The 71,142-nt window shown below is 49.8% G+C and overlaps 2 protein-coding genes and 1 pseudogene across 2 annotated transcripts; 1 reads left to right on the top strand and 2 right to left on the bottom strand.

Moving 5' to 3' along the window:
- Nucleotides 1–28,280: 28,280 nt before the first annotated feature.
- On the bottom strand, nucleotides 28,281–68,567 carry LGMN (legumain). The gene is made up of 14 exons (XM_036316277.1): nucleotides 68,432–68,567; nucleotides 55,266–55,431; nucleotides 41,626–41,723; nucleotides 40,578–40,659; nucleotides 36,802–36,887; nucleotides 35,612–35,687; nucleotides 35,109–35,171; nucleotides 34,313–34,379; nucleotides 33,363–33,481; nucleotides 33,187–33,276; nucleotides 32,097–32,297; nucleotides 30,350–30,520; nucleotides 28,737–28,804; nucleotides 28,281–28,473 (listed from the first exon to the last, which is right to left on the bottom strand). The coding sequence occupies exons 2-14, from the start codon at nucleotides 55,416–55,418 to the stop codon at nucleotides 28,431–28,433; spliced, it is 1,317 nt and encodes a 438-aa protein (XP_036172170.1). The 5' UTR covers nucleotides 55,419–55,431; nucleotides 68,432–68,567; the 3' UTR covers nucleotides 28,281–28,430.
- LOC118659819 lies at nucleotides 44,900–46,469 on the top strand (annotated as a pseudogene).
- LOC118659807 (G-patch domain and KOW motifs-containing protein-like) lies at nucleotides 64,348–67,787 on the bottom strand. Its single transcript, XM_036316263.1, is given in 2 exon segments — nucleotides 64,348–65,467; nucleotides 65,469–67,787. Coding segments are annotated over 2 exon segments (1,425 nt in total). The 5' UTR covers nucleotides 66,791–67,787; the 3' UTR covers nucleotides 64,348–65,364.
- Nucleotides 68,568–71,142: the final 2,575 nt, after the last annotated feature.

The following is a 71,142-nucleotide window of genomic DNA, read 5'->3' as shown; positions in this document are numbered from 1 at the left end:
TTCCCAGGTACTCATCCGTGACGTCAGTACTTTGGTACTGTGACCATCTCATGTCATTTTTACCTCTGACTCTCCACCTGCATACTCCTTTTTTTTTAAGGTAAAATTGATGTCCATTGACATGCACAAATCTCAACTTTGATCTTCTGCTAGATCAGGGCTTTGTGTGCGTGCAGACAGCCAACGTCGCCCAAGCTCCTGATCCAGCAGATCCCGGATTGCTCTGGGTCCCAGGGCAGGTGCAGCCGAATCCAGAGCCTGTGGGAGGTCTGATGTGCACAGGATTCCAACTCAGGAGAGAGGGGGAGAGATGAGGCTAAAGAGAGCCCCTCCCACACTTGGAGCAGCACAGGAGAGAGCTGTTGTCCACTTCCTATGCTTGTGAGACATCCCTGCTCACAGCATTTCCTTTGATTCCTCCTCAAAGACACTGAGCAAATGGGGGTCTTCAGTAGTGTGAGCAGCTGAGGTGCAGGGAGCTTCAATCACAGGGTCTGGGAGGGCATTGAGCCAGCAGAGCCTGCTGAGGGTGCCTGCTGCTGCCATGAGTGTGGGGGCCATGACATTCGTTTATTCACTAACCCAGTGGTTCCTGTCAACTCCATAGGACCATCCACCCCCTTTATCCTCCAAGAGCTCCATCCTCTGGGAGTGCTAAGACGTCTGCTCCTACCAGACTCTGTTCCTTCCAGCCAGAATGAGCACCTTCTGCCTCTTGGCATCCCCCTGTCTGCCTCCTCCTGCACCCATCCCACATTCAAGTGATGCTTAGTGAGCCTCTGTGGGGCATATGGTGCTAGACCTGGTGGGAATGCTCCCAGCTGACTAATGAGGGGAGAATCGTGTGGTGCCCACCCCTCACCAGGCCCTATCTATACTAATAAATGGGTAATATGCTAATTAGTCTGACCAGACATGTCCTTCCTGACAAAGCTGGGACTTGGACAAAGCTGCCAGGGGTCCCAGGTGGGGGTTCAGGGCACCCGCGGCTGGCCTAGGCGAAGCTGCTGGAGGTCCTGGGCGCCTATGGCTGGCCAGAGGGAGGGAAACCCGGATCCCGGGTGCAGGGACTGAGGCAGAGGCAGCTAGGGGCGATCAGGCAAGCAGGCAGAGGTGGTTAGGGATGATCGAGCAAGCAGGCAGAGGTGGTTAGGGATGATCAGGCAAGCAGGCAGAGGTGGTTAGGGGTGATCAGGCAGGCAGGCAGGCAGAGGTGGTTAGGGGTGATCAGGCAGGCAAGCAGAAGAGTTAGGAGCCAGTGGTCCCAGATTGTGAGAGGAATGCCCGGATTGGAGAGGGTGCAGGCTGGGCTGAGGGACCCATCCTCCCGTGCACAAATTTCGTGCACCAGGCCTTTAGTGTCGTGATATTGTTAATGTCTGCTCACATGGGGTAGGTTTGTGCAAGTGGCATCTCACTGGCTCTGAAGGAGGGGTTCATTGTCATTCTACTGGTAGCTCCTTGTTTGATAGACCTCCTGCGTTACTAGGTGGTGTTTACTGGTGCACAGAGAGCTGGAGCCCTTGGTCTTGTGCAGCAGGGCTACAGGGTGGGAGGTGGAGGTGCCTGCAGCACAGGCTGGTGACTCTGTGTTCATTTCACTTGACGCCTGAGTGGGACCCTCACTCCTTCGTTCCCCAGCACATGTTTCCTGGGTGTCAAGCCTCATCCCGGAGACTCAGTGGGGAGTGAGACTCGCAGTTTCTGCCCTGCAGTAGGGTGGTTACCATCAGTTGGAATGTGCTTGATCCGTGTCCTTTTCCAAGACACAACAGGGAAGCAGGAGTAGGGAACCCTAATGTTCCTTGGCCCTATTTGTCAAACCTGGTTGGCTTTATCCAGAATCATTAACCTGAATGAGAAAGATCACCACCCTGAAAGCTGGGGAAATTTCCCCCCCCCCCCTCCACTTGCCACTTCCCACTCATGGCAGCCTCCACTCGTGGCTAAAGGCCACAGGACTCTTGTCTTTCAGCAGCTGCCACAGCAGGTTTCTGAGTCTGAGTCCTCCCAAGTCTTGGCTCCTGGCAGATGGTACAAGGACAGCTACTAGGGGTGGTGGAGTGGAGGTGGAGGGCTCCAGACAGAGGCTGCAAACCCTGGAACCCTGCTTGGTCTCTGTCAGCCTGTCTCTGGGTATGGACAAGTCAGGAAGGGGGTCTGGAAAGGGATTTGCCTGTGTGGGGAAAAGAGAAAGTGATGACCCACAAGGAGCTGGTGAGTCACCCTAAGCAGGGGAGGTTCCAGTAGGTGGGCGGGACAGCCAGGGGCTGCTCAGGGACTCTCCTTTTCTCTGCAACCCTCTAGAGAAGCTGTGCAGGACCCTATAAACACTGAGACAGGAAGAAAATAAAAGCCCTGAACTGAGGGGGAGATGAGGGGAGCAGAGGGGAAGGTAAGGGCTGGACTAGGGGTGCCTGGAGGAACAGCCTGAGTGGATGTTCATGTGCCTGTGTGCCAATGGACCCTGGCAGCTGCTTGGGCCTCAACAGGCAGGCCTCTGGCCCCAACGCTGCCTGACTCAGCATAGGGAGGCTGTTCTGGAGTTGGGTGGAGGGCTCACCAGGCCCTGGTGGGGTGGAGGTTCAGCTGTCATGTGGGTGGGATTCCCTGAATATGTGCTGGTTGCTGTGAGAAGGGTGTGCAGTTCAGAAAACAGTGTTGGTATTCCCAGCGGGATAACGGAGATAGGCTGCTGAGACAGGGACTGGAAGGGACCCTGGAGAAGTGTTGGGTGGGAAGAGAGACACTCGGCTCTGGGGCTAGAGGAGACTCCTGCCCATTGCCACATCCCTCAGCTCTGCAGAGAGAAGCCGCTTACAGAGGCTGTGCAGTCTCCTGTGTGTGGGTGCCTAGCGGGTGTGTTTCCCTCCTCAGGGAGCAGGACCAGCTCCAACACGAGGCAGCACTACAGCAGCTGAGGGACCTCGTGAGCACCCAGAGAGAGGCTCTGATGCAGGCGCAGGAGGCGAATGTCCTGGCTGCCCAGGAGGAGAGGCTGCCACAGGAGGAGAGGTAACCGCCTTCGCCCCCTGCAGTGGCATCTGCCAGGTTACATTCAGAGCAACTCACTCAGCACCCACTGAGCTAAGCTCAAGTGAGTCTCCTGGTAATGTTATATTTTTACCAACCCTGTCATGGTCACAGCTGGATGGTCACAAGGTAAAGGCACGCCAGATGGTGGCTGGGATGGAAGGATAGCAACACTGGGATGCTGCATTGCCTAGGCGTGGATGACCTCCCCTCCCACCTTGATGATGGTGATAATTGTATCAGTCGTGGGCCCCTTCATTCTCTAACACCAGCCATCCCGTGAGGGAGAAACGCTTGGTCCTTGGCATTCACGCATTGTCTATTTGTGACCTCACCTCCTCACTGAAATGCACTTAGATCCCCAAATCGTACCCATGGCCTTTCATGGGCTTGTCCAGAGTGTAAGATACTGGAGTCGCTGATCGGCACATTTTCAGATGAGGTTGAACAAGACCTTTGGCTCCTGCCTTTTTCAGCTCTCACACTGCAAACCAGTGTCCCTTTTGTGGTCCACTGAGTGCCATGGAGTTCTATTTTCGTGCTTTTTGGTGGCGATGTCGCTGTTTGAAATGGCCCGTAAGTGGAGTGCTGCGGTGCTGTCCAGTGTCCCCAAGTGCAAGTCTGCGCTGAGCCTCATGGGGAATAAAGGAGCGGCATTTGAGACTCACAGGAAGCAGCGGGGACAGTTTCAGTGTCACTAAACGAGAGTTCTCGGTGGTTTGATAGGACATTATACAGTGAACCATGAGAATTAACTGCGTTATTGTTATTCCTCTTTAAAAAAAAAAGATGAGGGAAGAAGCTCAGAGAGATTAAATATCTTGTTCAAGATCATGCTCCTAGTTAGTGAGCCTGTCAGGATTCAATTCCAGGTCTTGTCTCAACCCAGAGGATGTCCATATGAAGCCTTCCTTCCCACAGCCCTGTTCTAACATGTATTGGGGGTTACAAATTCAGGTGCCTCCAGTGGCCAGGCAGGTCCAGCAGGTGGGGGAAGGAGTGTCAGTGCTATAGTAGACCCTAGTGGAGAATACACACCCTCTTAGGGCTGCCTGCTAGGAGGCAGGCCCGGGCTGCCAGGTCATTCTTTTTATAATCTTTTTTTAAAAATCCTTACCCTATGGTAATTTTTCCATTGACTTTTAGAGAGAGTGAAAGGGAGGGAAGGAGAAGGGGGGAGAGAGAGAAACATCCATGTGAGAGCGTCACATCTATTGGATATCTACAGCACACACTCAAGCTACACGGGGGAGCAAACCGGCAACCCAGGTCTGTTCCCTTGAATGAGACTTGAACACACGACCCTTCTGTACATGGGTGATGCTGTAACTACTGAGCCATACTTGCTAGGGCCTTTTGTTTATGCTTTCTCCCCACCATCTGAGAAGATAGATACCTGAATGTTGACGTGACACTTAAAAATTTTTAAATTTTGTTGAACTAATTTAAATGGAAAAAGATAGGTGATGTGGGCCACACAGGGCAAATCTGTTTCAAATTGAGTCCATGAGCCTCTGGTCATGTGAGTTTTCTGGTGTAAATCTTCCCCCTGATACTCAATCGGGCAGTTAAGATGACGATGATGATAATTTCAGTGGATTTACATAACACTCCCCAACCTCATATTTTATTTGTTTCAGGAGATGAAATTAGAAAGGGCTTGGAAATGGGGAGTAGAGCGGGGCAAAGACATATAAATTGACAGCAAAAATGTTCTGATTCCATGTATTTCAAAAGTATTTCAGTCAAAGAACCCTTTGTTCCCAGTCGGCAGGAGAACTTAGAAGAAGAAGAAAATAACCTCAAGAGCCAGATTGACACATTGGCCACCAGGAACAGGCAGCTTGAGAATGAGGACAAAGCTCAGCCGATGTAAGGGGTGTGGGCTGCCCTGTCAACAAAGGGGTCCTGGCTTCCAGCCCCGCGCCTTGGCCTCGACATTCTGGGCAGAGAGCCCCCTGGCGCACTGGTGTCCCAAGGGAAGGGGTCAGACCATCTTCCCAGCACATCCTCCGTTCATTTTCCTGGAATGGTTCTAGGTTTCTGCAAGTAGTGGTGGTTGGCTTTTCAAAGATACAGCCCACTGCCAGATGGTTCTTAATCTGCTTTTGGATTCAGTTCAGATTTAAAAATATGATGGTGGTAGAGCGGTGCCTAGGGAAGGAATTCAGATTGCGGGCCAAGCCCTTTCTGTGTGTTTTCCCTTAATGAGCTGGGGAGAGGGTTGTTGGTGCACCGTGGTTTTCCTCCCTCTGTGGACAAGACACATCCCTGGCTTTGGCATAGTCGCTGTGAGGTGCACAGAACCAGTTACCTGGTGGCCAGAAACTAGTTGGCGTGATGAGAAGTGAGCAGAGCTGTGTGCGCAGCAGACAGATGTTGAGGATCTTCAAAGAGGCCGAGGAGGAAGAGTGGTGGTGGGATTTGGGGTGCTGCTGCTGACCCGGATCGGGACAGGTCTAGCCAGTGGGGGGACCTGAGGTAGAGCACGGGTAGTCTGGGTGCAGGGAAGGTGCAGGCAGTGGCAGGAGGGAAGGCTGCAGCAGGCAGCGCTCAGCTGTAGAAGGCATCCACACCAGGCTAATGAGTTGGGTCCACTGGGAAGCGAGTATTTATGGGAAGCTGGTCTACAGGACCCAGGGAGCTGCCAGAAAGGAGGGCAGAAGGAAGAGCCTTGGTGTTGGAAACCTTGTGGTGGGAAGTCAAGTAACCCGAGATGCTTCTGCTGGGTCCAGGGTGGTCTTCCCCCCTCGCTGCTGTGCTGCTGAACTGTCCTTCCTTGTGATCAGAAATAGCTGGCCGTGTGGGAAAGAGGGACATGGTCACAGTGACCACGGGGGGCACTGTCCAAGTCCCTGCCATCATGGTGCTGCTCTACTGTTCTCTCAGATTCTTCTGCTCATCTACAGGTGGTTAGCCACCTACCCAGGATGGTTTACATGGAAAGCCACACTGTAGTTTTGGGGTAGAAATAATTGTGGCCTGAGTTGGCTCTCTGTGACACAGGAGGTCAAAATTACCAGCAGAGGTTGGGCAGGTGCCAACTAAAAGGGTCGGGGCCTGGTATCCAGGGGGCGATCTGTTAATGGTTTTGCATTAGCCGGTGTCTGCAGTAGGCCAGGGAGTTGGCAGGCTTGCTGAGCCTGTTCTGAGCAGAGTCTACCCCAGTCCTGGAGGGTTGTAGGTCCTGCCCTCCGTGAGTTTGTGCATCTAGCAGTGCAGGGTTGGTCAGTGCCAGACAGGAAAGCGCTCTAGCATAAGGCCAAGCAGCACAGCCTTGGGAAGAGGACAACTCAGTGCCAAGGGCGCTGGGAGCAGAGCAGGATCGGTGGTCAGGGGTCCAGCAGTTTGCAAGTCATCACTACTAACGGGGTGCTTACTTCACGGTGAACTGGTGGAAATTTCCTCGTATTAGTGGGACCTCGGCAGCTTCATGACTGACAGAGTTGGAGCAGCTGCCTTGATCCAGAGGACTCCTTTTCCAGCAAGGAAACCTGGGTCTGAGCTGTCTAGGCCCATGGGTTTCCAACCCTGAGTTTCACATGGTTCGGGGCTTGCTGTCTTGAGAGGATTTTCAGCCTGATCCTGGGTGCTTCAGCAGGTCTCCTCGACGTGTTAGGGTTCTAGGACCCATGTCATGTTCTTCCATCCCCATATTGCTGAGTCAACAATCAGTAAGGCCATGAGCACCGTGTTGTCTGAATCCCAGGAAAATGCCGACCCTTCTGGGCCTGGTCCCACGCTGGGCTGATGTCAATTTACATGTTTTATTTTAAAAACCAGATTGTTGTTCTTTCTCCTCTATTTACAGAGAAAAAGTAAAACAAGAGGGGGAGGGCACAGTCCTGGACGCCTACGAATCCAAGGATCCTGCTCCCAGGAAGTGAGTTGATTTAATGGCAGTAACTGTAGCACAGAACAGAACGCTTGCTCTTTCACGAGCGGGGAAATCCGTAGCATCTAGAGCAGTGACCATTGTGTTGGGCCCGCATCTTCCCCTCTATGGCAGGTCCAGAGTGGGGTCTGTGTGAATTCACTGCAAATTGTGTTCTACCCCCTGAGCCCCACATACAAAGATCATGGTGCTGGCGAAGAGCTCCATCCTTCTGAAGTGGCTGATTTACAGCCACTTGCCCGGATGGAGGGACAGTGAGGGTTTGCAGAGTCCTAAGCCTCTACTTCTAATAGGAAAAAGCGCTGGATCGGAGCCAGAGCCTTTATCAAACTCTTCAATCACAAAAGCAACGGTTCTAGAGAACCAGCGGAGCCATCCCCAGACCGCCCTCCCGGGCCCCTGGAGGCCACCCCATCATGCTCATACCGGATGGAAGAGCGAGATGCCCCCAGTGTGCCTGTGGGAAAAGGTAGGAGGAGTGCCTTAGCTCCAGGTGGGAAATGAAGGGGAGGACCTCAGGCCTCCCTCCCGGACTGGGCAGCACCAACGAGATGGCGTGCTGGGTGTGCACATGTGTGCAGGCGCCTGAAGGGGGTGTGCTCCCCCCTTAGGTATGTGAACAGCCAAATAGAAAATATAAACCCACGTCAGTGATGTGGTAGTTGCGTCCCAGAACAATTTAGTTCCTTTAGCACGAGAAGCCTCGCCCATCACATACAGGTGGTGGGTCCTGGAATGTCCAAGAGCGAATCTCCATACAGTTACCGCAGAGAGAGCCCAATAGGGTTAGTTTTGGGGTTTCGTTGTATCTGCCAGGCCTGGGATAAGCCATTTCTGGAGGGAGATCCGGTGCATTTAACACGTAATGGACACGTGCAAGGTCTTCAGCACGGCCTCGGGGGCTGAGCGCTCTGTCCCTCTGAAAAGCAGGTGCGGTTCTCTTCTCCCACCTTCCTGGCCTTGAGTCCTCCCACCAGGGGGCGCTGTACCTGGACATTTAGGGCTGGGGTGGGAGTGAGCCAGAGGTTCCGAAATGGGCTTCTAGTTGATGTCCTGCATATGTTTCATCGGATCTAAGAGGCTGGCAGTTGTAAGATGTATGACTATGTGATCATAAAAAGGAAATGAACGGGTGGTGGCAGTGATGATTTTGTCAGAATTGCCACCTAGCCGACCGAGATGCGAGAGATGCTCAAAGCTGCATCCTGATTTCAGAGATGTAAGGTTTGGGGGTGAAATGTGCATCTTACAATCGATTAAACAAAGCCATTGTCTTAAATGTGGTTTCGTCTTCAAATTCATGTTTAAATATCACTGTGTACATTATTTACCTACAAACCTGCCCAATAAGCCCCCTGAGAAAGTAAATTTTATGAGGGACACTAGAGCTTTCTGAAGAACAGGGCCAAGCCTGAGACTCATGTGCTCGCAGCGGCTGGCATTACAGTACCTAAGAAGACCTAGGGAGTGTGACAAGCCGCCTTCTGAGTGTGACATGTGCACACGCCTTTCTGGGTGGCATTCACCACTTCAGGTTTTGGTGTGTCAGTGGAGATGGAAATATGAAGTGTGCACATGCATGCCCACTCTTTGGGGACTAATGCTTGCATTCCCAGTCTTTACAGCAGGTGAATTTGGTCAAATGGTCACATGCAGGTAAATGATAATGACGCTTTCATACTGGCTCCTTAAATGTTGTGACATTTACCACCTCAACTTGTGTTATTGTCTAAGTTGGCTTAATGACTATAATCAGCCTAATGGAGTTGGCAAACCTTTCAGATAAAATAATGCTTGACTGATCCAAACTGTCGTCGGGGTCCATGAATGGGCAGGTCATTCTTAAATGTGAGTAAGAACAGCCGTGCAATGGTGCTTCCTGGGCTCAGCATCCTTTAGGCAGTTGACCCGCTCTGTCTATCGCCTTTGGTTCTAACTGCCGGGTGAGGTCGGCACCATTCCTGTCCCTGTTCAGAGCTGGGAAAGTGAGGTTTGCCAGGGTTAAGCACTGGCCCTGAGAGTAAGTGTTGGAACTGGGATCCGAACCCGGGTCTGACGGATACGGGTCCTGAACTTTAACCCCTGTGAGCACTGCCTGCACTTCAAGCTGCTTTGGTCCCTGAAGATGCTGAACCCGCCTGGGGTCCCAGCATTGAGTAGTGGGTCCTTATCCTGTGGTGGGAGCTGTGGTCAGCAGGTGACGCTGTGGGGAAAAGAAGTAACCAAGGTGCGTCTATGGCTGTGGTTCTCAACCTTCCTAATGCCGCCACCCTTTAATACAGTTCCTCATGTTGTGGTGACCCCCAACCATAAAATTATTTTCGTTGCTATTTCATAACTGTAATTTTGCTACTGTTACGAATCGTCATGTAAATATCTGATATGCACGATGTATTTTCATTGTTACAAATGGAGCATAATTAAAGCATGGTGATTAATCACAAAAACAATATGTAATTATGTATGTGTTTTCCGATGGTCTTGGGCGACCCCTGTGAAAGGGTCGCGACCCACAGGTTGAGAACCGCTGCTCTATGGACTTGAATCCTTAATCAGAAATCGGGTGAATCAGTTATGTTCATGTACATGACATGTTCAGAAAGTTAGACCAATTGTCTGCTCTGGTCAGACTGTAATTTAAAGGCCATGAGGGTAGGTTTAGAGTCGAGGATATGTAGGAATCTAAACAGGAATATTTTTTCAAAATATATTTTTTATTGATTTCAGAGAGGAAGGATAAGGTAGATAGAAACATCAATAATGAGAATCATTGATTGGCTGCCTCCTGCACACCCCCTACTGGGGATTGAGCTGCATCCTGGGCATGTGCCCTTGGCCGAAATCAAACCTGAGACCCTTGAGTCCGCAGGCCTATCCTCTATCCAGGGAGCGAAACCAGCTAGGGCTAAACAGGAATAATTCTTGATGTTGAGGGTGTTTTGGCATCAAAAAGACGTAGAGCTCTAGGTATTTTGGCAGAGGTAGGTACTCTCATTATTTTCAAACTTATCCTCTCTCTCTCTCTCTCTCTGTCTCCTCCCCCATTTCCACATTCTCTCTAAAGATCAATGGAAAAAATATCCTCCAGGGAGGATTTAAGAAAAAAAGTATTAGTGAAGAGTTGAGGTCGACAGTTTTACTACAGAAACATACCGTTACGAGTTCCAAGGTCTTTGAACAGGAGCAGGAGGTAGTGTGTGTCACCACGGTGTCAGGAAGCCTGTCATGAAAAGGGATGAGTAAGCCCAGCCGGTGCAGCTCAGTTGGTTGAGCATCGTCCCATGAACCTGGAGGTCACGGTTTGATTCCTGGTCAGGGCACGTGCCTGGGTTGCGGGCTTGATTCCCAGGAGGGGACCTTCGGGAGGCAGCCAATCCATGATAGAAAGATCATTGATCTTTCTATTTCTCTCCCTTCCTCTCTCTGAAATCAATAAAAACATTTTTTTAAAAGGATGAGTACGAAAAGGCAGGTCCTAAATTAAAAACCATCTTTTTAAATAATTTAACACATTGAAACTGAAAAATGGTTTAACACATCAGCTCCTAGAGCAATATAGACTTCTCACGTGCTAAGTAAAGCATTGGCCAAGGGTGCCACTGAATTAACTAAATGGAGTCGGAGCCTAAATGATTCACCGAGTCCTGATTCTGGCTGTGCCGTGGGTATTGTTTCCATCTCTCCTGGGCTGGACAGGATTCTGGTTTACCGAGTACGGTTAGCGAATGTAGCATCATTTGTTATTATTCAGTTCATTTATTTGCTGTTTTGTGTTGTTTTCCTTTTTTCCTTCTTCTCTTGGGTTATCTGCGGATAACAATGTAGCCGCTCGGCCCAAAAAGGACAAAAGGAAGAAGACAGACAAGTCACCAGCGGCCCGCCCGGCTTGGTGGAAGCGCCTTCAGTGCTGGTCTTCCTTGAACATCCCACCCCCTTCAAAATAGGTTCTCCCTTTTCCCGATAATGGAGATTCCCTTCCTTTTACCAGTTCCTCCACCAAATACCCTTCCTCATTTATGAAAAACCCAAAAAAAGAAAACACAAAAAATGCAAAATACCTAAACCATAAGAAAGAAAAACCCTAAAGACCACCAATGACCCGTACTGAAAGGCCAGAGCACCCATAGTGGCCCTCTCCTCCTGACCCCGAAGCAGAATCAGAGCCATCAAACTACCAACACGCCTTCTGAAGACAACGGCCTCCTCTCCTGTCTGCCTGCGGTGCCCAAGCGGCTGTAGAAGGAGGAAAGGGTTCCCGTGCTGCTTCCATTTGTTCTGTTAGTGACAACACTGTGCCAGCCCTAAGGGTCACACCCCCATATGCGAAACCCCTGTCTGAACCTCCAGCCACTGGTATCTTTTGAACAAATCCACTTTGGCCTGGGGATGCTCACAATGCAATGACAAACTGCCTTTCCAGTGGCAGACACTGTGTGAGCATGCCCCTTAGGATACGTGTCAGCTACTTCACCTCCATTAAAGCATGTGTGTGCATATGCATGTGCGTGTGCATGTGCAGATGAGCAGATACACACATGCATGCACTGGCTCATGGCTGGGCCCTTGTGGTTTAGAAACTCGACTCCCTCTCCCAGATGCCTAGTGGTCCCAGGAGAAGCCAAACCACAAAGACCTGGAGGCCCTGGGTGGACCCTGGAGTCAGGCTCACTGTAAACCCAGATCCTTGCCAAGACAGGCCTGGGCCCCACGTCCTTCAGGCCAGGGCGGTCTTCCAGGCAGGTGGCCTCAGGCTTTGCTTCTCTCCAGCTGGCTCCTGAGGCCACATTTCTATAAACACTGCGTCTGCCCGGCCTGGGTGATGGGGCAGTGAACAGCCCTGCCCGCTCCCTCCCAGCAAGTGTCCACAGTGTGCAGAGGGGAACATGTGCGAGAGGCAGGTGCAGCCTGATTTGCAAAGTGGCTGCAGTGCCCCAGCGTCCCCATCGAGCATGAGACTTTATTATTCCTTGAGTGACTTCCTGGGGTGGAAACCAAATTTAACCTATTACATACATGTGTTCACCCTCATGAAATAGATGTGCTTTGAGGTGTCCCCCCAAATATATATACTACAGGGTGTCCCCCCAAATGTAAATACACTTTCACAGCTGATAACTCAGTTTTCACTCCATTTCAGGGTTAACGGATTTGACATAATGGGTGAAGCCAGACTAAGCTTTGAACAAAGGAGATGCATCCTCTGGACTTGCTTCTGGGGACACACAACGGATGAGGTGTCTGGTCCCGAACGGGCCACAGTGCGGGCATTGAGGCCGCTGTGGACAGAGGAATCGCACACAGAGCAGCGGCTCTCGGTGTTTGCGATGCCATTGCTTCCTCAGCAGCAGCGCCAGAACTGAGGCGAGCGATGGAGGCGCCAACACCAAGAACCGATCCTTCGGTGGGCGTGTGTGCGTATCTCTCTCCACAGCTGCCCTGGACTCCTCACCGTTGTCTGTTGTCTGCCGTCGACTTTTGTCTTTTATGTGTCCCCATGAAAATCCTAGTGCAGAAATTTTCTTTGTTCAAAGCTCAGTCTGGCTTCACCCATTTCTTCAAGTGAGTTAAACTTAAAAAGGTGAAAATTCAGTGAATTGTCAGCTGTTAAAGTGTGTGCACATTTTTTTGGAACTCTACCATCCGTTCCATTGGGGGTCATTCTCTTCCACCAGAGTCGCACCTGTGTGTACATTTTGGGGGGGACGCCCTATATGTTCAAAAGGCAGCCATTCTATTCCTTCGGGAGTTAATTTATTATTTCTTTTCACTGTGTGCACATTTTTTGGACCACCCTATATTTACATTCCATAGGGAGTCATTCATGTTTATCGGGAGACTGACCTGTGTACCATTCTTGGGGGACACTCCATGTTTATATTCCATAGGGAGTCATTCATGTTTATCGGGAGTCTGACCTGTGTACCATTCTTGGGGAACACTCCATGTTTATATTCCATGGGAGTCATTCATGTTTACCGGGAGTCTGACCTGTGTACCATTCTTGGGGGACACTCCATGTTTATATTCCATAGGGATTCATTCATGTTTATCGGGAGTCTGACCTGTGTACCATTCTTGGGGGACACTCCATGTTTATATTCCATAGGGAGTCATTCATGTTTATCGGGAGTCTGACCTGTGTACCATTCTTGGGGGACACTCCATGTTTATATTCCATAGGGAGTCATTCATGTTTATCGGGAGTCTGACCTGTGTACCATTCTTGGGGGACACTATGTTTGAGTTCCATAAGGAGTCAGTTGTTTGCGTCGGGAGTCTCACCTGCTGCTGCTGTGTGTTTGGCCGGATTCCTGACACATTTTGTTCCCTCTTGCTACTGAAGGTGCTCATGGTGGGATGTACTAAACCTGGTGATTGGGGTTTTATAAAGATTTTCTCCGTTTGAGCTAAAGTCCTGAGAAATGTTAACATGGTCAATTGTCGAAGTGCTTTGGGTTGTATGATAAATAGCCATTGATTCTGGAATACAAGGACGGGTTTGTAATAAAATGAGATGTTGTAGAATTGAGTTCTAGTTTTTCTCACCACTTCGTTACTGGCAGCGTTTTTGGGGTGTAGGGTCTCTGCGCTCCCTGCTCAGCCCCCCAGTCTCCCCAGCCCCTGGAATCCACCAGCTCCCTTTGCCACAAGGTCAGAGCATGGGACAGCGAGGTTTCCTGTTTACCATGCAAGTGTTTATTTTACGCTATTAGTTGAATCCCATTTTGATATGGGATTTGTATCACAACAGGAGCTCAGCTTAAAGTGATCCATTGGACTTTTCCAAGGCCACTCAACCAGGAAGTGTCAGAAGGAGGAGGGAGGGAGGGAGGCGTGTAGCCATCCCCTCCCCTGATCTAATGGTGTTCTGTCCAGCTGTCGCCTGCGTGCCCCCTTCCTTCCTCACCAAACCTCTCCTGGAAGGTGCCTCCTCTCGCCTCCTTCCCATTCTTTCCCGAGTCCTGCAGCTGTGGGAGCCGCCCACTCAGCGAGCTGCCCTCCCCAATGCCTGGAGCCAAACTGAGCAGCAGCACCTGCAGGCCTCCCCTGCGCCTTTGGCTTTTGCAGGGCCTGACACTGGCCAGTCACCCCTCAGAGCTCTCAGCCTCTGTCCCCTGATTCTCCCCGGTCTGGGACAGCTCTTCAGGGCTCACACTTGCCAGTCGCTCTGTCACTCACTCATTCCTTCCACAAACCACTCACTGAACGCTCCTGTGTGCTCACTCCCAGGTTCCACCGTGGAGGCAGCTCCCTCCAGGCCCCCTCTGCAGGGCTGACCCACGCGCTCCCCTAGAACTGACCACTGCTGAGCTCCAGGCCTGAGGTCGGCTGCCTTAGACCTTCTGCCCGGGCTGCAGGCTTCCTCCACTTTCCCTGGCTCCTCTGGGCTCCCTACTTACCCAAGGACACCAGCTGTCAGTCACAGAAGCCAGAAGCCTGTGGTGCAGGCTGGAGCCCTCCTCTCTCCACTTCCCACAGGTGATGGCGCCCCTGAACCTGGGATGGCTCTGGAATCTGCCCGCCCATCTTAGCTGACTGTTCCCATCCCAGGTCCCCCCGGCACCCCTGTCCCTGGGTCTTGGCAGGGGCTGGCCCACTGGTCTGCCTGCCTCCCACAACTCGGCCCCCCCGGCACCTCTCGGCATCCACCCCGGGTGGCCTTCCTGTCTGACCCTCCCCTCCCTCAGCCTCCACAGCAGCTACAGCATTTCTTTGCGGTCTAGCCTCTCCATGGGCCACTTCAGGGTGCACCCAGCCCTCTGTCACCCCCACCCCCAGCCCGAGACAAGCTCGTACACACCCACAGCTTTCACTGCAATCTTCCCGAAGGCTCCAAACACCTCCAGCCCCAGCCGCTCCTGGGCACCTCCAGGTCTGTTCCCAGCTTGGATGTCCCGAGACACCTCCAACTCAAAATGCTCAGCACACGGTTCTCCATCCTCCCCCACCAAAGCCTCTGTGCGCCTCCTCTCATCACCTCTGTCCCCTTCCCCCAGACCATGCTGGGCCTACCCCTCTCTCTTCCCCGTGTCCTATCCATCACTCCCTCAGCTGCTTCCAACTCTGATGTCTCGCTCACATACTCAGCCAACCCAGGTGGTGGGCCCCCCCTAGGCAATACCATGGGGTCCCTTTGCTGAGGGGGCACCCAAACCATGCCCCGTGGAGGTCCAGGGCCCCACCTCTACCCTGGCCTGGGAGCTGTGTGATCTGGGGGGTGGGAAACATCCAAGTGACAGCTCAGGGCCGAGGTCTGCCTGCAGAGAGGGTGGGATCGCCTGTGGCACCAGAGGGGCTCTCCCTGGGAGAACAGCAAGGTGAGAAAATTAGAAAACGTCGGACAAACCTTGGGAAGGAAGCATCCAGCCAAATGTTTATCAACCAACCAGAGGGAGAGGAGGGACTGTGTTTATCTGTATGCACAACACACATACATACACATGTATATACACATGTATGCACACAGCCCATCGATTCCCTTAGAAAGCGCTCACTGGTGTTTGCCAACCAGGTGTATTGATAGCCCACCTATGCTTGCCCTCGACTAAGGGATGAGTGTGGTTCCCAATTAAGTCCTACAAGTCACAGCCTAAGGCACTCTGAGTCACGGCTCCAGCTCCTCACGGGGCGGCTCACTGGCCCAAGGTCACGTAGCCAGTTAGAAGTCACAGTGAGGCTTGAACTCGGGGCTGACGGACCCCCAGCCCTAGGGGTCTCTTTCCAGCCCCCTGCAGCCTCCCGAGTGACCCGTTTGTAGGAATCCCACATCAGACAAGCCGGCCTGGCACGGGGCCCAGCTCTGGGGACTTCCCCGAGGCGGCCGCCCTGGTGAGCATCGCAGGGCTGAGCGAACCAAGAGGACCAGGTGCCACTGCACAGGCTGTGCTGCTCTCGGACCTGAGGAACGGGTCAGGAGTCTAGTGTGTGCACGCGCGTGCGCAGGTGTGTGTGTACATGTGTGTCCAAGGGCAATGAAAGCACAAGCTGTGACAAAAATCAAGGGCTTCAGAGCTGCCTCGAACAGACTGTCCAACTGCAGCGGGAAGGCCGGGGAGGGTGGGGGGCAGGAGGAGGTGGTAAGAGATCAGCCGAAGGACTTGTATGCATGCATATAAGCATAACCAGTGGACATAAGACACTGGGGGGTAGGGGGGGCCAGGGGATTGTCAAGGGCGGGGAAAAAAGGAGACATTTGTAATACTTTCAGCAATAAAACAATTTAAAAAAAATCAAGGGCTTGTCTGTGTCTCCTCCCTGGCACTTGTCCCCTCTCCCCCAGGCAGACTGCCTGCCCCAGTGCCAGCCCCGAGGGGCCTTGGAGGCCACGTCCCCCGCCTCCTGGCAAGAGCATGCAGTCACCCTGCCCTACCTGGGGTGGCAGCAGGGACCTCAGGAATTTTTATTTTAAAAGTAATTTCCATTTTAATTCCTTCTTCCCACTTTGGCCTTATTGGTTTACTTAGGATAATGGCTGACCTGAATTCAAGATATTTGGAGCTATTTCACCCAACACAGATAACACGGTCCTACCTATACCCCTGCCTCCAAAATATGTTGCTGTGCTGGGTCCTGGTGGTGTGGCTCAGGGGTTGAGCGTCAACCTATGAACTAGGAGGGCACGGTTCCATTCCCGGTCAGGGCACAGGCCCTGGTTGTGGGCTCCATCCACAGTAGGGGGTGTGCAGGAGGCAACCGATCAATGATTCTCTCTCATCGTTGATGTTTCTATCTCTCTCTCCCTCTCCTGTCATCTCTGAAATCAATAAAAATGTCTTTTAAATAAAAGTTAGAAAAATCTTATTGCTTTTATGCATATTATATGACTGAGGTAAATTTTGCTGATACCTGACTTACAGCTTCATTTCCGAATCATTTCCTCAAAACTGCTGGGATAGTTATTGTATCCCCACAATGTCTAGTGCCTTCCATCTCTAAGTTTGGGCTGAGTAACCCCTTTCTGAAGTGATCTCGCAGCCTAATACAGGAGATGACTTAGCACAGGATGAGTCTGAAGAGACATTTCAGTGCCGTGTGAGGGGAGCTCACAGGAGACCAAGCTCACAGCCTGAGAGCAGCCTCCATGTCGGGGGGGGGGGGGGGTGCGGGGGGGGGGGGGAGGGAGGTGGGTCGTGCCGGCGGCTTTGCTTGGAAACTCCTTGGTAGAAATAGAATCTGTTCACCTGTCGATGTGTGTGTTTAACCAGGATGGCGACTTTGCAGGTACATGGAGAGTGAAAAACAAGGGATCCCTGTATGTTTGTGCAACTTGAGCATTTGAGGTGTCTTGTTATCCAAGCAATTATCCCTTTTATATTTAAACCAGCACGATCACATATATACATATATATTTTTTTAAAAATTTTAAATTGATTTCAGAGAGGAAGGGAGAGGGAAGAGGGATAGAAACATCAGTGATGAGAGAGAATCATTGGTTGGCTACCCCCTACTGGGAATAGAGCCCCTGTGCCCTGAGCAGAAATTGAACTGTGACCTCCTGGTTCATGGGTCGATGCTCAACCACTGAGCCACACCACCCGGGCGAACCAGCACAACTGTGTGAGTTTTTAGGGTGGATTGCTTAAATAACTGTTCCAGTTCTAGTATATGGGCTGCTGACGCGAGCACAGACTGCTTCGGTAGATGGCCGGTTGAGCTGTGTTCTCCTGCTGAGGCTGAGATGGGGATTCTCTTTGCTTTGCTTCCTCAGGCTCCTTCCAACATGACGTCGTTGCTGCAGACAGGATGGCTGTTACAGCATCTGCTGGCAGCATCCTGTGCTTACTGTGGGCAGAGCTGGCCAGTTCAGTGACAGGTACGGGTGGAAAAGGAGAATGTATGTACCCCTGTCTTATCTGTTAATGGCCATCATCATATCTACACATACATATGACATGGGTATACAGTATATCTACACATATATGTGATATGCATACATATATACATATACATGGTCATATCAGCTAGTGGCTGAATAAAACTGCTGGGCCGGCCAGGTAGGGTGGTTACCAATTGGTCTCTGGCCAGTCATTACACAAACCCGTGTCTCAATGCCAATGCTTAATGGACTGGATGGGTTAACTCCATTTCATTCTGATAACAGTACTACGGAAGGTCTTGTTACCCCTGTTTTAGAGATAAGAAAACTGAAGAATTACCAGCTTATGTACCTTGCCCAAGGCCAGTTGGCTGAGCCAGGATTTGAACCCCAGCAGGACTGAGCAGAAAGACCTGGCTCTTAACCACCAGGCTGCACTGTCTCCCTTCACATAGTGAGAAGCAAGCATGTGCTGGTGAGCATTGTATAGGGGCCAAGGGCAAAGGGGATTCTGGAGGGCCTCAGAGAGGCAATGGTGCTCTTGAAACCCAAGATGGATACCCCAGGGCTGGCCAGGATGGTCAACAGGGGCAGTGTGCAGGGAGGAGAGGCTGGTAAACTCTGCTCTCAAAGGCTTGAACAGAAAAAATGCAACGCATTCACCGCCTTAGAATGAGCCAGGGCCTCCTGTAAGGGCCTTGTGATGCTCTGCCCTCCCCCGTGGATGCACGTTCCGCACGCCCCATTGCCGGTGGGCATCCAGTGTTGGCCCCTCCAAGGTCATGGTGATTAGCTGTGAAGCTTGCATGCAGGGGTCAGTGCCTCATCTTGAGGGGCAGCTGGCTTGGGGGGCAGAGGAGGGTGTGAGGAGTGGCTAGTGGCGGTGCTGGAGAGCAGAACAGGTTGGCAGAGAATGGGCAGCCCATTTTGTTTAGTGCTTAATGGTGGTGAAACACACATGATGAAATTGACCACTTAGCCAGGTTACGTGCACAGTTCAGTGGCATTAAGAGCTGCTGTACAACCATCCTCCCCATCCATCTCCAGAACTTCTTCCGTCTTACAAACCTCAAAGTTCATCCACATTAAACACGAACCCTCTCCATGTCCGCCCCCCTTTCTCCAAGAGGCCTCCAGAGAAAGGAAAAGCATTTCTCCTTCCATTTGCCTCCATCGTGTGATGCCAGAAGGCGTGCAGGCTTGCTAGAGAGAGCCCTTGTGCCAGGGGCTCTGTGTCCAACCTGATCACAGGCAATAAACAGGAGAGAGAGGGAGCCTGGGCCTCCTGGGGCTCCGAGGCCTGTGACAAGCACCCAAGTTTGCCTGCACCCCCTGCAGTGTGACCAGGATGGCTTTCCGTCTCACGTTCCCACATCCTTCGAACCCCTGGTGATTCAGAGCCATCAGCACCTTTATTAGATGTAAAGTGTGGTTTGTTCCAATGAGACTTGTAGGTTCCATTGATGTGTTTGTTTGTTTTTAATATATTTTTATTGACTTCAGAGATGACGGGAGACAGAGAGAGATAGAAACATCAATGATGAGAAAGAATCATTGATCGGCTGCTTCCTGCACACCCAACACTAGGGATCGAGCCTGCCACCTGGGCATGTGCCCTGACCGGGAATCGAACTGTGACTTCCTGGTTCGTAGATTGACGCTCAACCACCGAGCCATGCCGGCCGGGCTCCACTGCTGTGTTTAATGACTCAAAAGGAATAGGGGTCAGGTCTGCGACCCTGGAACAAACGGCCTTGTGCTTTTTGCATTTTTAAAAAAATGTATTTTATTGATTTTTTACAGAGAGGAAGGGGGAGGGATAGAGAGAAACATCGACCAGCTGCCTTCTGCACACCTCCTACTGGGGATGTGCCTGCAACCAAGGTACATGCTCTTGACTGGAATCGAACCTGGACCCTTCAGTCTGCAGGCCGGCGCTCTATCCACTGAGCCAAACCAGTTACAGCAGGCCTTGTGCTTCTTAAGGCCGAATGTTCTGGAGCCCCAAGAGCTTTCTACGTGTGTGGGAGTCGGAGGGTTTGTCCCTGTGGCCGGCCTTTGTGCCTGAGGACTGTCCTGTCCTAAGTGCTGAGTCAAGAAAATGTTTCCCTTAAGTTTCCCTTTCATAGGGGGCTCCCCTAAACAGCCTCTGTCCCCCATCACCACAGGAAGGAGAGAGGAGGGCAGCACCGGCCATGTGTCAGAGAGCTCAGTTTGAGTTTCCAGCAAAAGGTGCCAAGAGCCCTCACCTACAGGGTACCTTCTGGCAGAAATGACCTTCTCTGCTGCCCCCTGCCGTTCACCCGGATTTTAACCTTTGGTAAGACCCACCTTCAGTGAGACTCACCTACAATGAAGTCATGAGCCCTAATTGGGTCCCTGGTTTGGTTTATAAACCTGGAAAGAATTCTTAGTACGGGTACACCTCAGAAGAATTGGGGGTTTAACTCCAGACCATCGCAACAAAGTGAGTATTGCAATAAAGCGGCTTGTAATCTTATTGCTGGTGAAGGCTCTTGCCTTCAAACCTGTAACACCTGTGAAATGCAATAAAACGAGGTAGGCCTGTGTGCCCACTCAGCTACTAAAAGTAACAACCCATGTGTGACCAGTAAGTATTGAGGCCCTAAAGCCGGCATCGCAGGAGCAAGGGGCCTCGGGAGGGGACTGGGCCTTCTAAGAAGGGAGGAGACCAACCCTCTGCTCAGGGAGAGCAACAGATAGGCCAGGACGAGGTCGCCCCAGAAACCAACCCTGATGGCGTCTTGACCTTGGACTTCCAGGCCCCCGAACTGTGAGAAAATTCATTTCTGTTGTGTTACTTAAGCCCCCCAGTCTGTGGTCTAGTGTTATGGCAGCCTGAGCTGACGAATACAGGGACCAACCGTCCCCATCTTTCAGGGGCTGAGGGAGTTCCAGGGACCGTCCTGAGCACCCCAGGACGAGTGGGTCACCCTAATCTATGAACTGATGTATGGGAAGTGTGTGGGCTTCCTACAGTGCACGGCCTACAGTGAGTGCTCTGTAAATGCTAGCGATTGTTATCTTCCTTCACCAGGTATTTGGTAATCTGCTCTGGGTTAAATGTGGATTAATGTATTGGGGGGTGGGGTACATAATGGATAAAGCCTGCCCTCGTGGAGCTTACAGACATTTAGTGAGTGCTCAGACCCAATCATGGCGTCTAGCTGTGACCGGGTAAGAGCAGGGGCTGTCAGATGGGAGGACCAAGGTCAGACAGGGTTGGGCTCTGGAGAGGTGGCCTGTAGGCACTTCTCTCAGCTGTCCTCCCGCAGAAGCCACCAAACAAGACAGTCACCCCAGTTGTTTCTTGTTTCTAAGAAATGGAAGCCCGAGACGCTGGCGGTGCCGGAGCCTGCTCCAATGACCACAGGTGTTCTGTCAAAGGGCTCCAGGAAAGCCCAGCTGCCCGCACTTTCCTTCTGACTAAAGAAGGTCATCGCAAACGGTCTGGGAGTTCCCGGTCGTGGCCACAGGGCAGCAGGAAGCACCTGCTTTGGAAGATGTGGTACCAACCAAAGGCTTTTGTAATCGTCAGAAACGTCTTCTTGGGAATTTGTCATGAATGCACATCAGAAGGCATCGCAGGTGCTGGTTATTTCTATATCTAGGTCAGTGATGGCGAACCTATGACACGCGTGTCAGAGGTGACACGCGAACTCATTTTTTTGGTTGATTTTTCTTTGTTAAATGGCATTTAAATATATAAAATAGATATCTAAAATATAAGTCTTTGTTTTACTATGGTTGCAAATATCAAAAAATGTCTATATGTGACACGGCACCAGAGTTAAGTTAGGGTTTTTCAAAATGCTGACACGCCGAGCTCAAAAGGTTCGCCATCACTGATCTAGGTGTTTCTTGGCACTGGCATTGGTGGGCTTCTATGCCTTCTGGGACTCAGATGCAAATTCCAGCAGGGGGCGCTGTTTTTTTAGTAATTTGTCACAAGGCAGCGGAACCAGCTGGCTTTCTGTGAGCTGGGGAAGAAACTCACAGTTATGGAGCTCTTCCTACCTGTGAGAGCTTGCATTGTTTTACATCTGGTCCCATCCACTCTTCATTTGTTCAGAAATACTTACTAAGCTTTTACTGTTTTCCAGGCATTGATGTTGGCCAGATAGACCGCTAAATATATAACATATAAGGTCTAGTGTTGATAAGGGCAACGAAGCAAAAATAAACAGAGGAAGGCGGTACAGTTCGGTGAAGGCTGGTATTTTAGATGGGTGGCCACGGAGGGCTTCTCTGAGGAGGTGGCATTTGAGTAGAGACGTGAATGGAGTAAGGGAGCAAGACGGGCAAATGCCTAGAGGAAGAACATTCCGGAAAGGGGTCCTGACAAGGGCAAATGCCCTGGCATGGGAATTTGGTTGGTGTGTTTGAGAACAGCAAAGAGGCTCCCGTGTCTGGAGGGTGGTGAGCGAGGGACGAGGGAGAGGTGTCTTGGTCTGGTCAGCAAGGCCTGTGGGCGTGATAGGAACCTAGGGTTTGGTCCTGCGCCTGCGGGGAAGCTGTCCAGCAGCGACACTCAGTGCAGGCTGCTCACTAGACTCACCGGAGGAGCCCAGGTCCCAGGGCCTCGCCTAGACAGCCGCGATCAGAGCTCTAGGGTTGCAGCGGGCGTGCTGGTTTTCTGTACGTGCCCCCCGGTTTCCTGGTGAGCAACCATGGCTCAACACCACAGCATCCGACACCACGTGTGAAACCACAATAAAATCTGCGAAAACGTGATGGGACCCTGTGATTAGCGATAGCATGTGCTTCTGTGGAAGACACTGAGGATCTAGCACGTGTGTGGAAACATGGCGTGGGTCATTGCAGACAGCTCTTTAAAACTATGAACTTGAAGCCCTAGCCCGTTTGGCTCAGTGGATAGAGCATCGGCCGGCAGACTGAAGAGTCCTGGGTTCGCATTCTAGTCAAGGGCACATGCCCGGGTTTTGGGCTTGATCCTCAGTAGGGGGTGTGCAGTAGGCAGCATATTAATGATTCTCTCTCATCATTGATGTGTCTTTCTCTCTCCCTTCCTCTCTGAAATCAATAAAAATATATAAAAAATACTTTATTTTAAAAAAAACCTATGAACTTTAACTTGGAACACCTGCCTCCCATCAATCCAAATTTAATGAGGATTTAAAAAGAATGCAGTTTGCAATACAGGTCCAACCATTTAAAAACCTGGAAAATGGGGATAGCATATGTAGAGCTTTTTTTGGTGATTACAATCATTGATGGTAGTATCATGTTATTACTCTGAGATATTCTAATTGTTTCATCCCCTGTACCCTTGAGGACCAGCATTCCTGATGTGGAAGAAAGGAGATACAATATATATGAGGTTAAGTTAAAATCTAGTCGTCCAGAATTGGAACTGGAGAAAACAGTATGAACTGCTGAGGTCTTTGATCACGTGCATATATAGTGTATGTACATGCATATATGTGTCTAGAGTAGTGCCCCTCCTCCGTTCACAGGGACCTAGAAACAGTAGCACTCAGATTGTTGTCTCAAAATACCATTTCTCATGAAAAGAAACCAGGGTTTCTTAGAGGTACAGCTGATCCTAGCTTTGGGACAGGAAATGTACAAGATAAGAACGGATCATCTTGAAATACCAGATAGGAAGGAAGCTACCGAAGTTTATTAGGGTCACATCAAAAGGCTTTTGGAGAAGCACGAAACAGACTGACACCTCGATGTGGGGTTGGGGGGACAAGAAGAGATAAACCAAAGAACTTACACTTCTTGTATACTTATATGTATAGCCCATGGACACGGGCAATGGGGTAGTGAGACTGGGGGTGGGCGTGGATAGGGGCTGGGAGGAGAGGTAAGGGGGCGGGGGAAGGCTTTGGGAATCAACCTGAAGATTCCATCGGCCATGAAAAGGACACTTTGGGCTTCAGTAAAGTGCAATGGATTGAAACCCATTAGATATGTTTAAACTGTAAATTCAAGATATTTAGAAAGGTTATTGGATCATATTTTGAGGAAAGGAACCAATTTATTAAAATTAGGTAAATAGGATAAAATGGATTTTTCTGCCTTTTTTACATGAGCTATACCAGTGGATATAGCAGATAAGGGGAGGAAGTGACTCCTTATAAAGTTATTCCAGCTAATAAATTAAAATAAAATTAGAATTTCACCAATTTGCAATTCCTCAATGAATTAATGGATCTATGCACTGAAGATCAGCCACTGTATCATCAAAAAGGAGCAAACCCCAGCCACAGTGTGCCTTCTCACCAAAGATCGGCCAGAGTCTGCTCAAGCTGCTGATTCCGCTGCTGGTTTGTAAGAGACACGGGGCCCAAACCATACCGAATGGCACCGGAGTGTCAATCGGTGCAATCCAGACCAAAAAACTCCACAAATAGCTGCCTGGGTCTTCAGCAGAAAGTGGAAGGGGAAGAGATGAGGGGGAAACCTGTAGATTAGAGACTGGAAGAAATGACCTTTAAAAAAAAAAATGGGTAAGACTAGTGTCTAGAGCTGCATACTTGCGATGAAATCACACAGGATACAGGGAGAGCCGGCCTGGCATGGCTCAGTGGTTGAGCGCCGACCTATGAACTAGGAAGTCACAGTTCGATTCCCGATCAGGGCACATGCCCGGGTAGCAGGCTCAATTCCCAGTGTGGGATGTGCAGGAGGCAGCCGATCAATGATTCTCTCACATCATTGATGTTTCTTTCTCTCCCTCTCCCTTCCTCTCTGAAATCAATAAAAATATATTTTTAAAAAAGAAAAGAAAAAAAAAGAACACAGGGAGAGAGGTTACTTTTGGGGGGAGCGATGCTGGCACTGGGATAGAGCACGAATGGGCTTGAGGTGGCTGGCGTGAAGGTTTTATGTCCATTTGGCCGGGTCACAGTGCCAATATTTGGTCAAACGTTGTGGATGTAGTTGTGAGGGTGTTTTTTGGATATTAACATTTAAATTAGTGGACTTTGAGCAAAGCAGATTACCCTCCATAATGCGGGTGGGTCCCATGCAATCAGTTGAAGGTCTTCAGACAATGAAGACTGACCTCCCCTGATCAAGAAGGAAGTCTACCACAGGCTCCTCCCGTGTCTCCAGCCTGCAATTTTGGACTCACCAAGTCTCCACCATCGTGGGAGCCAATTCCTTAAGGTAAATCTCTGTATATGCACACACGTCCTGTTGGTTCTGTTTCTCTGGAGACTCTTGACCAATGCAGCTGGTAAAGTTCTATTTCTTGACCTGAGTGGGAGTGACAAGGGTGTCTGCCTTGTAATTCACTGTGTTTGAATGGTTTTTAATGTTTTGCTTTATAATGAAAAGGAAAAAATAAAGCATAAATTGTAGTTAGGTATGTAAATATGGAGAAAGGGGATTCTAATGATGAATACCAAACTGTATGTGAGGTTTCTGGGGAGAAAAGGGATGGTCAAGCTTTGCTCTGAATGTTTCTGTGCTGCATACTTCATGTGCCAGACAGTGTGTTTGTACATCTGATATAATGAGGTAATACGCAAATTAGCCCTCACGCCCTCACAAGATGGCTGCCTATGACCAAGCAGGCAGGGGGGTTAGTGAGGGACAACCAAATGACTGAGCAAGCAGGCTGCATGGGGCAACCAGGCCAGTGGGGGGCCGTGAGGGGCGACCAGGCCGGCAGGGGAGGTAGTTGGGGGCAACAAGGTCAGCAGAGGGGGGCAGTTAGGGGAGACCAGGATGGAAGGGGGGGCAGTAAGAGGCGACCAGGCTGGCAGGGGGGGGTGGTGGCAGTTAGGGGCTACCAGGCCTGCGGGGGGGGGAGGACAGTTTGGGGCAATTAGGCTGGCAGGGGGGGGCAGTTAGGGGCGACCAGGCAGGCAGGAGGGGTGGTGGCAGTTAGGGGCCACCAGGCCTGCGGGGGGGGGGCAGTTTGGGGCCACCAGGCTGGCAGGGGGGGGGCAGGTAGGGGCGACCAGGCAGGAAGGCGAGCGATTAGGAGCCAGCGGTCCAGGATTGTGAGAGGGATGTCTGACTGCCAGTTTAGGCCCGATCCCTGGGATTGAGCCTAAACCGGCAGTCGGACATCCCCCGAGGGGTCCCAGATTGGAGAGGGTGCAGGCTGGGCTGAGGGGACACCACGCCCCCCCCCCCCCCCCGCATGAATTTCACGCACCGGGCCTCTAGTTTTGGATATAGAGAAAAAACGCTGGTCCTAGTTGTGACGCACATGGAAAGGTCACCCACAATAGAAATCTAAGCCCTTAGAGGAAATGGCGCTCTACAGGGGTGAGACCCACCAACCACAGGAGAAAACAGCAAAGTGTTGAGATTATGAAATCGTCGTTTATTTGATAAATGAAACACAGCTGCTTTCCCCTTTAGCACCATGAACATTCGCACTTCCGTTTGTTAAATAGGCAGATGTACTTCATTTCTACAGATGACAAAGAGCGAAGCGGATCAAGAGGGCAGCTAACAGTTCTAGGAAAACCAGAGCTTTTACCCCAGAGTCTTGAGGCCTTTTAAGACACTCCCTTTAAAACTTCTTTTCAGTATTTGAATTTCTTTGAACATCAGCCAGCACGGAGGTTGCCCATGTTGGGCATGAGCGATAAACACATGCAGTGACCTTGTATTTGTTACGGAAAACCCTAGAGTGCCCCAAACCCAGACAATGCGTTCTTTATCCTGAAGTCACTTGATTAGCCTATGAGAGCCTTACTGAGAAAGGGTGTTTGTGGTGATAAAAAAAAAAACAACACAAAAAACAGCCGTTAGAAATAAAGTATCCCCCTTGAGTTGTCAAGACATAACCCTGCCTGCCAGTCTCCCACCTTCCCTTCCTAACTGCAAACTTCAAAAGCGTCGCTGCCCAAACGGTTCCACAGCACGAACACCAGTGGTCGTAAGTGACAGCTTAGCGGGTGCCACCTTTCCCCTTCGCTTCTCTCCGGCTGGCTAGCTAAACAGCCATCCACTACATGACTTATTTTTAAAAACAGCTTTAGTGAAGTATAATTAGCCACATAATTTCCACTTAGCGTGCACAGTTCGATGGCTTTCCGTCTATTTGAGCTGTACCATCGCCACCACAATTTCTAGAGCATTTCCATCCCCTCAGAAGGAATCTCATGCCCACTAGCAGGCGCCCTGTCCCCGTTTCCTCTCTTCCTGGCCTCGGCACCACCCGCTCTGTCTCTGTAGGCATCGATGGGATCGCGCAGACGGGCTCCTCTCACTTGGCCTAATGTCCGGCATGTCACTGGCTCCTTTCCTTCCCGTTGCTGCATAAAACCCCGCTGTGTGGCTGCAGTTCCTGCTCCTCTTACATGTCTTTAACGAACCCACTGTGAGCACCCCCTGCGCGGGCACCGGCCAAGGGACATAGTCAGGCCACCGTGGCCCTGGCGGAGCTGCGATAACCCTAGGGCACCCCCCCCCCCCCCCGACACACACACACACACACACACAACTGGTGAAGGGCCGACCCTGACACCTGCTGAGAGATGCAAAGAAGGCGCAGACAGGAGAGAAGGGTGGGGAGAAGAGGAAGATGAAGAAGGTTCGGGGGAGAGGCGGCACTTCCAGATACACGGTGAGGCTCTGTGAGGTGGAGGGCAAGGCACTGAGGCAAGAGGAAGAGCAGCGCGGAGGCACAGGAGGCTGCCCGGTGCAGGCCGGCAGAGGGGCGGAGGCACAGGAGGCTGCCCGGTGGAGGCCGGCAGAGGGGCGGAGGCACAGGAGGCTGCCCAGTGGAGGCCGGCAGAGGGGCGGAGGCACAGGAGGCTGCCCGGTGCAGGCGGCAGAGGGGCGGAGGCACAGGAGGCTGCCCGGTGGAGGCCGGCAGAGGGGCGGAGGCACAGGAGGCTGCCCGGTGCAGGCGGCAGAGGGGCGGAGGCACAGGAGGCTGCCCGGGGCAGGTGGCAGAGGGGCGGAGGCACAGGAGGCTGCCCGGGGCAGGCGGCAGAGGGGCGGAGGCACAGGAGGCTGCCCGGTGCAGGCGGCAGAGGGGCGGAGGCACAGGAGGCTGCCCGGTGCAGGCGGCAGAGGGGCAGAGGCACAGGAGGCTGCCCGGTGCAGGCCGGCAGAGGGGCGGAGGCACAGGAGGCTGCCCGGTGCAGGCGGCAGAGGGGCGGAGGCACAGGAGGCTGCCCGGTGCAGGCCGGCAGAGGGGCGGAGGCACAGGAGGCTGCCCGGTGCAGGCCGGCAGAGGGGCGGACGGACGCAGGGCGGCCGGGAAGGAGGCAGGAGGGGAGGCCAGGGCCTGACTGCAGAGTCACGGGCCCCAAATTAACACTCGGCTTCAGTTACAACCTTTATTGTTGTCCATTATTGAGGAATAAAACATAAAAAGCAATCAAAACTTGTATTATTTTCTAAAAGTAGTTTTCCATCCTGAAGACTCGAGGCTCCAGCTTCCAGCTCCTCAGCCCAGAGAGTCTCTCGCTGGCTACAGCAGCCCAAGCGAACTCCTTGCCTCTTAACACAAACAGGCAAAGAGCCTCTTGGAAAGCCAACAGGCCCTTCAACCGGCCAAACCTGAGGTTTCAGAGCCTCCCACGGGCTGCAGGAGACGGGCAGGGGGAAAGGCGAGCAGGCCCTCCGAAAGGCCCGGCCTTCCCTCGCTCCATCCACCTCCGGCCAGCGCACTCCCAGGGTCGGTGTTCACACTTGGAAAAGCAGCGAGACGGCAGCGTTTCAGTAGTAGCCAAGGCACACCTTGTCCATGGACGATTTTATTCTGCAAGAAACAGGAAGAAGCTGGTGAAGCAGGTCAACTCTGGAGACGCAGAGACCAACGTAGCCCAGCCCAGAGCAGGCAGTCACTGGTGACGGGCCCGCCTCACGACGGCCACGGAGAAGGCAGCTATTTCTGCAGCTTCCGCGGGTCTCGTGTGGCTACAGGCGGAGGCAGAAGCCCGCTGCCCACTGGCAGGAGGGAGGGCGGCGCCGCGCCCTCTGCTCTGGGTGACAATGGCCTGTAAGTGCCCTACGCTGGCTCACCTGTCGATCGGGTAGGGTTTCTCACAGAGGTTGACCAGCACGTACAGATGTCTCAGAGCGTACTCGTACTGGAGGGAAACAGACCAGACACAATCAGACATCACCGCACCACGCAATCCGCTCTTCACTTTCATGGTGACAGAGGCGAAGCATCTTGAATAGTGATTCTTGACCTTTTTGGAGTCATGGACCCCCTCCCCACCTTTTGATAAACTGGTAAGATTTATGAACCATCCCCCCAAGGCAGCTGTGTGGGTGGGCAGGCCCCCGAGAGCACGCAGCCCAGGTGAGGACTCCTGGGGGAGAGCCCTCAGGCCCTGCTCCCTCTGGCACCCAGCACCTCCCCTGGCCACCAGCTCCTGCTTCTTGGAACCTCGTTCTGGGAGGGACACGGGGATGAGGGAGACGGATGGTAAGTGAATGCCAAGCCAGACTCTAACAGGCTAAGACCCGAATACCCGGAGATGCTCATCTTGAAGAAAACTTCAGGGGAATCGGAAAACTCTCACGAGGAAAAGGAGGAGATTCACTGTGTGCAATTCCAGAGGCAAAAAGCATTGCAAAGAATATTCATCCGATAAATGGGAAGTTTTAAATTGTTAAATGAGTAAGGAGAGAACTGTGTTAAATAAGTGAAAAAAACAAAAGCTTCCTAATACTGGAGAGCTACCTCTCGTCAGGACCCCCTCCTTGGAAGCCCACGTGACCACGGTCTGCGCATCACAGCCCGACGGAGCCTTCGGCCACGATGGAAACGTGCTGCAGGGTCTGCCGTGAGGGAGCCGCTGCTCACGTGTGGCTACTGGACACATGAAATGTGGCTGGTGCGGCTAAGGAACTGGGCTTCACATGTTACTTCATCTTAACTATTTTAAACCTAAATTCAAGTCCCCACAAGAGGCTAGTGACTACCATACTGAAGGACACAGCTCCAGCAGGAGGGGCAGGCTCTCTCTGTGAAGGGCCAGAAGAGCAGGTATTGTGGTCTGCGGGCTGAATGGCCACTCAGCTCTCCTGCAGTGCAATGTGACCACCAAATGCGGCTGAGTCCTAATAAAACTTTGTTTATAAAAACAGGGGAGAAGAGGGGACCCACGGGCTGCGGGCAGGCCTTGACCTGTGGGCCAGGTTGCTGACCCTTCCCCGGAAGGATCAAGCACCACGTGGTCCTGATCGGAGAGGAGGCTTGCTGGGACCTTCCACCCTCGGCACCGCTCCGCCTCCATGGCCAGGGCCTGGCTTCGACAGTATTTCTTGGGGAGCGGCCAGAGCAGATCCAAAAGGGAGAAAAACCTGTGTGGCTGGTGTGGAGGGCAGGGGTGAGGAGTGGGTGTGGCAGGGACAGAGGTATGAAGAGAAGGGGAGCTGAGACATCTACGGCTGGGGAACTCCTACCCACGGGGCCAGCACTTATGGTCAGCGAGTCTGACAACCTTCTTCCTCTCACCCCTGCTGAAGGCCTCTGAATGAGCCCATTGTTCTCAGCCTGGGTGGACCCTGTGACAAGGTTCCTGGGACAGTGCTGTAGCTTTGGGGTTAGGATGCAGGGCAAGGCCCCGCTGGCCCAGGGGAGCCGGGGCGTAGCCGCAGCAGCCCCGCCCGGCCCGGCTTACCGTGGGGGAGTGCCAGTTGAAGCAGTGCGTGCGGAAGTGGGACACGGCGGCCTGGTAGCAGCTGTGCGCCGTGAGCGGGGCCCTCTCGGACAGGAGCCTCTCCGCCTCGTCATCGGACCTCGTGAGCAAGGAGACGATCTTTCGCACCGACTTCTCCATGATATGCCTGCTCTGTGAGGAAACGCATCTTTTTGAAAGGTGTTGTACTTCACCAGGCCTCTCTCGGGACCCTGGGTGGGTCAGGAGCTTCTCTTCCCACAGCCGCCACCCCCGTATGTTAAAACAGACGCCAACAGGTGCACCCTGCAGGCGGCGGAAGATGTGGCGCCTGTGACAGCCGAAGACCTTGAGAATCCCGTGCCTTACGGACATATTGGCATCTAAATAGCTTAGGAGCAGGCAAAGGTCCCACTCCACGGAAAGAAGGGAAAGGCTCAACTCCCAAATAGACTGATGTCCAAAGGGTCAAGGGCTGATTCCCGATCAGAGACATGTACCTGGGTTGCAGGCTTGAGTCCCTGGTTCTGGTCAGGGCAGGGTGGGAGGCAACCAATGGATGTGTCTCTCTCACATACTCTTTCCCTCTCTCTCTCTCTCTTTCCCCACCTTCTATCCCTCCCTTCCACTCTCTCTAAAAAACCAATTGAAAAATATCCTCGGGTAAGGATTAACAGTAACAAAAATTATTTTCATTTCTAAATGACTTAATACTTTTTAAATCTCAGTGTTCATTTCTAATGCAGGAAATACTGATATAACCCACATAAATATTAGCTCTCCGGGGTGAATAACTTTAAGAGTGTAAATCGGCCTAAAGCTAAAGAAGTATAACAATGCTGGTCACACTGTGGGATGGACAAAGTGCATTATGTCCTGGTTATTACAGCGCAACAGTGCGAGAGACCCACCGCAGGGATCAGATACAGGGTGAGGAAAAGTAAGTTTACGTTGTTCCTATGGGAAATTACACAATAGTTACTAAATAACAACGCAAGAATAACCGTGTTTTGTGCAAACTGTAAGCCAACTGTAGCCCCACCCTGTATATGCATTTAAAACACATCACAGATGTTTCTCTTCTCTGGAAAACTCAGGCCACGCTCCGCCCAGCACGTCAATCCCCGTGCTTGCTGATGAGGGGACAGCGTGAACATGGAGCTGGCTCTGCTGCCGGGACCGCCAGCCCCGCCCAGCACCCCAGTGGGTGCCCGCCTGGGGGTGCTCGCTGCACAGCGGTGATTTGCCAGGTAATTCTGCCAGCTCCAAGCAAGCGGACGAGCTACTAACAACAAACTCCGTGACCATAAAGGACAGCCCAAGCATCTGAAGGACTTTAGGCTCTGACTAGGGTTTCCTAAGGCAGTAGACATTTTAGTAGATTGGATTTAAAATATATAAATATGATTAATAACTCACCAAGCATCAAAATGAAAACGTCTAAGCAACCAGGAATGAAAGGGAAAACATACCCGCCCATCTGCCGTGGGCTCTGGGCAGGACACAGCAAAGGCCCTACTCCTTTGCTCCCTGCACCGGAGGTCAAGGTCAGCCACCAATCACGAATGAAGACCACCTCTGCCCTGCTCAGGGCCTTCTATCTACACAGAAACCACAGCCAGGATCCTTTCCCAAACTCTCACGTGCAGGAGGAGGGGTGGCCCCGGAGCTCGGCCCCGGCTCCCCGCAGCACTCGGGAGGCAGAGGCCCAGCGCGCGAGGCTGGGAGCGGCCCCCGTCCCAGGACTCACCTCCAGGTGCCTGTGGATCTGCTCGACAAGGCGCCTGGACTCCTGCAGGTCGTTGGTGAGCATCAGCTTCCGCTTCATGATCATGAGGGGCACCTCGGGGCTCGGAGTGAGGTCCAGGTGGGGGGCGGGAGGCAGGGAGATGGGGGCGCTGGCTCTGTGTTTCACACCCTGGAACTGCATCAGTTTCATGGTAGAGATGGACTGCGGGGGGGGGGGGGGGGGGGGGTTGGAGAGAGAGAGAGAGAAACGGGTTGGAATGGGAAGAGCAGATGGGCCAGCCTCATCCTGGTCCTGGAGGCCCACAGTTCACGCCGCATAGTTTCGGTACCACTGAAGGGCCAGCATCGCAGCCTGAAAACTGGCTGCGACCTTGTCCAGACAGCCCTGGTGAACCTATTTCATGACCCAAGACCCTCTAGACCAGGGGTCCTCAAACTTTTTAAACAGGGGCCAGTTCACTGTCCCTCAGACCGTTGGAGGGCCGGACTATAGTTTAAAAAAAAAAACTATGAACAGATTTCTATGCATACTGCACATATCTTATTTTGAAGTAAAAAAACAAACGGGAACAAATACAATATTTGTATTTGCATGTGGCCCGCAGGCCGTAGTTTGAGGACCCCTGCTCTAGACAGAGTTGGAAGGGGAACGTCTCTAACTTACAGCCAAAGGGTCAAGGTAACGCCTGCAACCTGCAGAGCGAGGCAGGACCCGGGCCATCCGAGGCGTGGGTTCTGTGGGCCCTGCCCGGGACGCTGGAGCAGCTGCCGACAGAGGGACCTCCCCGTGTGCCTGGCCCGTGTTTAGTGTTTCTCACGCATGACCTTCTTGAATGCCCCTAATTACCCCACAGGCGAGGGCTCTGACAATGGAGGAAATGGAGACCCAGGTTAGGTAGCTTGCCCCTAAGTCTCACGACTTTGCCAGTTTGACCCTAGCAAGGTCCGATTCCAAAGCCTAATCAGGTTCCAGGGATGGAGTGCCCATGAGAGGCGAGGCCACCCCTACGCCAGCCATCTCTCCCCCAGGCCCCGCTCCTTCACCAAGACTTAACGTCCGCGGCCAGGGACTGGGGACCGACAAGACTCACCTTGTTCCCATACTGCATGACGTGGCTGGTGTTGGTGTGGGTCTTTACCAGCTGGTACTGCTTGTGGAGAGTCTCCTTGGTCAAGTCCTCCTGCAAAAATGTGAACAGTAGGTCCCTCGACCATCCCAGCCTGAAGGCTAAGCCTCAGCTGGACAGCCTGCCCCTGCAGGGCTCACCACGTCCGAGTCCTCCATCCAGTTGACGCTGTACCAGTCCCCCAGGTACGTGGACCTCTGCTCATCGTAGTAACAGGCGTAGGATGACTCGTCGGGATTGGCGGCAGTCGTTGCATAAACTGCGAGGGATTAAAGACACCTTTCAGTCACGTTTTATTCTCTGCTGTGGATCCCACGTGAAGCTGAGTCTTTCCTCCTCTGGTGCAAAGTGCCATCCTCGGTCAGCACGGGAGGGCGGGGAGACGCCGCGCACCCAGCGCTGTTCGCTCAGTTACGATTACGCGACTCAAATGACACGTGGAAGGAGGAGAAGCCAGCTGATGGGCACTTGGGACAGCAGTAACCAGGCACGCGGGCTTTTAGGACATGGAGCTGTTCTGGAATAATCTGCAAGATTTCAACAGCTCCGGCAACTGGAAGAACACGCACCGCACTTAGTTTCTGGAGAGAGTTAACATTTACGGACGGAACAGGCTGGCTCAACCTCTGCAATAGCCACCATTTCAGGCTCAAAACTGTGCCTGACAAATGTTATCACTTAAAATGATAAACAAATAAACAGGCGTTATCGTTACACCCATTTTACAGGCGGAATACCTGAGGGTCAAGAGGGTAGTCACCTGGCCAAGACCAGAGCCAGCAAGCACCACGCCTCAGAGGACCGGGCCAGTCCCAAGACGGCGATGGTGGATCCACGGAGCTTTACAAATCCTGGACGAGCACCGTGACACTCACGTGCTGATTCCTTCTTTTCTGGCCACTAATCCCCGAGGACTAGAGGGAGCCCAGCGCTGCCCACACCTATCTCCCCACTTTGACGGCTGCCCTAGGCCCCCGCTTATGTAGACGTCTTGGTTCTTCACAGTGGCAGAATCAGAGATTGACCAACTGCACCCGCGAGCCACGGGCTCACCCGGCCTGGCCCAGAGGCCAGGGCTCCCACCACCTACCATTGATGTCGGTGGGCAGGTGTCTCATCATGGACCCAGACTCGCAGGCTTCAATGTAGAACACCATCTGCGAGGTGAACGAGACAGGTGGGCTCAGCCCTCGGCCAGGCAGACGCTCCCCAAAGCTGCTTCGGCTCTGCCTGCTCTGACCCACCCTAAGAGTCTTTCGCTTTTGCTTTGGGAGACATCTCTGCTGCCAGAGGCTGCAGAAGCTGCTGCCACACAGACCAGAAAGACTCGGGTTTATTCGTCACTAAAAGAATAAACGATCTATTAGCTGAAAGAATGCGGGAAAATGGAGCCTCAGACGATGCAAAGGACACTTTCACCGTCCAGCATGGGGAGCTGGGGCGGCCGGCTGTCTTCCCACGGTGCCACCACGTCCGGGCCTGAGCTGTGCAGCTTCTATTAAGGATGCTACAGGCGAGCGAGGGCCAAGGTGAAAATAACATGGTGACATGTTCCTCCCAACTGCCCCACGTTGCTGACAGTCCTAGGAACAGTGCTCCTCAAGGTACGGTCCCAGGCCCAGCAGCTCAGCGCCAACTCGAGGGCAAATTCTCAGGCCTCTCCCCAGACCTGAGTCAAACTCTTTGTTGCAACAAGATGCCCGTGATTCTGATCTACTAGCTAAAGCCCTAGGAGCAGAAAAGGTCCATCCTGGGAAACTGACCAAAAGGGCCCTCTTTCCAGAAAACACTGCCGCCCAGAGTCAGAGGCACATCCTGGAGGTGGGCGCTGCGTCCGCTGCCTTCCTCGTACCGCCCCCCTACAGCCACCCCAAAGCCAACCTTACCTTTTGGTACTTCCTGTGTTTGTACATGTACTTGATGGTCTCATTCAGGTCCTTCACATGAAGCTAAAAGGTAAGAACACTGGCATTCAGATCAGGACCTCCAGGTAACCCACAGTGAAGTCCCAATGCGCTTTGGAATTCTATTTACCGATCCCCAGAAACAGTCCTAGTGAGCAGCATCCAGACGCCAGTCACCCAAGGGTTTATTCACAGATTTAAAAAGGACAGAACATGCTTCCGCACTCCTCACTCTGCCCACAGCATTCAGGGACAGGGGTCTATTACTGTGTGAAGGGCAAGGCTCCCAGGTGCTGAGACAGCCCCTGAGGCAGTGATATGTGGAAAAATGTCAGGAAAAGTGGCCGAGGGGGTGCCCCAGGGAGATTTCAAGCTGCTAAATGTGTGCCCCACACACCTCCCTGGTGGGACGCCAGGAACCCACATCGAGGGTTTAATGGCACCACCGCGTTCTGCTCCCCACCCTCGTGTTGAGGAAAACTCACATCGTCGTTAGGAAAGGCCAGTAGTCCAGTAGCTCCATGATCAGTGAAGTAAACAAACACGTGATCCTGGGGGCCGCTGCCACAAGAGAACGAGAGTCAGAGTCCACCGTTTCCTATTCTATTTCTCTGAAAAGTCGCCCTTACCCATCCACCCCACCCCACCCACCCCCTAAAAAAACCAAAACTAAGAAGTTTGTGGACTACAGTCCCCCACCCAGGTACAAAAAGGAACACAAGGCCTGCCGCCCTCTGACCAGCTGAGTGCTATTCTGAGCACAAGGCAAATCCTAGGGCCTGGGACTGAGTCAGGAGGAGACCCGTGCTGAGCAGATCATCAGACAGACCAGGTGTGATTTGCAGAGCAGGGTCCTTTGGCAATTGGGCCTCATCCCAAGCAGTCACATGCTCTAACCAGATGTCCCCCAAATGAGTAAGGGAGCCACGACACACATCCAAACGTGTCCTGCAGCTCCAGCTCCCTCCGGGCCCCGGGCCTGCACAGTCAGGGACCCCACCTGCCCACCCTCGCCAGGGATTCCACTCGGGGCGCTGCTTCGAGTCTGCAGAAATGTGCTAGCTACCTTGGAACCAATTTGGTGCATCCCACACAACTGTCCATCTCTGCTCTAACGCACATGAGCTTACTATGCCCAGGTCTCCCTAGAGTGAGAGAAACAGTGCTGTTTGCCAAGTACCTGGGACTCTCTGAAGGCATGCTTTTAAAGGCCCTGACATCATGTGAAAATGCTACAGAAAGAGAAGCTAAAGAGGACACATCTCTCGCCCACAGGCGTCGGGGCAAGCACTGGTATGAGCTTTCCCACCACAAAGGTTAGCTCCGGACTCATGAGTGTGCTCCCCCCACTGCGCTGCCCCGTGATCAGAGAACAGGGCTGGCGGCAGGTGTGGCCCTGTGACCTGACAGCTGCGGGGCTTCACACCAGTCTCGGGATGTGCCACTGGCTGTGGAATGTACAGCACTAGGATCCGTGATGGGGGACCCTGGGTCACAGGGTTAACGTGGTGCAGCAATGGGCTGCCAAAGGAGCCATCCAACCTGCACGACCGGTCTTAACTCAGGACAGAGCACCCCGCTCTGCCGTTTCCCAAGTCGGGAGCCAAGACCAACTCGATTCTGGGCTGCCAGGTCATTCAGAAAAGTGTGATGGCGTAAAGCGAGCAGGCATTACCTCTTCAAGACCTTTCCGGACCCTATGCCCTTCACTGCTTCTTCATCGCCTCGCAGCACAGCAAGGAAATTTTTCGGTGTGACATCCTACAAGGAAGTGGGAGTTGAAGTCAGGCGTGTCATTCCAAGTCAGAGGTTTGCTGAGTCTGTGCAGACCCGGGCCACCAGCCCACACATCTCCAGGGCCCGAGGTTTAAGAGCAAACGCTTGGGAACCAAGGAAGACCCAATAAGGCTGATGTCTCCGGGACATGTGCATGGCCTCTCCTCAAAGAACATCTCGTCTCTGGCTGATGCACTGAGCAAGCCTGCGTTCCTTCTCGGCCGCTAGAAAGGCCGTGCGGAGAGACCCGAAGGTGCCGGGCAGTAGGGTAGGAGGTAGAGGAAGAGCATATCACCCGGGAGAAGGCAAAGAGGCAGCAGGAACTGCCGGAAGCCGGTCCATGCTTGCTGTTTCAAGGGACCTGGCATATATGGCATACTGTTCTTAATATGTTTGCTCACCTTCTTGGCACTATGTGTTTTAACCAAGGTCTCTGAGAAAGGTTGTTTCCCCAGGTAGGGATTTTCCCCTGAAGTTAGGGAGGGAATAAAACCTCTTAACTAAGTGCCAGGCGGGTAATTAATCACTTTAACTATGAACAATCATGCTTAAGCTACATAATCTTTACTCCCTGGAATGGAGATAAGAAACGCCCTAACCTTTGGAATAGAGATTGATAGGATTGGAGTCAACTGGTATAAATACAGATGTAACAAGACAAGAGAAGACAGAACCTACACACAGAACTTAGAAGAGAGAACCAAGAGAGACAGAACCTAGGCACAGAACCTACACAGAACGTTCTCTAGAGACAGAAGAACTTCGCTGGAGAGAACATGGCAAAAGATCCTGGACAGAAACTGGCCTCAGAACCTAGAGACAGAACCTAGCGAGAGAACATGGCAAAAGATCCTGGACTGAACCTGACTACAGAAATTGGCAAGAGAACCTGACTAGAACCTGGTGACTGAACCTGGCTGGAGAACCTGGACAGAACCTGGCTGGAGAACCTAGCGAGGGAACATGGCTATAGAACCTGGCTGGGGAACCTAGCAAGAGAACATGGACACAGACCCTGGCAGGAGATCCTAAGCAGAACCTCTCTGGAGATCCAGACCAGAACTTGGCTGGAGATCCTGGCTGGAGATCCTGGCTAGGCTGCTGATCAACTGAACGCTGTCTCCGTGTCCTTCCTTCTTCGCCGACTCCGTCTACGCCTTTGGGGACCCCTGGACCTGCTGGGGCTGGACCCCGGCATCTGGCGCCCGAACTGGGACCCCTAGGTAAGCCCCACTCTCGGGATGGATAGGACTCCACCGTAGGAAGAGGGTGGATAGTCTTCGCCGACTCCGTCCACACCTTTGGGGACCCCTGGACCTGCTGGGGCAGGACCCCAGCAAGGAACGTCTGCACTGGGCCCACCCTTGCCCAGCTTGTCGCCTAAAAGGCCAAATCCTGAGGACATGGGATGTCCCTAAAGGAGACTTTCTAAACTGATACTCATTGAAAACAAAGCAACACAGGAAAGCACCAAGGGGAACAAAAATCCCACCACTTCGATTCCAGACATTTCCTTACACAGGGTGGGGCCAAAGTAGGTTTACAGTTGTAAGTACATGAAAGTTTATTCTTTATTAATTTTTGTATTCTTTCCCATACAAACTGTAAACCTGTAAACCAACTTTGGCCCCACCCTGTAAAATTATGTAGAAACAATTTCATAAAGAAGGGATCATCCATATTACATGTAAATTCAATTTAACTGTACTTGAATTTAAGAGAGAACACTGAAACTGAAAGGACTGCTAAACTTCAGAGAAACACTTATCACCAGGAATATCAGTTCCTGAAAGATCCCTCTCATAGTAAGAAAAGGAGATGATGAAGCCCGGCCAGAGTGGCTCAGTGGTTGAGCGTCAACCTATGAACCAGGAGGTCACTGTTTTATTCCTGGTCAGGCCACATGCCCGAGTTGGGGGCTGGATCCCCAGTGTGAGGAGTGCAGGAGGCAGATGATCCATGTATGTCTCTCACCGATGTTTCTCACACTCTCTCTCTCTGTCTCTCTCTTCCTCTCTAAAAATCAATCCTATCTAATAAAAGACAAAAAGGGTAATTAACTGTACCTCCGCTACGCTTCCCATTGGCTAATCAGGGCAATATGCAAATTAACACATTTCGTACCGCTCAGGAGTTTTCTCGTGTTTCATGCGCCATCTGTTAAGGACCGCTCATGAGTGTTCTCGTTTCTCACGCCCATGGAAAAAGGAGCGAATCTAGATACTCATGTAAATTTTGTTTGGTACCTCTTCATAGAGGAAAACGTTTTACGCAGTACCATACGTTAAAAAAGTACTAGGAACTTTAATTGTTTAATTGTTTTTGTAAATAAAAATAATTATTGAAAAACACCTAAAGTGCATTATGATAATTTAAATAACGTGCAGTTTGCCCAAAACCGTGCGGTCCCTGGCGTATGTCTTAGAGATTTCTATGCGGTACGCAATGTGTTAACTGCCAACAAGGATGGCGGCCAGCAGCCACGCAGCTGAAGCGAGCAGGAGGCTTGCTTGCTCCAGTGATGGAGGAAGCCAAGGTTCCCCGCCTGCCGCCGCCCGGCTCTGAGCCCGAAAGCAACAACATTTCAATTATAGAAGCTAAACAAACCCCAGAAACCTGCTTTCAGCAGGCCGCGGCCTGAGCTGAGAGCGCCAGTGATGGCAACAATGTTTCAATTATAGGAGGTAAATAAATCCCAGGAAAAAAAAGAGAAAAAAGGAGAGGCTAGGAGCTTCAGTCCCAGCCAGCCTGAAAACGGCCCTCAGCCCCTCACCCAGACTGGCCAGGCACCCCAGTGGGGACCCCCACCCTAAAGGGGGTGTGGCCAGCCTGAAAACAGCCATCAGCCCCTCACCCAGGCTGGCCAGGCACCCAAGCGGGACCCCCACCCTGATCCGGGACACCCTTCATGGCAAACCAGCCAGCCCCCACCCGTGCACCAGGCCTCTATCCTATGTAGTAAAAGGGTAATATGCAAACTGACCCTAACAGCAGAAAGACTGGGAATGACTGGTCACTATGACACACACTGACCACCAGGGGGCAGACGCTCAATGCAGGAGCTGCCCTCTGGTGGTCAGTGCGCTCCCACATGGGGGAGCTCTGCTCAGCCACAAGCCAGGCTGATGGCTGCCAGTACAGCGGTGGTGGTAGGAGCCTCTCCTGCCTCCTCAGCAGCGCTAAGGATGTCCGACTGCAGCTTAGGTCTGCTCTCCACTGGCAAGTGGACATCCCCCAAGGGCTGCCGGGCTGCCAGAGGGATGTCTGATTGCCATCTTAGGCCCAATCCCCCGGGGAACAGGCCTAAGTCAGCAGGTGGTCATCCCCCAAGGGGTCCCAGACTGCGAGAGGTCACAGGCCGGGCTGAGGGGTCCCCCCTCCCCCCAAAGTGCACAAATTTTTGTGCACTGGGCCTCTAGTAAATACATATAAAGACTGGAAACTAAAGATTGGTAGACTACAACTTATTTCTTACTGTTTTCTTTCCTTTTTTCCTTCTACTTTCCATCAAAGCTCTCAAAAATTACTCAAGCACATATCCTAATACAAATATGAACCACCAATCAGAAATCAGTTTAGTGAGGTTCTGATGCCAGAAATACACAAAACAGGAAAATCATCACAAAAATGAGAATAAATGCATCTGGCACCAGGGCCACATGCTGCCGGCCTCACCTCCCCGGTGTAGTCCTTCAGGACCCCCTTGTACACGTCCGAGCCGTTGGGCCTGTTGATCACAACTCCTGGAGTGGGGTTTCTGAAATTCAAAGGACACAAACTCTGACATGTCTCTGAAATCTCTCTCTTCAAAACTACGCCCGTTACACAGAAAGACAGTAACGGTCTGTCTGTCTAAGACACTGCTCATCGCCTGACAGTCATCAAGTGCAGTGATTTCAGCAGCTTGGGGATCCCGGTCATCCCGCAAGTCAAGCTCTTGGCAGGAGCAGTGAAGTCCGAGTTCTGACACTCAGGACAGGGACCAAAGCCTAGGTGTGCCTGGGTTCCCTCCCACTGGAAACCACACAGCATCCCGGGGCCACGTCTCACAGAGATCTCTCAGAGCAAAGCAACTTGTAGGAAAAGATGGGACACGTCTGGTAAGCGTGGCACACATCTGCCTGGCAGACAAGGATGTTAACAAGAGAGTTTAGGCATTAAAGCTCAGCGTGGAAACTGAGCTGCCCTGTGATCTCGGGACGGGGCAGTGGCCTTCGTGGGGGCCACAGCGGGTGACCAGGAGCAGAGGAGATTCGCACTGCCTAGATTTCGTGCCCAGACTTGCTGTTCCTCCTCTCCTCCAGAAGTCAGATAAGCAGGCGCGACATAACTATTTGTAAACGTAAATTAAATGAGTAATAGTAAAACAGGCATGTAAAGGTGGTGGGATCCACCCTGCAAGATGAGCCCTCTGCGTACAGGTTGCGGAGGGTCCCCCCCATGCTGTCTGCCTGCTTGGAGGTCAGGGACAAGCACCTCAGGACCCAGTGACCAGGTCTCCAGGAGGAAGAGGAACGTATTGTGCTTTCAACACTTCGAAAGCGCCAGCCCCAAACCCCCTTCGGCACCCACTGCCCATGTCCCTGCCACTGCCAGGGTGCCCCAAGCTATGTGCAAAGCTCTATGTGAAGCAGCCCTGTGAAATTCCACCTGCGAGTCTGTTTCGTCCCAATGGGAGGCCACTGGTGTAAGGACGCCACCCGCGAGAGCGCTGCGTACTTACTCTTCAGAGTTGGCGATGTCATCGTACATCATCACCACGATCTGCTCGTCGGGAATCCCGTTGCGGTGGACGATCTGGTAGGCGTGGCACGCATCTGCCTGGGAGACAAGATTTCAGCAAGCCTTAGATTTTGCCCAGGGGGAGGTGAGGTTTGGGGTTCTAACGAGCAGCACGTTCTTTCTCCAGGAAGGCATGCTGGGAGTCGCTCCCTGTTGGCCAGGTCTTTAAATTATTTTAGAACAAAGAACTGTTACTGAGAACCAAGATGGTGGCATAGGTTAACGCCGGAGATTGCTGCCTTGAACAACCAAATCAAAACACACCTAAAAGACGGAACGGACATCACCCAGAACCACAGGAAGGCTGGCTGAGTGGAAATTCTACAACTAGGAGGAAAGAGAATATCATACCCAGACTCAGAGGAGGCGCGGTGCTGAAGTGAAATACTCAGGTACGGAGTGCGCGGAGCGGGCTGGCGGCGAGGGCGCGGTTGGTGCTTTCAATCAGGAGGGAGTCTCAGATTCTGAGCTCCAGATCCGGGCGGAGTCTCTAGGGACCCAGACTCAAACGGGAGAAGCGGGACTGTCTGGCTTCGGTCGGAACTCGAAGGCAGCTTTCTCTCCGAGGTTTGCAGCGGTTGCTGGGACTCTGTGAGGCAGAGCCCCTAGGGACGGAACTGAGAGCCGCCATAACTGCTCTCTCCGGCCCACCCTGTTGATCCTGAGCCCGAGCGACCCACCCGCCTCGCCCAAGCCCTGCGCAGAGCCATTTGCCAGATAGCCTCAGGCAAAGGCTAGATTAGCACCTCCCTAGAGATCCAGCACAGAAGTTTTCCCACTGCAGACACAGCTGATTCTCACAGCCAGCTGGCCTGGAGGTCAAATCCCCCTAGTATTAACTACAACAATCAAGGCTCAACTATAGGAGGTCTGCACACAAAGACCACTAGGGGGTGCACCAAGAAAGCATAAAAAAATGCGGAGACAAAGAAACAGGACAAAACTGTCAATGGAGGATATTCAGTTCAGAACCACACTTTTAAGGTCTCTCAAGAACTGTCTAGAAGCCGCTGATAAACTTAATGAGATCCTCAACAAATCTAATGAGACCCTCGATGTTATGATAAAGAACCAACTAGAAATTAAACATACACGGACTGAAATAACGAATATTATACAGACTCCCAACAGCAGACCAGAGGACCGCAAGAATCAAGGCAAAGATTTGAAATGCGAAGAAGCTAAAAACACCCAACCGGAAAAGCAAAATGAAAAAAGAATCCGAAAATACGAAGATAGGGTAAGGAGCCTCTGGGACAGCTTCAAACGTACCAACATCAGAATTATAGGGGTGCCAGAAGATGAGAGAGAGCAAGATATTGAAAACCTATTTGAAGAAATAATGACAGAAAACTTCCCCCACCTGGTGAAAGAAATAGACTTACAGGTCCAAGAAGCACGAAGAACCCCAAACAAAAGGAATCCAAAGAGGACCACACCAAGACACATCATAATTAAAATGCCAAGAGCAAAAGACAAAGAGAGACTCTTGAGAGCAGCAAGAGAAAGACAGTCAGTTACCTACAAGGGAATACCCATACGACTGTCAGCTGATTTCTCAACAGAAACTTTGCAGGCCAGAAGGGAATGGCAAGAAATATTCAAAGTGATGAATACCAAGAACCTACAACCAAGATTACTTTATCCAGCAAAGCTATCATTCAGAACTGAAGGTCAGATAAAGAGTTTCACAGATAAGGAAAAGCTAAAGGAGTTCATCACCACCAAACCAGTATTATATGAAATGCTGAAAGGTATCCTTTAAGAAGAGGAAGAAGAAGAAGAAAAAGGTAAAGATACAAATTATGAACAACAAACATGCATCTATCAACAAGTGAATCTAAGAATCAAGTGAATAAATAATCTGGTGATCATAATAGAATCAGGGACATAGAAAGGGAATGGACTGACTATTCTTGGGGGGGAAAGGGGTGTGGGAGATGCGGGAAGAGACTGGACAAAAATCGTGCACCTATGGATGAGGACAGTGGGTGGGGAGTGAGGGAGGAGGGTGGGGCGGGAACTGGGAGGAGGGGAGTTATGGGGGGAAAAAAGAGAAACAAATGTAATAATCTGAACAATAAAGATTTAATTAAGAAAAAAAAAGTAAAAAAAAAATTAATTATTTTAGAACATAGACATTTGTATTTTTGCACTCAATTTTTAAAAATCTCACTCCGCCTCCATTATCCAAGCTCTTATTCATCAAGCAGTTAACATACATGTGGACTACACACACACACACACACACACACGGACATACAAACCACCACCACTGTATCCACAGGTAACAAGAGCCTTTAAAAGAAAATCAGTATTATGTTAGATTTAACTCACCCTTACAATGATGGTGGAAGTGAGCAGACACACCCACCAACTCACCTATTATTTATTACTCTTGTCTGAACACAGGCTCATTAAAAAACAAAAACTTAAAGAGTAAATCTAACAAAATCAGTGCTCACACACTGCAAATTACAAGATATTGCTGAGGGAAATTAAAGATCTAGACCAGTGGTTCTCAACCTGTGGGTCATGACCCCTTTGGCGGTTGAACGACCCTTTCACAGGGGTCGCCTAAGACCATCCTGCATATCAGATATTTACATTACGATTCATAACAGTAGCAACGTTACAGTTATGAAGTAGCAACGAAAATAATTTTATGGTTGGGTCACAACATGAGGAACTGTATTTAAAGAGCCAGAAGGTTGAGAACCACTGATCTAGACAAAAAGAGGCATCTTATATTCATGGATCAGAAGTCTTAGCACTTGTAAATTTTCAAAAAAAGATCAGCAGGTTTTTGCAGAAACTGACAAGGATGATCCTAAAATTTATATAAAATTGCAAAAGACCTAGAATAGACAAATTTTGAAAAAGAACAGAGTTGGAGGACTTTCACTTCCTGATTTCAAAACTACTCCAGGGAAAGAACAGTCTTTCAACAAATGGTGCTGAGACTATTTGGATATCTACATGGAAGGAGATGAACGTAGGCCCTCACTTCACTCTTGTGAGAATTAGATCAAAGTGGATCATAGACTTAACTGTAAGGGCTAAAACAAAACTTTTGGAAGGCAACAAAATCTTTGGAACCTTGAGTTATAACTGCAAAGATGTTACAGATATATCACCAAAAGTCTGGTCTATAAAAGAAAAAATTTGATAAATTGGACATCATCAAAATGAAAAACCTTAGCACTTCAAAAGACACCATTAAGAAAATGAAAAGACAAGCAACCCAGGAAGAGAAAATATTTGCAAAACACATTATCTAACAGGACTTGTCAGAATTTGCAAAGAACTCTTGTACCTCAATAAAATAATCAACCTAGAAAAAAAAAAGATTTTAGTAAAGATCACTTAAGAAGAGAAGTATGGAAGTGTCCGAGGTCTCGGGAGGTTGTGGGCGCTCGTTGGGGAAGCGGCTCGTCGGTGCCCCGGGCTGCTAAGCTCCCGCTGCCTGCCTTCCCGCAGCACGGCCGCAGGGCCATGCTGGCTTCGCGCGTGGCGCGGGCCCGTGGGGTGCCCTGCGCTGGGCCACATGGGCGTGCGGGGCGCGACCGGGCAAGGGGCGCGCCCTCGGGGCCCTGCTGCCGCCCGCCCCCATCTGCCTGGGCTGCCTGGCGGAGCGCTGTTGGCTGCGCCCGGCCGCGCTCGGCCTGGGGCTGCCTGGGGCCGGCCCGCGGGGCCACTGCTCAGGCGCGGGGAAGGCGACCCCGGAGCCCCCGACCCCGGAGCCCCCAGCCGGAGAGGGCGCCGCCCCGGAGGCCCCGGGCGGCCCAGCGAGTGCCGCCAGCCTGTATGAAAACCCATGGACAATACCAGATATGTTGTCAATGACGAGAATTGGCTTGGCTCCAGTTTTGGGCTATTTGATCATTGAAGAAGATTTTAATGTGGCACTAGGAGTTCTTGCTTTAGCTGGGCTAACTGATTTGTTGGATGGATTTATTGCTCGAAACTGGGCCAGTCAAAAATCAGCTTTGGGAAGTGCTCTTGATCCACTTGCTGATAAAATACTTATCAGTATCTTATAGGTCAGCTTGACCTATGCAGACCTTATTCCAGTTCCACTTACTTATATGATAATTTCAAGAGATATAATGTTGATTGTTGCTGTTTTTTATGTCAGATATCGAACTCTTCCAGAACCGCGAACACTTTCTAAGTATTTCAATCCTTGCTATGCTACTGCTAGGTTAAAACCAACCTTCATCAGCAAGGTAAACACAGCAGTCCAGTTAATCTTGGTAGCAGCTTCTTTGGGAGCTCCGGTTTTCAATTATGCTCACGGCTTTTATCTTCCGATACTCTGGTGTTTTACAGCTTTCACCACAGTTGCATCAGCTTACAGTTATCGTTACGGTCGGAAAACTGTTCAGGTGATAAATGGCAGATGAAGGTCATCCGCCATCATTAGCAAGGAAGCAATATACATCATTGGCAGCAGGGCCAGTGGAAATGTACAGGAGTCTCCCTACTTTGAAAAAGGACTTGTCAGATCAAACCATGTCATCAGTATTTAATGTGCATTGAAAATAAGCTTGATCATGGGCATATGCAGTATTTCCAATGTATTTTTAAATACAAATAAAACTATCATTTAGAATTTTTTACCTTAGGTTTCTTGATTAACTTATGAGGAATCAATTCCAATTATTGTCAGTCATTTTTTAATATATTTTTTTAAAAAGTAGTGTCCAGAGCATGGAAACTGGAGAATTGCCACTTCTCTTTAATAGAACTTAGATCGCTCTCAATGCATTGGGGAATTTCCTAGGTTTAAATATATGTAACCTACGCAAGGCTATACAACTTTAAGTTTAATTTGATCAGTATGTATATTAACAGTTAATGTGGTTAATAGTTGATCATTTAGGCTAATGACAATAAAGGTACCTTAGTTGTAGATGAAGTAAACTTGTAAAGAGATTATAAAGATCAAAATAGAAGGTATTGAAGTTCATATTCAGTAGTCTTCCAACCTTTCAGGTGCCTAATAGTTTATCAGGATAACAAGTAACAGAAGTAGTTGGAATAATAAAACATATCCATGAGCCTACACCCTCCAAGAGGCAGTGAATTATAGCACGCCTTCCCACAGTATTTCTAACATGGCAGTGTTTGTATGATATTGGAATCTGTACTCATATGTATATAATATAAAACTGTATTTTTTAAAGTTTGGGGAATATTCTTTTGTTAAGATGTTAAAAGAATAAAAAAGCTGGAAAACAAAAACAAAACAAAACAAAACAAAAAAAAAGATCACTTAAGAAGATATACAACCCACACACACCCAGGCCCGGTAGAGGCAGCCAAAAACAGTGGATTATGTGGTAACTCCACACAGGTAGCCCAAGGCTGGTTACAGGCAGCATCTGATACCAACCTGCACTGGAATCCCACCCAAATGGACCCAGAACCAGCACAACCAGTGGTGGGCTTCAGACCACAACAGAAGTTGGCACAATTAACCACACAGGTGGCACACCCAAAGGGAGGTCCTGGCAGGCTCCAGACCTTGCTGGAAATAACTCCACCTAGGGCGGCAGCCCTACACAGTGGCTCATAAAACGTGATCGAGGTCTGTCCTTAGTCAGCCAGACTGACGGTCAACACCACCCACGAATAGGCCAACAGCATTCAAGACTCAACTACAACAGGAGAGAGCACATAACCCACAAAAGAGACATTCCTGGGGCACGGAGCTCAGGTGATCTGGAAAATTACGCCACTGAGCCCCACAAGACACCTGGAACAGAAAACCACCATAACAAGTTTGAGAGTCGTAGAAGATCTACCCAATACGCAGAGACAAACACACACACACACACACACACACACACACACACAAAACACAGACAAAATGGGGAGACAAAGAAACACGACCCAAATGAAAAAAACAAAACAGGAGAAATCCCCAGAAAAAGAATTAAATGAAATGGAAGCAAACAAGGTATCAGATGCAAAGTTCAAAACAATGGTTATCAGGATGCTCAAGGACTTAGGAGAATGAATGATCTCAGTGAGAACTTAAAGAGATAGTAAACATGAAGAAGGACATAGAAACCATTTTAAAAAAATCAGAAATGAAGAACACAATATCTGAAATGAAGAATACACTAGAAGGAATGAACAGCAGATTAGTTAGATGAAACAGAGGATTGAATTGGCAATTTAGAAAACAAGATAACAGAAAACACCTAAGCCAGCAAAAAAAAAAAGAAAAAAGAAATTTTAAAAATGAGGAAAGTCTAAGGGACAACATCAAGCGTAACAAATCCGTATCATAGAAGTATTGGAAGAGAAAGAGAGCAAGGGATCAAGAATATGTTTGAAAAAATAATGGCTAAAAATTTCCCTAACCTGGTGAAGGAAACAGACACACAAGTCCAGGAAGCCCAGAGAGTCTCAAACAAGATGAATCCAGAGAGGCCCACACCAAGACACATCATCATTAAAATGACAAAGGTTAAAGACAAAGAGAGAATCTTAAGAGCAGCATGAGGAAGACAGTTACCTATAAGGGAACTCCCATAAGGCTGTCAACTGATTTCCCAACAGAAACACCTTAGGCCAGAAGGGATTGGTGTGAAATATTCAAAATAATTTTATTAACCAATGTAACTCCAATAAATTCAATTTAAAAAAAGAAGATCATGAATGACTAATGAGCATACAAATAGATCCCAATATCATTAGTTATTAGGGAAATGCAAATTAAAACTACATTGTGCCCTTGCCAGTGTGGCTCAGTTGGTTGAAGAGGTTGTCCCATGCACCAGAAGGTTGTGGGTTCGATTCCCAGTGAGGGAACATGCCTAGGTTGTGGGTTCGATCCCTAGTCAGGGCTCTGTGCGGGAAGCAACTAATCGATGTATATTTCTGCCAAATCAATGTTTTTCTCTCTCTCTCTTCCTCTCCCCCCCCCAAGATCAATTAAAATCCTATATAATAAAAGCTGAATATGCTAAGTGTCCGTCATCCAGTCGTTGGTTCAACCAATCAAAGCGCAATATGCTAATGATATGCTAAGGCCGCACAACCACTTGTTATGACATGCACTAACCACAGGGGGCAGATGCTCTGACCAGTAGGTTAGCTTGCTGCTGGGGTCTGGCCAATCGAGCCCTCTCATGGTCTCTCCCCAGCTGGCTAACCTCCCGCGTCCCTCCCTGGCCCTGATTCTGCACCAGTGGGGTGGCCTGCGCTCTCTTGCAAACCAGGACCCCTCGGGGATGTCAGAGAGCCGGTTTCAGCCCCGATCCCACAGGCCAGGCCAAGGGAGCCCACTGGTGCATGAATCCGGGCACTGGGCCTCTAGAGTGTGTGTGTGTGTGTGTACATATATGCCACAATGAGATACCACTTCACAGCTAGACAGACAAAACAAGTGTTAGAGAGAAAGTGGAGAAACTAGAACCTCCAGTCACTGTTGAGGGAATATAAAATGATGCAGCCACTTTGGAAAACAGTTTAATGGCATCTTAAAAAGTTAAACATAAATTTGCCATATGACCCAGCAAATCTACTCTACTGTATCTGCCCAAAAGAAACAAAAACATTAATCCACACAAATGTTCTTGGCAGTGTTGGTCATAACAGGCAAGAAATGGAAACAACCCCAATGTCCAACAACTGGTACATGGACTGACAGAATGTGGTCTATCCATACGCTTTTAACACTCTCTGGCAATGAAAACGAAGTCCTGACACACGTTACAACATAGATAGACCTCACAAACATTACACTAACAGAAGCCAGACACAAAAGACCACATGTTGTATAGCTCCATGTACATGCAATGTTCATAAATGGCAAATCTGTGGAGACAGAAAGTGGGTTAGTGGTAGCCAGTTGTAGGGACTGCCAATAGGTGTGAGGGGCCTTATTAGGAAGATGGAGATGTTCTAAAACTAATTTACGATGATGTTTGCACAACTTGGTAAATTTACTTTAAAAATCCTGAGTGTGCACTGGGAATGGATGACTTAACATGTGATATGTGAAACATGTTTCTATAGAGCTGTATCTTTCAGAAAGGGCAGGTTCGGCATGTCCCGGTTAGCGCTCTCCCACGCTGCTTGGACTCCTCAAACCACCTTGACAGGAAGCTGTCCCGTCCCCCCAGCCCGCACCCCCATTTCACGGATGGAAACAAGCTCAGAAGGGCTCAGTGCTTCAAACCCAGGTTCCAATCCCGCTGTGCCTGGTGCCATCGTCCACTCCACACAGTGGTCTCAAAGGCACATCTCAATTCTCTCGTGGGTCCTTGGAGGCACCTGGTTGCCTCTAACTTGAACTCACAGGGGTTCTTTGTATGAGTCAAGTATCTACTAGCACGCAGAAGAAATAAAAGTAGGGTGAAACCAAGTCAAAAAAATTTGGAAATGGTGAAGGCTACTTGACTCACTTCCCTTGATCATATCTGTCCTGTATGAGTTTTTCCCCTTAAAAGCGGAAGGGCCATATGAGGTAACCTTTGAGGGGAGGGCATTGAGCAAGACTTCACCCTCGGGACTACTGAGCAGAGATCGCCTCGGCTCAGCATGTTTCAGCGCTAGCGCCGGGAGTTCCGATGGGCGTGCTAATGCACCCCGTGACTGCCGGCTGCAGCCCCTGGCCTGCTGCTGTCTGCTCCTGCTGCCTCCAGGCCAACTGTCAGCTAAATGGACAACCTGCTTGGAACAAAGGCCAATACGGGTGGCACGCTCTGGCCTTAGTCACTGTGAAGGGGTCCACCTCCGAGCCAGGAAGGAGTTGGGAAGGGTTCTCATGGTCTGCTCACCGCACAGGTGTACAATGAGCATCACTGCTCTGTACACCCACCTGACACTGCTCTGAGCACTGGCTCGGGTGTGGGCTTTGTGGGGTTGCCTCCCTGAGCCCAGCACTACCTCACAGCATCCAGAGGGAACCAGAGGTTCAAAGGGAGGTTGCATAATATGCTCAAACTAATGCGGCAGGGAGCGGAGAGCAGGACCGATGCCTGAGGTCGGTGCAAGTCCAAAGCCCACACTCTTTCACGATGCTCAGGCCTGGACAAGACCAGCCTCCTGTGCTAACTTCATTCCCCTAACTCAGTCCTGCCCTGCCCTCTTCCCTGGTCCCTTCCTGCCGTGCCCTCTTTAAAAGCCTGCTTCACTTTTTAAATGCAAAACTGCAACAACATGGATTAACCACAAAAACATTATGCTAAGTGAAAAGCCAGACACAAAAGACTACATATCGTCTGATTCCATTTATAAGAAGTGCCCAGAGAAGGCAAAACAATAGACAGAGCAGATCCATGGTTACCAGGGGCTGGGAAGAAACAGGGAGGACTGACTGCAAAGGGCACCAGGGAACTTTCTAGATTAGAATGATGAATATGTCCTAAAACTGGGCTTTGGTGAGGCTTGCACCGCTGTATAACTTCACTAAAAACCACTTAGCTGTACAATGATCATAGGGGAATTACGACTTGTACTAGGAAACGTATGCCTCAGTTAAGCTGTTTTTAAAAGGTGATAAGGGGGCACATTTTTTAAACATAAAAGGAAAGGTGGTCTTTCAGACCCTCCATCGTCACATCTTCCACCTCCCACAGATACAAGCTCAAGACTTCCCCTATCCCTCTGGGCCTCAGCTGGAACCCACACCCCCACCTGCCTCCTCGGGTCTCAGGACACACTCTCTCACAGCCTTCCCTCCACTCCAACCACAAACTCCAGACCAGCAGAGGGGAGTGAGTGGGGGAGCAATCTCAGGGCTTCTCCTCCTGCCAACACACCAGCAAACAGCTTTCTCCTTCGGAGCCCACTGCCCTGCAAGGACCTCCACCCGCCCACCAACCCTCTTTCTCCTGGCTCTCCTCCCAACTCCTGATAACAATGAACTTCACCTTCAACCTACATCAGCCACCACCCCCACTGCCATTCCCAGGCCTTAGATCTTCCTTCTCCACAGGCTCAAGCCCCAGTCCTCAAAGAAACCCACGTCCAGCCCCACCGCTCCCAGGCCCTAGTCTTTTCCCTTCACAAGCCTGTCAGAGGACAGACTGGCCGTACAGCTGTCACCATGGGCTGCCTGCACTTCAGGACCTCTCCCTCTCACCTGCACTCACCGGAGGCTGGCTGACGCCCCCGCCACTGCGGGCATCCGCCAACGCCCGGCCTTACCCTCCCCACACTCAGAATGTCACTCATGAATCCCAGCCAAAAATGGAAACCCAATTCCGTCAAGACAGAGCACAGAAAAGCACTTAGCGATGACTTAATTGTGCCTGGTTTACAATTAAGAAATTTGTGATAATGAGTGCTGTCTTAATCCAAGGAAAATGTAAGCCTTTATAAAAATGTGTTTAAAAGTCTATGTAGGTTCTACAGGGAAAGTTCTTTCATATGCTTTTTTTTTAAATACAAAGAGGAAGGGAGAGAAAGGGGGAGATAGAAACATCAAGGACAAGAGAGAATAACTGATCAGCTGCCTCCTGCACACCCCACACTGAGGATCGAGCTCACAACGGGGCATGTGCCCCGACCTTCGGGTTCATAGGTCGATGTTCAACCACTGAGCCGTGCCGGCCGGGCTCAAATGCTTTTAATGATTAGCCTCCAGAGTCAAGAAAGCAAATGTTGGCAGCTGGCTGGGGACGGTATCAGGCCAGCAGGGACAGGGGCTGAGGTCAGCAATGACTCAGCACATGTGTTTCCTCTCTGCTCAGCCTCTGTGGCCTCAGCACTGTCGCCCTCCCTCCTTCAGGGACAAATATTTCAGTCTGCGGCCACTTAATCTGCCTTGCTTCCCTTTATTTCAATGTTAAGTATTTTACCCAGGGAAACTAGCAACATCTAAGAAGAAAAAAAAGGTTTTCTGGTTGCAAGGTTCATGGGATATCTACACTTAATAATGTTTAACAAATATTTTTTTAAGTTGGTTGTATAAAAACCAGGGTGGCTGATGAATCAGCCTGTTCACTATCGGTGACCCGTACTGAGTACCTCATCTTTCTACCTCGTGGGGAGGGGGAGGGGGGAGGAGGAGGAGGAGAAGGAGGAGCCTGGGAGCCGAGCACTGCAGACTCCGGTTGCTCCTCTGGAAATGGGTCAGGCCCATTGTTAAGTATTAAAAGGAAAAAGGGTCATTTTGCTATAACAAACGTCCTATTCAGCTAGCATACAAACGTCACTCAATAATCATCAATTTTAGAGCTGCAAGAGCTTATCTAAACAACCCCCTACCCAACAGATAAGAAAACTGACACCCAGGTGCGGAGACACTCCCCAGCCATCAGGAACACAGACAAGAGGCCTGCGTTGGCCCATACAGCAGCCACTGACCACGCACAGCGATTAGCACTTCAAACGCGCCTGTCTGAACCCCCTGTCTGAACCACGCGCACCGTGAATATAAAGGCACACTAGATTCCAATGACTTAGCACCAAATAAAAAATGTAAGGCATCTTGTTATCAATTTTTTATGTCGATTACAAGTAAAATAATAGCTTGGATATATTGAGTTAAATAAGAGGTCAATTTCACCTATTTTTTTTTACTTTTTAAAACTGTAGCTACTAGAAAATTCACGACGACACATGTGGCTGTCCTGCCGACAGTGCTGCTCCAGAGCTCATGGGCCTGGGTTTGAATCCAGGCTCGGCACTTGCCCTCTGACCACCACACTGGGTCAAGTGCTGGCCTTTTCCCTGCCTCCGCTCACTCCCTCGCAAAGAGGAAATAAGAACCGGAACGACAGCATATAACGCACGGCAGGCACTAACTGAGCTCACTGTGAACAAGGCTCTAGGACAGTTCAGCACAGACTGTGAGGGTCTGTGCCAGCCGTGGGCAAACTATGGTCCGTGGGCCGGATCCGGCCCATTTGAAATGAATAAAACTAAAAAAAAAAAAAAAAGACCGTACCCTTTTATGTAATGATGTTTACTTTGAATTTATATTAGTTCACACAAACACTCCATCCATGCTTTTGTTCCGGCCCTCCGGTCCAGTTTAAGAACCCATTGTGGCCCTCGAGTCAAAAAGTTTGCCCACCCCTGGTCTATGCTTCCAGCTTCTGAGAATTACAAAATGAAATGGCTTTTTTAATTACAAAAAAGTATTTATTTACTTACTTAGTTACTTATTTTTATTGATTTCAGAGAGGAAGGGAGAGGGAGAGAGAGAAGCGTTAATGATGAGAGAGAACCATTGATTGGCTGCCTTCTGCACGCCCCCTACTGGGGATTGAGCCCGAAACACAGGCATGTGGCCTTGACTGGAATCAAACCCAGGACCCTTCAGTCCACAGGCCAATGCTCTATCCATTGAGCCAAACCAGGTAGGGATAAATTACAACTTTATTGAGATATAATTCAATATCATAAAAGTCAGGCTTTTAAAATATACAACCCTGTGGTTTCTCGTATATTCACAAAGTCATGCAACCATAACCACTATCTAATTCTAGAATATTTTCATCATCCCAAAGGGAGATCCCATACCCATCAGCAGCCATTCCCCATTGTCACCTCCCTCCAGACCTTGACAACCACTAAACGATATTCTGTCTCTGTAGATTTCCCTATTCTGGACATTTGATGTAAATGGGACCTTACAATACATGGTCCTGTGCAACTGGCTTCTTTTATTTAGCGTGTTCTTAAGGCCATCCGTGTTGAGGTATCGGTACTGTATTCCTTTTCATGACCAATAACATCCCCTTGTGTGGACAGACCACATCGTTTATCCATTCATCAGCGGATGGATACTTGGATTGTTTCTACTTTCTGGCTATGATGAATAATACTGCTATGATCATTCAAGTACAGGTTTTTGTGCAAACATATGTGTTCCTTTCTCTTGGGTGTGTGCCTAGCAGTGGAATCGCTGGGTCATATGGTAACTCTCTGTTTAATCTTTTAAGGAACTGCCAGACTGTTTCCCAAAGTGGCCGCACCATCTTTTCGCTCTAACTCCTGCCAGGCTGATTTGTTGGAAATGCCAGGAAAGATGGGGAAGAGGGTATGGAGAGCTGCAGGCAGAGGCCTGGAGGGCAAAGAGGCTTGTGAGGCTTCGACCAGACCCCTGGGCTTCAGTCCTATCTGTACCTCAACTCCTGTGTGGTCTCAGAAAGTCACTTCCTCTTTTAGTCTCTGTTTCCTTTTCTATATCAGGAAGGTGATGACCAGTGGGTCTCAACTAGGGATACTTGGTAAAGACTGGGGTGGGTGATGCTCCTGGTTTCCAGTGGGTAGAGGCCCAGGATGCTGCTAAACGTCCTACAGGACAGACTCCCAAAGAATAACCTGGCCCCACATGTCAACAGCTCCAAGGTTAAAACCTCGGTTAGACTGAGGTGACGCCACAGAGGCCTTTTTGAGGAAATGCAAACTGCTTTCCAAAACAGCTGTCCCATTTTAAACCCCCCAGGAACATAAGGGTTCCCATTTCTCGCCAGCCTCGCTAACACGTCCCTTTGGCAGCCTGAAATGAGTGTAAATCGCTTTTTTAAAGGTCTGCTCTTTTAACGACGTCCAGGGCTATTTACAGAATGCCCGTGCCATAAAGAAAGAGATGAGCCATTTTCCTACCTGGTGCCTATAGTTATACCAGCCATTGGAGCCTGCGACGATGACCACCCAGTGCTTGCCTCCATCCTCGGGATCGTCCTCGGGAGTAGCCCCAGTTCCCAGGACCAAGCTGAGCAGCACGGCTACTTCCCAAATCATTCTGTGCCTTGGCATCACGTGCAGAAACCTGGAAAGAAAAAAGCCAAGTCAAGCCAAAAAGGAAGGACAAGAACAGAAGAATATTGCTGGCCTCTAAGAAAGTAGCTTTGGCCGGTTTGCTCAATGGTTAGAGTGTTGGCCCTCAAATTAAAGCAGGGTCCGCCAACCTTTTGGAACTCACGGACCACCAGTAGCCCAAGGACCACCGGTTGGCGACCTCTGGACTAAAGGGTCACAGATTCAATTCTGATTGACGGCATGAACCTCCATTGCAAGCTACATCCCCGACAATGGTCAGGGCAAGTGTGAGAGGCAACCAGTCGATGTATGTGTCTCTCTCTCTTTCTCTCCCCCTCCCTTCCAGTCTCTGTGAAAATCAATGAAGAGGGAAAACCAAGATGGCAGCATAGGTAAACACCGGAGATTGCTGCCTCGCACAACCACTTCAAGAATACAACTAAAAGACAGAACGGACATCATCCAGAATCACAAGAAGGCTAGCTGAGTGGAAGGAAAGAGAAAAGCATACCGAGACTCAGAGGAGGTACGGTGCAGAAGTAAAGTACAGCGGTACGGAGGCGCATGCAGAGAGGGCTAGCAGCTGAGGACACGGTTGTCTTTTTCAATAGGGAGGGAGTCTCAAGCCCCCGACTGCTCTGAACTCCAGTTCCGGGCGAGTCTCTGGGGACTCAGACTCATTCGGGAGAAACTGGACTGTCTGACATCGGTCGGAACTCGAAGGCGGCTTTTTCTCAGAGGTGCTTGCAGCGATTGCCGGGACACTGAGAAGCGGGGCCTCTGAGGGCAGCCATAGCTGCTTGCTCCGCCCTGTTGATCCCCTGGGACCCCGCCCTGACCAAGCCTTGCACGGAGACTTTTGCATATGAAAGGCCTGGCCCTTTGCAATCTGAAAATTACCTAACAAACTGCAGCTGGCCCAAGGCCCCACGGCAACTTGCACTGCTTCACAGCTGGCTCCTGCTGGGTAGCCTCAGGCAGAGGCTAAATTAGCACCTCCTTAGAGATCCAGGAGCCAGTGTGCCCGGTGGTCAGAGTGGGACCATCCAGATTGCAGCTCCTCGGATCCATAAAGGACACACTCAGGGGGCAGACTCAGTGACCAGCAAAGCCCCACTGAAGCAAGTCTTGCCCCAGAGGGGTGTATCCAGCATAGAAGTTCTCCCACTGCAGACACAGCTGATTCTCACAGCCAATTGGCCTGGAGGTCAATCCCTCCCAGTGTTACCTACAACAATCAAGGCTTAACTACAACAAGACTGTGCACAAAGCCCACAAGGGGGTGCACCAAGAGTGTCCACCTCAGGTAATTGGGGAGGCTGAGCCACTGGGCCCTATAGGACACCTAGTACAGAAAGCCACTGTATCGACACAGCAAAGCATAAAAAATGCGGAGACAAAGAAACAGGACACAAATGACAGAAATGGAGGAAAGCAAACTACTGGATATAGAGTTCAAAGCCACACTTTTAAGGTTTTTCAAGAATTTTCTAGAAACCGCCGATAAACTTAATGAGACCCTCAAGAAATCTAGTGAGACCCTCGAGGTTATGAAAAAGGACCAACTAGAAATTAAGCATACACTGACTGAAATAAAGGATATTATACAGACTCCCAACAGCAGACTAGAGGATCACAAGAATCAAGTCAAAGATCTGAAATACGAAGAAGCAAAAAACACCCAACTGGAAAAGCAAAATGAAAAAAGAATCCAAAAATATGAAGATAGTGTAAGGAGCCTCTGGGACAACTTCAAGCATACCAACATCCGAATTACAGGGGTGCCAGAAGAAGAGAGAGAGCAAGATATTAAAAATCTATTTGAAGAAATAGTGACAGAAAACTTCCCCTACCTGGTGAAAGAAATAGACTTACAAGTCCAGGAAGCGCAGAGAACCCCAAACAAAAGGAATCCAAAGAGGACCACACCAAGACACATCATCATTAAAATGCCAAGAGCAAAAGACAAAGAGAGAATCTTAAAAGCAGCAAGAGAAAGACAGTCAGTTTCCTACTAGGGAGGGAGTACCCATACGACTGTCAGCTGATTTCTCAACAGAAACTTTGCAGGCCAGAAGGGAGTGGCAAGAAATATTCAAAGTGATGAATGCCAAGAACCTACAACCAAGATTACTTTATCCAGCAAAGCTATCATTCAGAATTGAAGGTCAGATAAAGAGCTTCACAGATAAGGAAAAGCTAAAGGAGTTCATCACCACCAAACCAGTATTATATGAAATGCTGAAAGGTATCCTTTAAGAAGAGGAAGAAGAAGAAAAGGTAAAGATACAAATTATGAACAACAAATACACATCTATCAACAAGTGAATCTAAAAATCAATTGAATAAATAATCTGATGAACAGAATGAACTGGTGATTATAATAGAATCAGGGGCATAGAAAGGGAGTGGACTGACTATTCTTGAGGGGGAAAGGAGTGTGGGGGATGCGGGAAGAGACTGGACAAAAATCGTGCACCTATGGGGGGTGAGGGCAGAAGGGGGGGGAACCAGGTGGAGGGGAGCTATGGGGGGGGGGGGAAGAGGAACAATTGTAATAATCTGACATAAAGATTTAATTTAAAAAAATAAAATAAAATAAAAATAAATTTAAATAAATAAATAAATATAAATAAAAATCAATGAAAAATATATCTTCGGGTGAAGATTAACCAAAAAAAGAGAGAGAAAGTATCATAGTAAGTGGGTCAAATGATAAGAGCACTTAGTCATCAGACAGAACATGCTGAAGATAAAAATGTTGACAGAGCAGAACTTTGTTTTTAGCTCTGCTGCCGTTTCCCTAGATGAGGGGCTGCCCCTGTCTCCCAACCTTCATTACAAGTTGCAGTTATGAGTATAAAGTAAAGAATATCAAGAAAGCTCCCTGAGCAACCTTTAAAGTTTTGGCACAGCTTGGTATAGAGCAGATAAAGTTCATCAACAACATTCACTGCATTAGAAAAATGTATACCACATGCTTTGAACTGTTTGCAAGAAAAGAATATACATGTAATGGATGCATGGGGAATTGTGGAAGGCAAACTTAAAAATCTAACAGTAGTTATGACTGGTGGTAGGTAGAATTAAGGATGATTTTCCTTTTCATATTTGTCTTTTTTTATTACAATTAATGTATATTATATAATAAAGTTTGTCAAAGGTCAATACACATTCAATGTAAACACTGAGTAACTATTAGCTGGTGAGCAAGCAAACTGGGTAAGGAACAAACATTGGCAGCCCAACACGTAAACCCATTTACATGCATTCTGTACAACAGGCAGGGCAAGTATTTAATCCTTGTTTTAGAAAAGGGGGAGGTTGAAGCAAAAGAGAAGTAACCTGCCCAGATCCCCGGCCTGGCCCAGCCCAGGAGCCAAGCGTTCTGAATTCCTAGCCCAGCCTTCTGCTATGTGCTTCTGCATATCAAGAATATTCTTTTTTGCTGTTGTTAATCCTCACTGGAGAATGTTTTTCCATTGTTTTGGGGTTTTTTTGTAGTTGTTGTTTGTTTGATTGTTTTTAAAGAAAGAACGAAGAGATGGGGAGAGACAGAGAAAAGGAGAGAAACATCGATGTGAGAGACACACATCAGCTGGTTGCTCCCCAGTGCCCTACCAGGCCCAGGGATCGAGCCTGCAACCGAGATACGTGCCCTTGAAAGAATCAAACAAGGATCCTTCAGTGCGTGGTCTGATGCTCCATCCACTGAGCCAAACCGGCTAGGGCTTAAGATTACTCTTCATGAAGCACCTGCCCAGTTTTATACTCCGTGGCCGAAACCTGAAGTAACCTTTTAAAGCACCAAAGGCGGGACTAAGGCTGAGTCCTGGCCACTTGCACTCCTCACATCAGGCCCGGCCTGTGCCCTGAGTGTGCTGTTCTAAAATCAGCCTTCCTGTGACAGAAGCCAGGCCTGCCATTCTGAGATAAAAGGAAAAACAGTGGCATGTAGGGACTCAGGGCAGAGAGTCTGTGAGGCTGACCTCTGCCTCCGATGCCATGGCATCGCTGACTCATTCATCGCCTGCTGGGCCAGTCTCCTGAACACCCACCCGTCAGACAAAGTGCTTGGTCCTGGGAGGGCAGTAGAGACAGGACAAGGCCTCTGTCCTCACAGAACATGCAGCCAGCTAAGATATGAACCACCTCTAAGAAACCATCCTTCGCACCCTGCCTAACCCAGGCCTAAAACTCAAAACAGTGGGTTTTCCCCTTAAGTGAAGAAACAGGAAGTGTGAGGCTGGTGAAAACTAAAAACCTAAGAAGGCCTCCAGCCTGTGCTTCTCCAATTGGACTGTCCATCCATACCGCCCGGGGGTCTTGTTAGAATGCAGATTCTGAATGGGTAGGCCTGGGATAGGGCCCGGGACTCTGAACTTCTGACCAGCTTCAGTGCCGCGCAGGACTTCTGGAGCAGGCCTCCTCACCAACCCTGGCCGGCGCTAGTCCACGTCTGCCCGGAAGCCCAGCATCCCGACCCTGCCCTATCCCTCCGCGGTCTCCGCCCCAGAACTCCATCCCAATCTGTAAATTGAGTTGGTGCCAGATTCAGGTTTCTTTCGCTTCACTGCAGGGCCAGGGATGGATGGTCACTACAGTAGGTGTCCCAGGTTTGTTTTAAAGATTATCCTTAAATGGTGTATGGAGTGGATCGGAGACATGGAAGCATGGAACAGAGGGTGGAATCTCGGAGGGAAGGTGGGTGGATGAATGGATGGGTGGGAGGTAATCAACCAAAGACCTTGTAGGTACATATGTATAACCCATGGACACAGACAGTGGGGTGGTGAGGGCGGGGTGGTGGGGGAGGGGGGCTGGAGTGGGTTGATGACAGAAAAAAAGAGGACATATGTAATACTTTCAACAATAAAGATTAAAAAAAAGATTATCCTTAAATGGCCAAGAGTTCTTGTCTGTTGGTTTTTGTTTTTAGTATGGCAGTAACAGACATCAAAGAACAGAGAGATGTTGTGTGGAATACTCTTAAGTGTATTTGAGAGTAGATCTGCCAAGGTTTTGTTTAGAAAGGAATGGTCAAAAGCTTTCTGCTTTTTTTAAAAAGTGATTTCAACAAATATTTTCATAAACCTTTGGTTGCAAACATTTGGACTGTGAAAAAAAAAAAAAAAAAAAAAAGAACAGAGAGATGAGGGCACAGACAGGTGCAGAAGCCCCAGCCTGTTCACGTGACCCATGCACCGACGTAAGCTCTCCCAAGCCCGCTATACCTGCCCAGGGCTCACTGTGGGGCTCGGAGGGAACAACAGAAGGTACAATTATACAAACAAAAAAAGAAGCATCAGTAAGGTCAGGCAAGAGAGAGCCAAGAAGCAAAAGCACACCCCTGCCCCCAGAGCTCCCCAGGACCCCCCACAGGGAGGGGGGTGTGACAGTGGCTACTGAGGTGACTCACCCAGCAGCTCTTCGATTCTGAGCTCACCCTTAATTGCCGATTGCAACTAAGCCTCCCTGGGAAGCCTTCCCCAGGACAGGAGTTGGCAAATGCTTTCAATAAAAGGCTGGACAGCCGATATTTTCAGCCTTGCGGGTCATGCCATCTCCTGCCACAACTATTCCACTCTCCCACTGTGTCACCAAAGCCACCAGAGACGTGGCTATTGTTGTAATAAAACCAGCGGTCCCTTTGGTCTGTCCTAGGGAGGGAGCAGGTGTCCTCTGCCCACACGACCGGTTGAGCATGGCTGGCTTTATCATCTTTCCTCCACAATCGTTAAATGGCTCCCTGGTTTGCACACCAGTCTCTCTGAGTCTGGCTCATGTGACTTAATCCCGAGGAGGCTCATTCCTCTGGAGGCACTCCCTGGTGCGACTTCTTCCCTTCAGAGTTAGGGCCAAAAAGGATAAACAAAACACTGGAATCAAATGGTTGGCCTGACTGTGAACAACAGAATGAGCGCTGGCAGCTAAACTGCCTAAATTAGCAAATAAAGCAACAGCTACTGAAAGTACCGCCAGGTTATTTTTTGAAATTCAAGTTTTCCTTTCATCCTTCTACTAATATACCAGCAAGTTACTTCTCAGTGAGGGAAAGTGCCTTAAAATACACCGTGATACTTTTATAGCTAACATTTGGCGATGGTTCTCCTCTATCATTTTCTTTCTTATCAACAGAATGTGGTTCCTTGAGCATAAGGGCAAGTTAAAAGCCTCACAGTATGACAGTGATTGGAAAATGTCACTTTAGAAAGACACATGTACTAACACTATTTGGGGAAACTTATAGGGGCCTGGGGTGAAGATGGAAAGTGGAAGTACTACAATCATTCCATTACCCTCAGCCCCTCAGCAGTGAACACTTCTCGGGCGGCAATTTCCTCCTGATCAGCAACATTCCTGACAAAGTCACAATCTTGCAGCAAAGTGAAAAAAGTCATGAAGAAAGTGCAATGGTCCCTGCTAAACTAGCTCTTTGTGACTGCTGCTTTCGGTCTTCCACCTCCCCACCCATCCAACAGGGCCCAGCCCACCAGGTGCTCACAGGCACCAAAGAGGGAACCACAGGAACAAAACCCTTCTTGGAGCTGACATTCTGGTGGGAAGAGATGGACCATTGAAATACGCAGGTGATGATGAGCGCCCAGGAGAACTCTAAGGCAGGAGAGGGAGTCCCAGTAGGAGTATCGTTTTCAAAGAGAGAAGATTTTAAGGAGGTGCAGGAGCCCACCCTACAGCTAAACATAAACGTTCATCTACAGGGACTGTCTAGTTCCGTGGTTCTCAACCTTCCTAATGCCGCGACCCTTAAACAGTTCCTCATGTTGTGGTGACCCCCGATTTCATTGTTACAAATTGAACATAATTAAAGCATAGTGACTAATCACAAAAACAATATGTAATTATATATGTGTTTTCCGATGGTCTTAGGCGACCCCTGTGAAAGGGTCGTTCGACCCCCAAAGGGGTCGCGACCCACAGGTTGAGAACCGCTGATCTACAGGGACTGTCTAGTTAAATCATTATGGTACATGCTTTATAAGGGGGTACCGTGAAGCCTTTAAAAAGATTAAGGCAGGTCTCAATGTGCCAAGAGCGGAAAGATCTCCAAGGTGTTCTGTTAGGGGATATGCGTTTAGTCTACTCGACCTCTGTGGGGAGAAAAGGAACAGACTATTGATACTCTAACCAGGGAGGAGGAGCAAGTCCCCCAAGCACAGGCTGGGAGAGTGGGATACCGTGGCTGTCTGCTCTGAGCGTGTAATGTGCAAGGCACTTCACACAAGCCTCGCAGCAGCCGTGGGCCAATCTCACTACTCCCTTCAGACGCTGGAGAAATTGAGGCTCAGAGGTAGAGAAACGTACTGGCAAGTGGCACTGCTGGTAAGTGATAAAGATCTGACTCCAAAGACTGCTTTTTCCACTACATCACCTGGCGTGTCATAGAAGTTGTTTATGTAAATGTCGGGGAGGCCCTGTAACCAAGATGGGGACACTACACCCCACACCTGGAGCCCAAGCACAGAGCGGGCCTCCGTGCTTCCCCCAGGAGGACACCCACCGTGCTCTTCACCCTGCTATTCTAAGGCACGCGTGGGCGATCAAAGACACCCTGATCCACACAAGGCTAAGGTCAACGCACAAGCCTTTACGAAGGATTTCACAAGCCTCCAGGAACGAAACCTCTGCTCTTCGAACTTGGTCCTGGGAACCCCTTCAGTTACCAGGCTACACTAGGTCAGTGATTCAACGGAAGGATTCTGCTTGACTTCATGCTTGACTTCAAGAAGCCGACCATCAAGTTGGGTTCAATCCATTTGGGAGGTTTGGGGCAGAGTGCCCATTTGAGATAAATTATCACCAACAATATAAGAAATAAGGCCACGGTCACATGACCATTTATACAGCAGAGTCAAGTTCAAACCCAGGTCTGACACCAAAGCCCACACCTTAACCACCATCGACTGGCTGTATCCTCTAACGGCCAGATGTGATTTGCTACTGGCTCTGGGTTAGAATCAGCGAACCATCAAAGCCAAGCTAGACAAGGACATCTGAAAAGAGCCTTCCTTCCAACCTGAAGGTCTTTGATCCTACTCTGCTCTCCAGAAGTTTACAATGAAATCACGGAAGTGGTACCGGCTGACAACATGCAAGAGACACAAGAACTCCCCTTGATCAAACTTGAGTCAAGCTCCTCTCAGCCCTCTTTCCCAGCTAAGCCTTGGCCTGCTGAGCCATTTTAGCAAAAACCCTGTGAGAATCTCCCACCTCTGATAACTAATCAAGTTTCCTCTTAGTAATTTTCCTCCACTGACCCTCTCACCCTTAAGTCCCAGCTGTCCTCTCTGTCTTCAGAGTTAAGCTCAGTTCTATACCAGAGTCTCTCTCCCCTAATGAAACAGCTGAAATATAGTAAAAACCCGTCTTGCTGTTTTTAACAAGTGTCCGATGCAATTTCTCTTTAACACAGGACTTATAACTACTAACTCAGGGGAGATCTGAGGGCCTCTCTATGAAATGAGATGGTAGAAATGAATTAGGAAGAGACTATTCAGTTCTCAGATCCTTTTATTTCCTGTTTAAAGACTTGGGTTAAAATCCAACTAGATCTCATCTGAACTCTCAAATGAAAAAAGTATTTTGTTCTGGTTAATAATTTATTTTCCCTACAGAGAAAATTTCTGATTCAGGGGCAAATTAGATTCTATCAGAGCATGTCCTTCTAGGGCAGTGGTTCTCAACCTTCCTAATGCCGCGACCCTTTAATACAGTTCCTCATGTTGTGGTGACCCCCAACCACAAAATTATTTTCATTGCAACTTCATAACTGTAATGTTGCTACTGTTATGAATCGTAATGTAAATATCTGATATGCACGATGTATTTTCATTGTTACAAATTGAACATAATTAAAGCATAGTGATTAATCACAAAAATATGTAATTATATGTGTTTTCCGATGGTCTTAGGCGACCCCTGTGAAAGGGTCGTTCGACCCCCAAAGGGTGGCGACCCACAGATTGAGAACCACTGTTCTAGGGTATCTAATATCTAAAAATTCTACTGGAGTTTTTCTTACACCTCTATAAACTTTGGATAACAATGCAAATAATTCTTATACAAAGACATTCAAATTAATTCTATCAAGTGGAGGATCCACTGACTTCTCCCACTGCAGAAATAAACCAGTTTTGCCTCCATCTGCACATTCATTTCACTATTTTCTGACCTACAAGAAATTGCTGCAAGAAATTGAATTAAATGCTGCAAGAAATTGAAGGGTAGATACTGAACCTCAGAAATAAAATATAACACAAAACATCTTACCTATCAAAGGCCATCAACAGCTAATATTTTGTAAATCTGTTAAGTCTCTTTCCCCATAAAACAAACAAAACATTAAAGATGAAATTTTCCCCATGTGCTGTCCCATTCTCCCCACACCACAAGGTAACCACTATAGGAAGCTAGCATTTTCTTTCTAATCAATATATTATACTTTTAGAAAAATATATATCCACTTTACAAACAGTCCCCTACTAATGGACATTTAGTCTATTTCGATCTTTCTTTACCATTATAAATGATGTTCCCATAAACATCCTAATACTCCTCTTCTTGTATACAAATGTCTGTTTCTCTAGGCTACTTTCTATAAGTAGAACCATTGAGTCTTAAGATATACCATTTTGCTAGTAGCTATAGTGTTTGAAGGTTCACTTCTACTCGTAGTGAATCCTTTCTTCAAATACCTAACATCTCTTGATAGTATCAAACTTTATCATTTTTTTAAAATGGTTTTTATTTTATATTAATGCTGGTAAATACTAGGTTTGCTAGCCTCTCTTCTGGTCTATCCATTTTGTACCATCCAGGGCTGCTCGTGCAGGACGGAACAATGACCTCCCCACCTTCACAAAGACAGGCTTTTCACAGGACAGAACTGGTAACTGCCTGGGGAACGGAGTGAATCCACGGGTCAGTCTTCGTCTGAGTCACGGGGACCCACATACTCGCAGACAGCATCATAGTGCAGCTCCACCAGCCGATTCTCTCTCCGCAGGTGAACCACGGCCTGGCTCTGCTCTGTCCCAGCGCAGCAGATGGCCCACCCTTCCAGCCTGTGGCCCCAGCACCACCATCACTCGGCTGCCCTGGACCCTGGGGACAAGGGTCTCCAGCATGTCTTCCCTGACGCCTTCCAGGACCTGGCCTTCATCTGTCTGACATATACAAGTATCTGGACTGAAGACATCTTCAATCGTCATCTTGGTGTTATAATACTTGTGCAGTTTGTCCACAAACCGCACACGCAGGTCCCTGTGCAACCAGTGCTGCCTCCTGGAAGCTGCTTTCTCCCTCTTGGATGTCAGCTCCTCTTGCCGACCTGGAAGGTGTTTCCTCTTCCTCTCTTCTGCTCCCCGCTGGGTGGGGAGGTCTGGATCCTGGAAGGCCTTCCGGGACAAGGCTGTTCCCCCTGGAGAAGTTTTGCTCACCTGGCTGAGATCCAAGGAGCTCTTGTCAAATTCCTGCTGGGAAACAGCCCTGAGGAGGTGCTCCTGCACAGTCACCAGGCGGTTCCCCACGGCCAAACGAACAACGGCCTGACCATTGTCAGGATCGACGCCTTCCACCTTACCATAGAGGCCTCGGTGAGGGCCAGAAAGCACCGCCACAGCTCCTCCAGGTGCCAGTCCTTGAGGCTGGTCCTCCTTATCTTTCTCGTGTTCCTCATCTGGCCTCAGCAGGCGGAGGGGGCTGGTGGGGGCCAGGGCCTGGAGCTCCATCAGGCTGGTGCCTAGCCCTAACCTTTTAGGCCTCGGTGTGTTGACACGGGGCTTCACCACTTCATTGAAGGTGCGGCCGATGCCCTGACCAGGTTTCCAGCCCATGCCCTGCAACATGGCCAGCCCATAGGCCTCCACAGGGACTGCCTCGTAATCTGCCTCTTTGGGTACGGTCTCGGTCCAGGGTTTGCTGTCTGCCCCTTCCTCACTGGGTATGCATCTGTTCTGGATCATGGAGATAGGGAGTATGGGGTCAACACCCTCATTCTCTTCCTCCTCCAGAGACTTCTTGGATTCCTCCACGAGCTCCTTCACAGCCTGGGACAGCACCCCATCCACCATGGCCTCAGCAGAGGGGCCAGGAGCCTGGGTTGGTGGCAGTCTTCCAGGGCCATTTTGAATCAAAGGGACGACGAGTTCCCTGGGGGCTTCTGAGGGATTAACACTCTGCAATTTCCTTCCTTCCACAATCAAGAAACCCTTCTCTTTGGGAGCCGCACCCAGGCCATCTCCAGGGTCTGCCAGCTGTCTCTGGGCAGCCGTGCGAATGAAGCTGAACGAAACTGGGGCAGTGGAGGGTCCTGCCTGCCGAAAAGCACCCTCTTTGGCGTCTCCCATCTTGCTCCTCCTCAAACTTTATTATTTCTAATCTGATGGATAGAAAGGGATCTAAGTATGGGTTTAATTTGCATCTACTGGGTTACAAGAGTCCAGTATGTTTAATCATTCTGATCTCAACACCTTTGATACATGTGACCATTTCCCCACCACAAACTGGGATTCGATTACCATCTACAAAGCAATATCTGCAGTTTAAAAAAAAAAAAATGCTGGGCATTTCCTTAACAGATAGTCACAGGTTGGAAAATTCCAGGAACAGAGTCCTCTTCAATACATTCTTACTGAACAATACTGGGTATGGTGTATTCCATCTCCATACCAATTCACAACTCTCCTCTCCTCTCCTCTCCTTTCCCACTGTCACCCTTTAAAACCCTCAGCAATTCTCCTGGGAATTACTGCAATGAGCGCCCGAGGGTGGTTGCTCACTGTCCAACGCTTTCCTACACGACAGGGTATCTAAGATACGCATCTACCGAATTCAGCTTTCAGGACAAAATCCAAATCTCTCAGAGCAGCACAGGAGGCCCTGCTAGATGTACTTCTCTCCTCTCATGGCTCAAGAAACCCACGGCCCACAGGAAACCCCTTGCTCCATCAGGCTCCAGGATCCCACCTCCCAAATCGGTGCTCTTTCCACGCCTTCCCCATGCTGTTTTCCAGGTGAAAACAAGTCTTCTCCATCCCACCAGCTCCTGCCCCTCCCTCAAACTCCACCCAAGCACCCCTTCTCAGCAAAGTTCTACGCTTCCCCTGGGGTAAATGCTGCCCCTGTAACACTGGGCTGGTTCCCCTTTAGGAAATAATCCCAGCTCGGAAAGTTTAGTAAGGCTCAACACATGTTGGCTGACTAATGCAGCCTCACAGTAAAGAAAGTTGGGCTCCTCCACTCACTACATACCACAGGGAAAGTCTCAAACCGTGGGCATTTGTTTTCACCCATGAAAAGAAACCCCTGACACGAAGTTCCTTCTCCCAGCCCCCAGACTCTACAGTTCTCACCATGGAACCCGTGTAGGAGGTATAACCTCAATTCTGCTAGCGGCAGGGGACCACGTCCACCTAACTTTCAGTTCCGTGGTTGACGTGAATCTCCCTGCAATTCCCACCAGGTCAGGCCTCGGAGAACCAGAACTACCCGGGAGCTTTGGGCATTGTTGTTTTCCTTGGCAGCCCTTCCCCTTAGGCTACAGCGAACTGGCTGGGAACGGGTGCAATCCTCCACATTAAAAGCACCAGCAGCCTGCACTGTCTCTGGATGGTAAAGGCCCAAGCCCCAGACCCTGCCCAGCCTTCGCGGGCTGTGGAACCTCAGCAAACGCCCTCTCCTCTCCCCCAGCCGGTCCCTCCAAGGCTCTTGGAGGTGGAGCCTGGGCTCAGGCTGAGCACGCGCAACAGAGAGCCCACCACGCCCACGACGACCCCCACGCCCACCCCCACCCCCACAGGATGGCGGGCTCAGAGCTCACGGGGCTTTCCCCAGGGATTCGTCCTTTCCAGAAATTCTCCTTCGCAGGATGAGAAGCGATTACTCTGAAAGGGCCGGGGGAGGGGGGGAGGGAGGGGGGCTGAAAATCCCAGCCGGGAGGCACAGAGCCTCGGCAGACGCGCGGCCCTGGCCCCGGCCCAGGAAGTTACCGGCGGCGGCGGACCGCAGCGGCGACGGCGGTAGCAACAGCAGGACCGTGGGAACCTCTGTGGCGCGCAGCCTCAGACGAGCAACCTCCGGGGGTTCGCCTTGCAGTGATTGCAGGGCTGTGACCTCCGTCTCCTTTTTGAGGGCCGACTGCGCCACGCTGATAGGTGGAACTTCGGGGCGGGGCTTCAGGGAAGGCCAATGGGAGGTGGAGGCAAGGCCTATGAGCTAGACAGGGACGGGACTACAAGTCCCAGCATGCACCGGGCCTAAGTGCCCAGAGGTCCAGGAGCTAGTGGAGGTGAATGCCAGATGAGCTAAGATCTGAAGTCCCGGAGTTGGGGGAACCAGAGGCTTAGTGGTTCCAGACATGTCCTTCATAGGATCAAAACTAGCACTCAGAGCATTTTAACCAGTTCCTCTTCTCTTCGCACAAAGAAAAGAAGCTCCGGCCCAACATTACTCCATTGTTTTCTTTCACTATAGTGCCCTTGCCCCAACCTGCTTCCTGTAAAAACCTCCCATTTTGTGCAGCCCCTCAGAGAGCCCTTCTAGTTGCTAGATGGGATGTTTCTCCAGTCATGAATCGCTTTAAAAAGCCTACTAGATATTTACATCTAAACCGCTGAATATTTTTTTAAACATGTTATACTTCAATTACAGTACTTGTCTAAAAACAAGTCCAGTTTGCTTGTGGTGGGGACAATTGACTGAGGACCCTTGGGGCTTAGACTACTACTCAACACTTATCATGCACTCAGTCAATAGCTGACACTTTATTGGAGCCTGTTCTTCGTTGTTTCATTTCATGAATTAATTCATTTGATCTCTACAACAATCCTAAAGAGATAGGCTAGTATTCCAGGACAAGGGGAAGAGGGAAATAGACAGTTAAACACCAGTTTGTAGCCATCTAGTAAATCCTATATTCCCTAAACCAAGGACACTTAAGAGTAAATGGTTTGGCGATGGCGAGTGTGGCTCAGTTGGTTGGAATATCTTCCGGTGCACCCTGAAGGTTCAATCCTGGTTAGGGCACATACCCAGGTTGCAGGTGGGATCCCCAGTGGGGGTGTGTAAGGGAGATAACCGAGCAATGTTTGTCTCTCACGTTGATGTTTCTCTCTCCCTCTTTAAAATCAATAGAGCCCTAACTGGTTTGGTTCAGTGGATAGAGCGTCGGCCTGCGGACTTAAAGGTCCAGGTTCGATTCTGGTCAAGGGCATGTACCTTGGTTTCGGGCACATCCCCAGTGAGGGCGCGTGCAGGAGGCAGCTGGTCGATGTTTCTCTCTCATCGATGTTTCTAACTCTCTATCCCTCTACCTTCCTCTCTGTAAAAAATCAATAAAATATATTAAAATATATATTTAAAAAATAAAATCAATAGAAACATATCCTCAGGTGAGAATTGGAAAAAAAATGGTAAATAGCTTCAAGTACCCTACTCAGGGATACAGCAGAAATCCAATTAGTGCCATTTGCCAGCCACACCCAAGGACAGATGAAGAGAATAAACCTCATTGTGGTATATCAGCATAAAGCTGACAAATATTCAATTGAGATCCTACCCTAAATGCCTAGCCTCTGAAACCCCTTAAAATGAAGGTTCCAGGGTATGCTTCTCCCTAGAGCAGCTGTTCTCAACCTGTGGGTCGAGACCCCTTTGTGGGTCGAACGACCCTTTCACAGGGGTTGCCTAAGACCATTGGAAAACACATATATAATTACATATTGTTTTTGTGATTAATCACTCTGCTTTAATTATGTTCAATTTGTAACAATGAAATTGGAGGTCACCACAACATGAGGAACTGTCCTAGGCACTTCCTTGCTTCACTGTCCCTAGCTTTAATAAACATACTCTAAAATTCACCCGAACTCATGTTGTGAAATTTTTCCTGCAGGAAGCAAGAATTCACACACTATCCGCCAGCCTTAGGCAGACCCACCAGTGGCCAGGCCCCCTGGTCTGGTTACCATAGTGGTAACACTATGAAGCACAGAGAGCTGAAGTTGTAGTAGGCAGATAGGCAGGCATAAGCAGAGCCTGAACCATAGGCCAAGTACAGAAGGTCACCAGGGCAGAAAGCCCTGGGTGCCTAGCAATGGAAAACTGTCCAATTAGATCAGGTATTAAATCTATGCTTGGTATCCTGGGCTTTTCACCTGAGTGCCGCTCACTTGGGCCTGTGTTTTCCTCTTAACACATGCACAGAGAAATATGCACAAATTACAAATGCACAAGCATAAATAAATCCTCAACAAATTCTCATAAAGTGAACACACCCAGGTTATCAACACCGAGATTTAAAAAAAAAAAAAGAAAACTGGGCCTGGCCAGCATCCCAGAAGCTTCCCTTAGGCCTCGTGCAGATGATTTTTTAAAATGTCTCGTAATAAAAATAAGTAAATAAAAAATAAAATCTCCTAACCTCTCTTCCCCAGGACATTTAATGATGCTGTTCCCTCTGGCCCCCACCACCTTTGTTTTTATTCTGACCAAGCACTACTTGTTCTTTTTTCTCTTTTTAATTGTTTTTTATTATAGTAAAATATATCCAACATAAAATTTGCCATTTTAACCATTTTGATGTGGGTAGTTCAAGTGACATTAATTGCATTCACATTCTTGTGTGGCCATCACCACTATCTATTTCCAAAACTTTTCATGATGGCTTCCAGCTCAAAAAGCATTCCATTCTTCCCAGAGT

The sequence above is a fragment of the Myotis myotis genome, unplaced genomic scaffold (assembly GCF_014108235.1).
Source record: "Myotis myotis isolate mMyoMyo1 unplaced genomic scaffold, mMyoMyo1.p scaffold_m19_p_1, whole genome shotgun sequence".
Taxonomy (NCBI): domain Eukaryota; kingdom Metazoa; phylum Chordata; class Mammalia; order Chiroptera; family Vespertilionidae; genus Myotis; species Myotis myotis.
Note: the sequence above shows the minus strand (reverse complement) of the source record. Positions and strands in the feature narration are given on the sequence as shown.

Coding starts and splice junctions, on each gene's coding strand:
- LGMN (XM_036316277.1), bottom strand. CDS start 55,418: ATGCCAAGGCACAGAATGATTTGGGAAGTAGCCGTGCTGCTCAGCTTG. Junction 33,482..34,312: donor CCTGCCCACCGACATCAATG/GTAGGTGGTGGG, acceptor AATCCCTCGCAG/TTTATGCAACGACTGCCGCC. Junction 33,277..33,362: donor GGATGGAGGACTCGGACGTG/GTGAGCCCTGCA, acceptor ACATTTTTGCAG/GAGGACTTGACCAAGGAGAC.